Genomic DNA, 65479 nt, shown 5'->3' on the forward strand with positions numbered 1-65479 from the left:
TGCTGCTGACTAGTGGTACCACTCAGACTGATACCTGAGTGGTATATCTGACTCAGAATCTTGAACCATTGCTTTAATAATATCTAATGTCTTACACTGAGGTGGCTAATCTTTCAACTATTAAACAGTAAAGGTCAATCAGGCATTCCTCTGATGGACTGTACCTTGCTGTACTTGTTCTGCACCACCCTATAGTGGATTTGAAAACTCTGCTGACAAAGCATTTTTTGCCTGTTTCTGTTCTCCTCCCATTGCCTATGAGCAATGAGGGTCCATCAATGAGGAGGTGCAGAATATTTTAATTCCTTCAGTATCCTGCACAGACGTAAGCATAAGCATCATACATCTTATTCATTCTGAGGCCACACAGGTGCTAAATCATCAATGGCAATTCAAATTACACTACACAGCACATAGGACACGTGCTGTGCATCACCTGCAAATATTTTATATTCATATAAATTTTTAATTTGCCTTCATGAGCAAATAAACACATGTTTTTTTTTTATTATAAGGAGGTCCAGACTTACATCTCAGAGCTGCAGTGATATCAATATTTTATTTATATACAATAAATGCAGGCAGTGAGAATCCGGGAACAAAGCCTACAGAGAACCTGAACTTAATAAAACTAAGCAGGAAAAAATCAAGCAAACTATTCTCACTTAGGTGAACACCTGCAGAAGTGTTGATGTGCACCAGCAGCCATGGTTAGTGTTGCTCACAAGGGAGAAAAACCCTGACACAGCTTTAAGGATTAAGGAAGTAGAGCAGAATATCTGGAGACATACAATTAGTAGTGCAGTGGCTCTGGCAGCGGGGTTTCTAAAGCCTAATTTATTGTGTGTACTTTCCTCTGTAGAGAATGACAGACAGGCAAGACAGGAGCAGGATTGAGCTTTTTATGGATGAAGAATCCGGGAGGTTGTAGTTTTGGATGAAGGCAACCAAGAGGCTTCAGCAAAACAAGCTAACACAACACTGACATAATATAACCGTTTCAGTTGATATGGTGAACCTGTCAGCATTCATTTGGACTTGAATTTCTTTCCACCTGAAAAATGCATGTGTTTTTAGCTCTAGTTTTGGTCTCCACCAACTCCAGGGAAATATCCGGCTATGTAGGTGCTAAATGCTCCACTCTGTTCATCAGCTTGTTGCTAACTTTGTCTGCCATGTGGTGCTGAGCAGGTAGTGCACAGTGGATTTCTGAGAGATTTTTCACAAAAAAACAGCTGGTTGCTGCATCAGAAAAAGACATTAAGGGGTGAGAGTGAACCAAAATAGTAAGTTATGTATTAAGAATGCAGAATAACAAACACCTTTCAGTGTTATATTGAGATATTAACATGTAAGCAGAATTTAAATGTCGCAGAGAAGGAGGTCGTGAAGCACTGCAGTGGAATTAATGCTTAAAACAGAACAAAATAGCTCATGATTATCATGCATTTTATTGGAAATGAGACAGACAATACGCAGGTATTGCAAGGTCAACATTAACCTAATATCATTACAAAGAACCAAAAAAAAAAAAAAAAAAAAAACTTCATACAAAACATCCAAACAAAAATTCTCCAAATGCTCAAACAGAATTAAAGACAAAATGCAATTATTAATCTTTATTAAAGTTGTTTTGGCTAAAATTTTCCAACAGTTCTGATCAGGTTACATTCATGTGTAAACATCGGTATGAGGCAAGACATTGGAAAACCTACAGTCATTACAGTGTCCATCCTTCCATTGCATCGTTGACGGTAAAATGCAGCTGCAGGACTTGGAGGTAGCCCCTGTCTATGCTGGTTCAAACACAACATTTTGTTTGTGATCAGAAAATAATTTGACAACGCGCTCATCTACAGGCAGCTGGCTTTCACCCTGCTTTGTTTTTGGTCGAGGACATTGACATTATGAGGGAGCCTCATAGGGGCACATCATGTCCTGCTCCCTCATAGACAAATATTAACATCTATCAGCTTTGTAATGTGCAAAAAACAAATTTCTCCTCTACACTGTAGCATCTCCAACTGTAATGATTGTTTGATCCCGGGCACTTGTGACAAAATACATCTGGAAGAGGAAAACCTTTCTGGGAGCTACATTTGATTTTAGAGTCTCTATCAACACACATGGTCTATCTTTGATACACTGGTTTCAAATGACATCGCCACAAGAAAAAAAGGCATGGATGGGAGTTTTTGATTTAACTATAAATAACATTTATACTGGTACATACTGTACATACCCAGTTCTTTCCCCAGCAAATAAGCAACGTGGCCTTTCCTGATGGAAAATCATTACTGAGACAGGTTTGGGGATTGCATTTGCAACAGGCCGATATATTAATTTTCATAAATAATTCTATGGCAGGATAGAAGTTTTTTTTTTTAAGTACACCTCTGCTGAATGCTGTTTTGACACCGTTGCACCTCTCTGCTTTATGTTTCTGCAGCAGCCTTAAGTCAGCTGACCGACACACTCATGATTCAAACACAAACATCTCAAGGCTTGTGATTAAATGGCAAGGCTGAATTCATCTGTAACATTACATCCCCTCATCTTTTACATGGGCTCTTTTTTTTTTTAGGATAATGGACAATAAGAATGAGCTGCAACACAAAAACACAGATGGGTTACTGTATATTATGTCAAAGCTTCTTCACTAGCCCATCGATTAATACTTTTATGTTATCATGTTGAATATTTCACATCCCAAGAACTGCTATTTGGTAATGTTGGACGTTTCAAAGTCCTATCACGAGTCAGTTTGATTGACAGTTAGGGCAGCCGGGCTTTCCCACAGAGTAGGCATCATTCTCCACCTTCTTTCCTCCTTTTGCCTGAAACCAAATACTTAAAGATCTTCTAGCCTCACAGCGCTATCTGCTTCCAGGAGCTTCAGGATATGTCCAACATAAAGGATGCACTCTGAGTTATCCTTGATGGATCAGTTATAGGATCTAGAGTTCTGTTGGGACCCTGGGTCTCGTTCTGCCAAGTGGTCTGAAGGTCCACAGGGTTCAGTGGCCTGTCCTTCAGGCCTGGAGGAAGAGAGTGTGCTGGAGGAAGCTCCAGCTACAGGGTGCAACACCGGCGCCCCCTGCTGAGTCCCAGGGTTGATCTTCTGGTCAGTCAGAGGGCTAGTCAGGCCCAGATTGGAGAGGGCATCCAGGGTGCCGTCTGGGTCCACCATCATGTCGATTACTGTTACATTGGCACATAACAAATATTCAAAATTAGTATTCTTGAATGTAACGCAGTACCAAACAGTACAAAATACAGATACCTGTAATTTTATGTGTAATAGTTCACTTAAATCGTTCGCATCACATCCATACCGAGCAGCTGTCTTTCCACTCTCTTCAGGTCTTGAATAATGCTTGAAATTTCCTGTTAAGAGAACATAAATTAAAAAATCAAAACTGGTTGAGGATGTGATTAAGCAAGTGAAAGTCCCAACACCAGATATATCAACTCAATCCCTCTCTTGGTTGGTGCAGAAATGAGTCTGGAGCCGTGCCACAGACACTCAGTGATGCTTTATGAGCCCTGGCACAGTTTGGTGGATAGACATATCTCTTCACGGGTTCACATGAGGCCAGACTGGGTTAAATGCAGAATTTATGACCACAGTGAAGTTTTGTGGACTTGTGTTTTTTTCGTACCCACAACAACAGCTCGTAATTTCTTTTTCTCCATCAAAACAACCAAATTTGGTGTGCTCTGCTCTCCAAAAAGGGAATTTGCAAGGTGATCTAAATGGGATGTGCAAGTCAGGCGTCTCTTTGATTTGATCCCTCAGACAGCTGTAATTCTGTCAGCACTCACTGTGATTGCTTCAGTGAGTAATCAGATATTGTGTGGTTTGTGTAACTACAGAGAAATGGAAGGAGTGCATCTGATAGTGTATGGCATTAATCCCTTCCTTTGAAAGCTAATGGATTACTGACATAAACCAATTCTTAGGCAAGTTATTTCATTACTGAAGCTGGATCAAACTGCCTTTCAGTCACTGTCTTTTTGTATTCATTTATGCCAAATTAATTCCAAAAAGCACACATTATGCTGATTAGACTTCCCTGAAATCCGTCTCTCTGATAACTATTAAGATGCCTCACAATTCACAAGCACAATACACTTCTTTACTCTTGCAAAAATTCTGGTTGCGCAGATTTTGTTTTAAGAGAGTCAGCGGTCAACATATTGTGACTGAGCTAAATGCTGACTTCAACGTCTTGATATGCTCAGATTGGCAATGCTAGCATACAGTTGTACATGGACCATGTTCATCGCCTTAGTTTCATGTGTTATCATGCTAACATTTGCTAATCAGCACAAAGGACAGCTGAAGCTGACGGGAATGTCATTAGTACCAAAATATTTGACAATGTGAAATTTGGGCCTGCTGGTGCTACAGCAAAGGTTAAGGGATCACCATAATGATTAGTTCATCCTGAGGGAACATAAATGTCCCAAACAAATTGACCGAGATATTTCAGTGTGAGCAAATGGTGCATCGACCAACATACCATCTCTAGATCCATGCAGCTAGCGTCGCTGTAGACGTTACTGTCTTGTCTATTTCATGAGCCTTCAGCAGATAAGACACACAAAGTGGAGAGGTTCATTACCTTATTGGAGCTCTTGAGTAACAAGGAGTCATGCTCTTCTTGCAATTTGTTCTCAATCTCTTCCCATTTTCGTTCTTTATCCTTGAAGAGGATCCTGGAAGGCAAGTTAGTACAAAAATAGATGAAAGCAAAACACATGAAAATATGTTTAATACACCTCTGAGTATTAGTTGACGGTTAAAGTGATTTCATTCATACATTGTCTGCAGACTTTAGGAATGAAAAAAGGCCTTTGTGTTGTCATCCTGCCTGTGATAATGAGTAAGATATGTGGCTGGTTGTCAGTGTAAACCTTTGTGAAGTGCCTCTCAGATGGTGCTGTTTGGCCTAGTTGCAACATAAAACACTGGCAGGATTCTTAACACACTGTATAATATGTTTCCACTTTGCCAATTCCATCCTGCATTTGCTCTTTTCTCAGTATTAAATTTACACCAAATTAGAATAACAGCACATTCCTTCATGTACTTACTTCTTGCTTAGTGATGTCTCACAATGCTCACCTGATTTTGCAGGTTGTTTTGTCGACAGCCTGACGTATCCTGGTGGAGAGTTGAGTGACGGATGCTAGTAGTAAACTGTCTAACACCGCCTGACAGGTGATGAATAGAAACACATCAGTGTCAGTTCTATTTAACAGTGGCATACAATGAATGCAGATGGTGAATTGCAGAGAGAAACTAAAGAAGGTATCACAATGCTTTCAATACTGTTGCTAAATTTAGCCTAATTATATCATTATATTATAACTATACGTATATGCATTTACACACAGACATATCTTTTGTCCGTTGAGGGGTGACTGTCGTTGCCATGTTGAGAGTGCCCTCTAGTGACACACTGTGGTATTAATTCACATTTTTCAACAATTTTCTTAACTACCTTCACCATTAATCAACCACAGAAGTACAAAATTAATTTTACATGACCTACATTTTTAAACTTCTTTCAGAGTGTGTTTACACACAAAGTTGTGTATACAAAGTTCTCAGTGTGTCTGCTTACTCACACTTGAAATAAAGACTTGACTGAGAAAAACATCTAAAAATCAAACTCTGGAGTATCCCTACGATATGCAGAATTCCTGTATATTTTGAGTATGGAACATTGTTTAATATTGACACAGAGACTCACATCATCTCTATTCCATGTCTGTCTGCGGATTGAGCGGGAGCTCTGTCCAGATCCTCGGGGACGAAGCTCCACAGATCGCTCATTGCTTCCCACAATGTTGCTTTGCTCTGTAGGACTGCCCAGGTCCAAGCTGTCATCAAATACACGCTCCTCCAACTAAAACAGAATTAAAAGGCACACAAGAAAATTCAGATCCTATTGATGATCAGTTCATTAACATTATTTGACTATATTAAGAACAGGCTGAATCTGGGTAACAGCAAATAAATGAAAATCCTGATATTTTGCAGTTACTGAATCTGGCAGATATAAGAAAAACAAATTATGTTGTGGTTGTTTTATAACGTGTTGACTACCAGAGCTCCAGGATCAGTGGCTGCAGGGCTGACTGAGTCGATCTCTCCTGCCACATCATGAATTTCTCTGGCAAGCATGGCTAGGTCTTTGGCTAGGTCTTGGCTAATCCTGATGAACAAACACAAATAAGAAATCACCATCTGATATGTGTTACACCAAAAGTTCTTCTTATTTTACTGTAATATTTGCTTCACATGCCTCAGACAAGAACTCATAGCCATCAAAAGCACTGTTTAACCCAAAACAAAAGTAAATAAAGAAAAACATCCATATACGTCTAAGCAGGAGAGGCATGTTTGAATACTGACTCATCACTGCTCCAAACTCTCACCTACGTACCTCTCACCTACGTACCTGGCTATTTCCTCGCTGTGTGCTGTCCAGTCTCTCATATACTCGTCCTGTTCCCTGGAGTGCTGCTTCAGAGTAGCCAGGCCTGCAGGATTCGGAGTTGCTGGGGCTGAACCTCCCAGCTGGGCTACCCGAGTGGAGGGGAATGGCCGTGTGTGGCCCTGCTTGGATACGTGGCGATTTGAGCCATACTCATCCTCTGAGGTGGAAGCGTACTCGACAGGTACACGGCGCCACCGGGAGCCAGCTGGAGAGAGTGGAAGTTAAGTTTAGATGGTGTTTATAATGTGCTCTAAACTCAACATTCAGGTTGATATGGCAAAATTTGTTAGCAATCAGTTGGCTATTTACACATCTAGCAGACACTGAATCATGTGTCAGGTAACCTGACCAATGTAAATCCAGTATTCACTCTCTTTTAGCTCTGATTTGGTCTCCATCAACTCCTGAGAAATAAATGTGTCTTTTTAGCTGCTTAATGTTGTACGATGTTCAGTAGCTAGTGGCTAACTTTGCCTGTCTTCTGCCTGGGGTGCTTGGCAAGTAGCATACAATGTGGATGGATCTGGAAAATACTTACACGCAGGTGTGACATGTCCATAGGAGGATGTCCCTTTATTTTTGTCAGGCAGCTTGGAGGCACTGTTTGCCCTAGCTCTGGATCCAGACACTGCTGTGACATGAGACCCCCTCAGTCCTTGCCTGATTGCATAATCACCTGCAGCACTCCGAGCCCCAAAACCTCTACTCCTTGTCACAGTGGCCTCTGAGTCACTCTGGGCTGATGGAGAACCCACCCTTGGCCTCCTCGGCTGCGCCAGAGCCTCTATCCTGGACATTCCCCTTCTTGCCATCCCTGTTCTGGATGTGGAACTTGTGGTGGAGGCCTCAGAGGCTACTGACATCCGGTCAAGATCGGCAGGTTCAGTGTCTGATGAGTCCCCGAGCCGGGCTCGCCTCAGCAGGGAAGCCCTGGTGGGCCTGGGCTTGGGAACACTGGTGGTTTTATTGGCAGCAGACGAGGCTGGGGCCTGGGTGATTTTAGCCCGACTTGACTTGGTGCTTGCACCCACTGTTGTGCTCGCAGCCTGGGCTCTGGCATGTGAGCTTCTAGATTCCTGTGTGGAGGTGTGCTGGGAGTCAGAGAGGAGTGAGTTGGAGTTGACGTCATCATCAGTTAGGTCCAGGGAAGTCCAGGGGCGGCTGGGCTGCTGAGGACCAGAGGCCCTGGTCTTGACCTTCCTGTCCTGGGTCTCTCGAGCCCCAGCAGGGCCTTTACTGGATGAGCACACTACCGTTCTCTCTTTCTGCTGTGATGCAAGAGTCCGACGTTTCTGGACAACTTTTCTTGCTCCATCAGCCTGGCTTACCGTGCTGGTCGTGTCCACGTCTGACTCTGGTGACATGGAGCCTTCAATGGACTGACTTGGTGGATCACCTTGGTCTGATACAGTCGTCTCTAGAAAGGCTGCCACAGCTTCTGAGTCTTTCTGAATTGTGGCGCTGTCAATGCCAGTCTCCCTACTCTGAGTCCTGCTGCGCGTCACCCCATCAATACGAGGTATAAGCTCAATGGGCACGTTGGAGCTCGGCTTCTCCACAGTAAAACTCTCCTGCCTCACCAACGGTTTCCCACTACTTTCCCTAGCCTTCTCCTCTTCCTTTTTCCTCCTCCGTGCCTCCTCCATCCTTTTCTCCCCACTGGTCAGTGGACGAGGGGGGAGCTTGGCCAACTTTTCTGACTTGCCTGATCTCCCACCACCACTGTCCTGCGATTTGGCTGGTGAAGAGCGGCTGGGGCTACCACCATGACCGCCTACACCTCCAGTGCCATGGGTAGGCCGGTTCTTTCCCCTGGCCATCTTCTCCTCCTGGTTCTCCTTTTCCTGTAGCTCTGTGTCCTGTTTCTCTCCCATATCTGCACGCAGGCCTGAGCCTGGGGTCCTCCTTCCTAGGACGACCTCCTCACCAGGCAGCTGTGGTAGGGTTCTCCTCTTACGCTCTGTGTAGCCAGATGAGGCAAAAGAGGCTGAGTGGCTGGATTCACTTATTTCAGCTACACAGAGAGAAAAAAAATATTAGTTAAGTGGGTCCTCTGATAAATGCGTATTACATATCAATGGTGGGTGGCACGCTAGTAGAATTGACGCATTGTTGGTGGTTTGATTCAGCGATTATCTTTCCACCAGATGAACCATGGAATTTTATTATGTTATGTGCAGATGTTATTCCTACTTTAATGAATTGGCTGTCGTTTTTACAGTGCTGAAAAAGTTGTGTAAAGATCATTTACACTACAAAAAGCCCTACATGATTTTTTTCATTTGTTCATAGCAACGCTTAAAGTCACACTATGTAACTTTTAAGTAGGCCATGTTTCTCACTACTAGTCAATTTCACCAATATCTTCTGATAGAAGGATTCATGATTAATGATTCTTAAAATCTAAGACACCTAAACCAATCTAGGTCAGGAACTTCAGATGAGCTGATTTTGCTGTTCAGATGGGATTTCAAGTACCTCTCTCCTCTGTGACCATGATGTGACTCTCCCCTCCGGATCCCTCAGGGTCTGTCCTGATGTGACTTGCAGCCAGAGTAGCCCACTGTGAGACCCAGCGAGGACCACCCACGACCAGCTCCTCTGGTAGAACCTGGACCAAGACAGCATGACAGATACAGGAGAAAATCTATAGTATTGAAACAGAAGCCAGCAGCAGTGGCTGTTTTAACCTAATTAAAATGAAAATGAAATAAAGAAGATGAGACATTTTTGGACTTCAACTTTTTGGTTTGAATCTAAAACCTCTGTCTCCATGCGTCCAGGCTTTCCTCTGTCTGCGGTACCAGACCTCTGGGAGGTGAGCCTCTCTCTTTGGTCAGCACTGCCCAACCTGGACACACACACAGTCTCTTGCTCATTCACACCAAACACCTACAACATACACACATGCAAAATGAAGAAACATACACATACATGTATGAAAATGATTGTTTTGTGACATAATCATACTATTGACTAAATCTAGTGAAAGGACTTCTCAATGAGTTTCTCCTTCCCCACCTTGTCAATCATTTTCCTTGCCTCTTCCTCTTCATGATCTCCGTTCTCCATCTCGATGGTATAAGTCCCTCTTTCACTATAATCATCCCCGTGGTGATAGCACTCATCACGGCCATTCTGCTGATGCGGTGCCGAGCCGCGTCGCCTCTCCACAAATCCACCTGCCACTTTAGAGGTCGAAGACTTGCGACGACGAGCAGGACTGTCCTCCTCTGCGAAAAGCCCTTCTGGTACGTTAGCACGACCCTCTCGTATATTCATCCCTGTACCGCCCCAAAGCCCCCACGAGCGTTCCTCCATTGCTGCAGCCCGGCGCTGGTCTCCAAGTGCGTTCTCTGAGTCGCTCTGCGTACCGTCCTCATGTTTACTGTCTGCCATGGGAGGGTACAGAAGACAGTAATAGGTCAGAGTGTAGAGAGCAAGAAATACACACATCTTAAAATAAACACAGACGCACACGCTGCACAAACACACCTTTAAGACTCTTCATTTGTACAGGAACATCACTCTTTACACTTTCCCCGTCATCCTCTGCAACTGTGTCTTTCAGAGCCAATGGCAGCTCATTCTGGGCCAGCCAGTCGGCAACTTTCACCTCCGCGGCCACCATGGCTGTCTGAAGTGGACTCAGCTCCTCTCCGACAGCCCTTTTAGGACGTGGCCTGGTCTCTGGTCCCACCTTCGCCACTCGATCTTTGACAGTCACTTTACCTGTCGCCCCAGGGTCAAACTCAATGGTGAAGGAGGCGTGGCCATGGGTGGTCTCCGCACCAGCCTCTTGTTCTCGTGAGGGGCCTTCAGGGCTTGTTTTACCTGCTGAGGGAGCGTCCTTGGTTGGGATCTCAAAGTAACTGGGCTCCTGATTGGAAGCTGTTTGTGGGGCAGACTTTGGGACCTCTGTAATTTTCTTGGTGTCTGTCAGAATAAAAGCAAACATGTATTTAGCAGCTCAAAGTCTACTAAAGGTGAGGGAGGTAGTAATATATTTATCAAGACTGAACATATTTAAAGCTGTTAATAGCCAAGTTGCAAAAATAGAGATATTTTAAATAACACGATCCAAGTTAATTACTGCCTCAACTACATCATAAGATCACATAAGGTAGTACTTTTTGCAGCATTGTAACCACCTGTTTCAGCTTTTTCTCGCTTCCGATCTGAGCTCTTTTCCTCAGGCCTCCCAGGTTGCTGGTCATCAGTGTCTCCGTCTCCCCACCAGGCAGGCTGGCCATAGAGGGGCGTGCCTCTGTGCAACACTGCTATGTCCCCTGGCAAAAACAACCTGCCAGTTAACCACAACTGAAAAATCTGCAGCTTAAGAAGCAACGATCACCATCAGACCAACGGCCGAATAATGCCAGGCACAGCTGGGTGTTCACCAAATACTATGGGCCTGCAACTAATTATGAGTTTTATTACTGATTTAGCCATTTAGGACTACATTGACTAATAATGGTTTATATCACATTGCATTTATTGAATTTTAGCGTTTATGCATTTAAAGCGTTATCAGTGTTTATCAATGTATTTATTACCAACTGTAACTCATACTAAGCTTCTATAACTGGTATAAAAAGCTGAATAAATGCTGCGTCCTCAGACTTTCTCACCTGTCGTCCTGTCCTCCACCCTGCTGGCTTCGGGGGGCTTGGCAGCGGCCCCCTCACACACTGGTGCTGCTGGCAGCGCAGAGGCTTTGACCTCAGATTTAGACGAGTCCACCTCTGGAGGTTTCTTCTGGTTCAGCTGAAGCTGGATGCTGAACTTCTCATGCTGACAGACAAGCACGAAGAGGTTAGAGAGACCACTAAGTCTGAGGAGAGGCAGCCAGATTTTAAGGAAATCTGAGAAAACATTCATGTCACACATTTATTGGGCTTAACTCTGAATTCTAAATATGAGGACTGAACTTTCCTCCTCCTAATTAAGATGAAATCCTCTCCTTTCTACAGCTACCTGGACGGTTTGGTGTGATGAAACAGCAGATTCATCAATCTTGAGAAGTAGTATTTTGCCCAGTTCAGCAGAATTTTCTCTCTCTCTCTCTCCCCGACTAAAATCCACTTCTCATGTTTTTTTTGTTTTTTTTGCACACTGATGAAAAAGTACAAGAGCTTTCTCCCTGTACAGTTTCAGCAGGCATATTTATTCGCCCTATTAACATATGAACATGGGCTGCTCATTCCTCACAACATGCACAATGTGCTGTCTAACCTTGAGGGCCTCCTCTGGAATATGCAGCTCCCCTCGAACCACAGTGAACAGATTGGTATGTGAGGCTGGTTAAGGTAAAAGACAGTGAGCTCTTTGTAGGGGTGGGAAACATGCATTGATAGCCTCATCTATAATTCAGCAGTCAGAGTGCCGTGAGCATTCACATCTCTTCAAGAACAGATAAAGTTACACACCATGTACACTGACCTTGTCCTGTGTGTCACTGAGGATCCACAGGTATACAAGAGCATATTCAAAGGATATCATATCCAAACCTCAATTTGTCATCAATTTTCAGTGTGACATAGATTTGCTCCTGTATCCTGACATCGTTGACAAATGTCTGCAAATATAAGCAGAGTGTGATTAAGAACAACAGGGTCAAGATTAACAACCAGTGCTGAAATCAACCAAGTCCCAAAACCTTGAAGATGCTTGTTCAGAATTCTTGAAACAGATATTTCCTGATCAAATTAAATCATCGTTTTGTTATTTTTGGCATAAATCTTGGCTGTTTGTGTTATGACAGCATTGTCCATGAAGAGGTTTAGCTTGGTTGTCCTTTTTTTTTATAAAATAGAAAGGACTTCTGAAGAAAACTACATTATTACTCATCAACTATAATTGATCCTTTCATTGATCCAAAAGCTTCTATTGGCAGCACAGAAAATGCTGCAGAGTACTTGACAGCCAAAGAAACAAATGATTCAACATTCTGCACAGTGAAAGTTAAACATCCAAGAAAAAGAACAATAACCAAAAGACATTCTTGATTGAAGAGGGACCTAAAAAAAAGATCCTTGGAATCAAGCTCTTGCTCGATGACGTACATATAAAATCTGATTATAACACAGTCTCTCCCTTATATATCAGAGACTGACTTTTCTAAAATAGTTCTACAAATAAAGCAGAGAAGAGCAGAAAAATATAACACTCACCCCATTTAAGCTGCCCAGATCCTTAACTTTATGTTCGTCTGTGTTCGGCTCATAGTTGATGACGGCGTGCTGTTTGTCCACACTGCGGGACTAAATCACACAAAATCCAGTCAATCACTGCAATCCATGCTAATATCAGGTCTTCATATTATAATCCAGCCACATGAAAAATGTCAACAGAGAGCTGCAGCACTGTACCTGCAGCATGAGCTCACAGTCATCCCTGCCCACGAAGATCATCTCCCTGGGGAGACGATGACGCGTCCCCCCGCCGCTCACCAGGAACCAGGAAGTCAGACTCATCTCTGCCTCACGAGCTCACCTTTGACCCTCAACGCGCCCTGCTGAAAACAGGAACGGTGTTAGATTGCGGTTATCCATATTTGTTTCTATCTATATCTATTTATGAGTCACTCTTTGATCAGTGGAAAGATAAGTTCTTAGGCGTGACTAAGGCATGCTGCTTCATGCAATTACTGGGAGAAAATGACTTCAACATCTGTGTATGACGTGTGTGTTGTGTGTCAGATGCACTGTAGCTATTTCAGCTATCACCCGAGGCCACTGACATGCATATCTCTCCCTGTAGAGCAGCAAACAACATGAAAGAACGCCTGCAAGAGTAAAAATCCACTAACAGTTTACAGAATTCCAGGCATCCTCCTTAACTCCCAAATTGAATCGCTCTGCAGAGTCACCCAGTCACCATGCCACTGAAAAAAACAGAGGAGGGGTTACATATCATACTATGAGAGGGAGGAAGTGAGGATGACTTGATGAGACAGACGTCCAGATAATGATACATGCACATTAGGACAGCTAATTTAATTGGAGCAATTTGAGGGAGCAGTAATGTTTTTCCTCAAAAACGCACATCTCTGCTCCCCATGGTGCTCTCATATGATTCCCGTGCCGTTGTCTGATTTTCCCATGCACATGAAACAGCACAACAGCTCTTTTCACTGAGACAAACAGCCGGTCCTCCCTCTGCAGGAGCATCACAGGCCCTGCTGACTCACGCTCTCAACGAGCCATTGGTGAATTAGCGGGATTTAATCATACACACTTGGTCATATCTGGGACTCCTGTTTATGCATCAATTCAATCTCAATGGGACTTGACAGTTTCCCCCCCACCCGCCTCTATCCTCCCCAGTGGCAGAATGGACAGGTTAACTCTTTCAGTGGCCTGGCTTCACACTGGCCCAGATTTCCCTTTCAGACGCTTGACCACACACGGCTCCGTCCACTCACACAGAGAAATCTCCTCTGCACATGACAACACATGAACAGCGCTTGCGAGCGGCCGCGACCGATGGGTTCTAGTCGGCCAATCACAGAGCCTGAAAATTAGCCCAGTTAGGCCGAGTCTCAGCCCGGCGTTTATCATGGCTATTTAATAACGACAGCACGCTGGAGAGGAATATTCACTTGAAATAATCTAATGTCAGACTAAGACCATGCACATTGTGCGATAAATAGATGTCTAGCTTCAGTGTGTGGGCTATAGTGTTTATGTTTATTACCGACTTGTCATCTGAGGCGTATGATCCTGAACGTTCAGGATATCCCTCCTCATTCACGCGCCCTCCTGGAGTCAAATAGAGGCTAATTAAGACAGATTTATGATGACACTTTTCACGTGTTGTTGTAAATCAGGTTTCGGAGGCTGTCTGCTGATGTGCAGCCAAGGCTCTCTCGTTATGGACGACATATAGGTTTGTCGCGATGCTCATTTCACCGTCTCCATCCTCGGCGCGGAGAAAGCGGCGCAAGACAACGAGGGCGGCCTGTTCTACACACACACAGACACACACACACGCACACAGGGACAAGTGCCACTCACCAGGTGCTCTGCGGACGATCAGCATCCGATATGTCGGCTGGAGGATTTGTACGGCGATGCTGCTGCTGCTGCTCCTGCAAGCCCTGCTGCCCAGCCCAGCTCCTCCAACACTACCGCGTCTTGGCCTCACGGTGGCGCTATGTACTCGTATAGGAAGCGCATGAGGTTATGTAACGCCGTGGTGACAGCAAACCCCGAGTGGCCCTGATTAGATTAGCTTTCGGACAAGGATTCTACAGTATACAAGCAATGCAGGCTTGTATATCGTATTAGTATACACGGTAGGCCTGTGTATGCAAGAAAGCATGACAAAGTAGGTTATTCTAGAATAATGTAGTAAAATGGAACATGTGATTTTTTTAACTTTGAAAATTTGCGTCTAACCCTTTCTAAAATGTTTTAAAATAGCTCATTTGAGTAGCAGCATTGTTAGTATTTCATAATTAATTAGAAGTTTGCATGAAGAGAAAATGTTTTTGTGCAACTCCGAATTCTTTAAAACAAACAAACAAAACATTTTGATAGTCAATGCTCAGTATCATCACTGCTTACTACAGATACATGATGTGCATTTGGAGTCAGTCTCTAATCGCAACACTAGATGGCGCCAAAGTATTGCGCTGTGAGACAGGAGGAGAGGTAGCTGCAGTTGTTGAGCCTGATCAATTAAGAGACACCAACATGACATCAATAAAATTATTCAGAATTCACTTGAATAAAATCAAATGAATCAAAGCGAACCAAACTAGCGGTTAGTCTGTTTCTAACAGGGCCAGAACTTAGACAAAGCAGTTAAAGGTACTTTTCACATCAATATGAAACATGGACCGTGTGAATTAAGCCCCTGCAGCTGTTTATGAGTCTGTATTAAGTTAGAGAGGAGGCTTTTATAGCCTACATGTGACTAGTTGGCCTCAGTCTGTTATAAGATAATTTGACATGATCTCCATACGAACTGAACAGCTATTAAAAAGAAAAAATGACCTCTTTGTTTAGATTATTTATGTAAATTATATATTTATAATAACGGGGCCCAAGTGAGTTAGTATAGAGGACTATGCTTTAGGTTGCCTTCCTTTAGTGTCTGACTTTCCTTGTTGTAGCTGGGTAAACCTTTGAGGTTCCATTACACAGCAATTAATTAGCCTGTTGTTTAAAGTGCAGCCACACTTCATTGATGCATTAATCCTCATTAATCCTTCAGCTCATTTTTCTCATGCTTTTAGGTTTATTATAGCTAAACATTATGCTTTGGAGCTTCAACCAGAAACAGAATCAAACAATGCGAGAGAACTGTAGCCATGCATCAACATTGTACAAATGATTTTTTTTTTTTTTCATAATTAATTCACTGTTTCCTTCCAGTTTCAGATGTCTAATTATTTGCCTGGTTGCTTGTGACTGACTGCAAATCCTGGCGTCTTAGCTGTCTTAACTCCTGTGCAGTAAAGGCTATGATATTGCAATAAAACTATAAAAAGCTCAACATAGGCCCTCGGAACATTCTATATTCTATATATGATATCAGCCCTTGCATGGCTTTGAATGGAGCTTGTAGTTTTCAGTTCACACTCAGGTACACTGTTCAAGCAACTGATTGAACACCTTTTGTTTTAATATCAAGTCAAACTATGTGGTAGGCTGTAAATCAAAAGATAATGGATTCTAAATGTCGCCTATTTTTTTTTTTTTTTTGGATTAGTAGTGTGTGTCCACACCAGGCTCACTTTACATGACATTAATATTAATTTGATCGTATCTCATTCTCTTACATTCAGGCCAGATGGGTTAACATTTGTATTGCTGGGCACTCTCCAGAAGAACCAAAGTAAGTAGATCCACTTTGTAGAGACAGGCAACGTGCATAAACAGCTCTTCCTCGTTAGTCCCTCACAGAAAACCTCCCAAATGAGACCAACTGAACAAAACAAGTAGAACATAAACATGGGACATACATTGTCCCTGTCATGGCTGTAAAATAAAACTGAATCGAAGTAAAGATCAAATGTATGTAACAATAACAATACAACCACCAGAACTGTAATTTACATAATCACTGCATATTCACATGAGGCTGGAAATAAACTAATTAATATGAATGGAGCAGTAAAGCTGGGTTTATCCTCCACCACATCCCTGCTGCATGGCTCTCTTTGCTTCATGCGCTGTGCTGCTCCTCCACTTCCTCGGATGACTCGAATACTCTCTCTCTCTCTCTCTCTCTCTCTCTCTCTCTCTCTCTCTCTCTCTCTCTCTCCCTCTTAGCCCAGCCCCCTTGGTGCCCTCTGTCCATTGGTGTCTTCGGGGTCTCTCTCCCCCCCCCCCCGCCTCCTTCCATAGGTAGTCCATAATGAGTGTCCATTGGTTTTTATTATGGCTTGTCCCCCTCCCACTGGCCGGCTTTGCCCTGCCCATGTGTTGTATGTCTCAGTCCGTCCATCTCCTGACGTTCAAGTTCGCAGGAACGTCACGTCCGCACTTGAACTTGCAGCTCAGGGGGGCTTCTCCGTACCCCCATCACTCTCTCTTTGCGAAAAAGTCATGAAGAGGTCCGCACAGCCCGTTGCGCGCTACGCCTCACCCTCTGTGTGATCTGCAGTTCATTCTTTTTTTTGTTTTTTTTTTTGTTTTTTTTTGCTTTCCCCGTTTGGATGTCGGACGCATCAATGAAGATATTTCATCTGGAGTCTGCCTTGTAGGAACGGATTTCCCAATGTGAACTCAGCTGAAAAGCCGCCACTGAACCAACATGTCTCGCCGCAAGCAAGGCAAACCCCAGCACTTGAGCAAACGGGAGTTTTCGCGTAAGTGCCCATGAATCGCATTCTGACTTAATTTATCTGCTTCTGTCTCTCAGCGAGCCACCTCCTGGTTTCAGTCGCGTTGGGTAACTTCCTTGGGGAATTTTAATAGGTATGATACGGCCACGTACGGAGCCGCTTCTGTCCTGAGTGAAACGAACAAAACGCAAAGATATCCGACACTACAGGTTATTTGAAATTGGTCACCGGAGCGCCTGGTGGAAGTTTTGAAACAATGTGACAGCGACACATTAAACTTGTGCTGGTTAACGCGTTGTATAACGCAGCCTTCAAGGTTTCTTTCGCCATTAAAGGGCATGCATGGGCTTTATGGCCAGAGACCTTTGGCTATGTGACGGCAGCCCATGCAGACGTCCGCTGCCATTCGCTGATAAGTTTTCAGGTGGAGCGCGTAAAGCTCTCTCTCGCACTCTTCTTTTTGCTGTTAGAATGTATTTGCAGACCGTAGAGCAGCTTTGGACACGGGGAAGTGCTGTTTACATACACACTTGTCCACAGCGCAGAGACCTCGTGTGCGCTCCACACAGGGAATTTAGTTTCTGTGCCACAAATTCCTCGCTGCTGCCGTGCAAACAGCGTGTATTTAACGCGCCGTGGCTCACCCAGTGTCATGAACAGATACATGTTCCATAGGTGGTCTGTCCAAATCCACAGGAAACTCCGTGCGCATTACTGTTTTACAACTATGGGAGAGGAAACCAGGGAAGTCGTTTTACGCGCGGGTGTGCTAAAATTGCAGGGCATTGATTGAGATTGCACGACAGAGTTTCCGCTCTGTCGAGGTGCGTTTCTGTTTGCTCGAGAATTTCCGTCTGATAAGAGCAGGAACTGCTTTATCAATACAGCCCGCCGTCCGCCAGTGAATGCGCAGACGTCTCCAAATACACAACCTGTTTAATTTAAGTTTGAAGTGGAGATTAGGAGCCTGTGTATTTCTTTTGTCCTTAATTATTTTCGTTGTAAATGTGTCTCTGCATGCTGTTCCCATTTGGGTTGAAACCAATTACGCTCTCGCAACATGTACGCCTTCATTTGTCGGATAATTGTCCAAAGGTTTGTCAGTGGGGGGCGCAATATGATTGTAGTCCTGTAGGCCTCTTATGAACTTGAACTTGATTCACTTTATCTCTGTGCTGCTTGACCAAGCGCACGCAGGGGATCGTTTCTGCACAAATAAGTGATTGTATATTTAATGTTCCTTGTGTGTTGCTTTATTCACCATATCTGGTAAATAAAGCAAAGCTGTCAAAGAGAACGCAGGCATAATCTGTTTTAAAGAGCAGCAGTTAAAGGCCTGTTAGCATGGAACAATTTACAAGATCTATTTTTGAGTGTTTTCTCTTTTTTTTTCACGCTGGTGGAGTATTCATTCAACCTACATGATTTCTGTTTGGCTCTGATCCAGATCCTCTGAATTCAGTTACAGTTAGTTTGACATAATAATTATGTTTATATTCATCTTATTCATTTGAACAAGAAACTACTACACACTCAGCATACTTTTGTTTAGGGGCCAGTGGTGAGCTGTCATGTAGGAAAGGGACGATTGCATATTTAAACAGGCAGAGAGGAGATTTACATACATGCTCGGTCCATTGATTTGTTTTTTCTTTGTATTCCTTTTGAAAAAGAAAAAAAAAAATCCCCGTCACCATTTTTCAGTGAGTGAGTTGAAATGAAATGATTGATTGGCTGTTATAACAGGGAGTTATAATGGTCCAAAACAGTAAAGGAAGAGGCCTAATGATTTTCCTGATAGTGAAGCAGACCTACTCCTGTAGCCCAGTGGGAAACACTGACCTAAACTACTTTAAATTCTGGCACAGTCAGATGTCTGAAAAAAGGATTAGATTTTAGTTTTCAAAGTTATTCACATCACTCTTGCATGGCATCAAAATGAGATTATTTGGTTAGAAGAAAATCTTTCCACCTAACCCAGCCGCACACACCTCGCCTATGTCCATGGCATAAGCTGGTTAAGATAAGCTCCAGCAAAATAGGGGCAAATTCCCTCATCTTTAATGCAGTTGAACGTACAGGTAACAGGGCCTATCTTGCATAGTCCCTCACCACCTTCTCGTCTGACCCGACATGGAATTAAAGGTTGAACCGGCGGCAAGAATTCATCACATCTTATCTCAGCATCCCAGTCGGGGCGCCCAATGTCGTTTACCGTGTGGCTAGATTACTTCTTTTAAAATGCTCTCACTCTCTTCTCTCTCCTCTCTCTCCCTCTCTGACGGTACTTCAGGGACCTACTCCACATCCAACCCCTCAATGTCTAACCTTGGTTCACGAGATCCCAGCACTTTTAACGAAATGGGGTCCAATCATCTTGAACTCAAATTAGAATCTATTTTTTGATTCTCAGAGGTGTTAGGTTCATTAAAAAAGCGAGATTGGCAGCACAATAAAGAGGGTCAAGCAACTTAATCGTTTGGCTGCTGCCTGCAAGCTGAACATGTCAGTCCTTATCGAAGTAGTCTGTGTGCTCGTTCTTCCTTCCTTTCTTCGTTTCTTCCTATTCTAAAAATATTTTTATACACACTTAACAACCTGACCTTATTCCTGTAGATGTCTGCATAGATTGCAGCATTGTGAGGCTCAGTAATGTGTTCTTCCATCGCCTCTTCTACCCGTTAGTTGACCAGCTCCACAGAATCACTCCCTGTCACTGAACTCTGTCTCACAGTCCTCTTCTTGTCTCCCCCTTCCAGCTGAGCCGCTGTCAGGTGTTTTACCAGAAGAAGACTCTCAGGACTCTCCCAGGCTGGGAGTGGCTCAGGGTGAGCCCCTAAAAGGGGACCCGGACCTGCTGACCTGCGGCCAGTGCCATTCCCGCTTCCCCCTGGCTGACATCCTGCTGTTCATTGAGCACAAACGGAGGCAGTGCCACGGGAGCCTCTGTACGGACAAACCTCTGGACAGGCCACCGTCCTCCCCGCTTGCCTCACCCCTCTCCACGTCCTCCTCGCACTCGCGGACCCACCATCAGCACCCGCGGAGGGTGTATCACCCAGTGGAGGTGGCCGTTCAGGTGTCGCCACTTGACGAGGATTGTTTATCTACGCCCTTGCAAGGAATAATCCCCAAGCAGGAGAATATCACAGGTAAACACAGTGGGAGCTTAAAATGGCTGCTACGCAAGAGTAAACAAATGAGCAAGAAAAAAAAATGTGGCAAGTGAGACTTTAAGGTATGCAGTGGGTCACACTCTCTGAGGTTCGTAGGGAGTTTATTTCAAAAGCGAACAAATGCTTTCTCCCATTTCCTTGCTGTTGCTTCAGGTAGTAGGGACGTATCCAATCTGCATAACGTGTGAAATATCTGCCGCTGCGTTTAGGAGCTGCGAATCTCCCTCAGCCGAGCCATGAACCCACATGAAGACCAGCCGTCCTGAAAATGATTGTGAGAAAAGGAAACATTTGCAGATAGGAAGAAAGACACACACAGAGACAGACAAAGAAACTCATTATGAAAGAGAGAGAGAGAGAGAGAGAGAGAGAAGAAAAAAAGGAGATGGATTTCTTTTGGTTTGTTGCTGCATCACAGATGTGCTCAGATCCTGTGGCCTCCACATTCTCTCTCATGTGGTGGTGAGAGATGTATCTCTATCCCTCCCTGGCTTATTACGCTGCCATATCTCTCCTTCCCTCAAATATGCGCCTGCGAAGGCTCACTCTGATGCTAAAATTAAAAAGAGATAGAAGAGAATGTAATTATGCTGAACTGTCAAGGAAGAAGCGTTTATTTGAGGAACCCTACAGCCACTAATTGTCAGTGTTTTCCTTGATTTGAGTAATTAAGGACTTCTTAAGGCGGCTGGTTTGTTGTTTGTCCACCGGGGCTAAATGAGGCTGTAGTGAAATCATGAGTCGCTGTGCAAAGAAGCGTGGGTCCCTTCTGACTGGTTTTCCAGAGTTGGATTTGATTTTGACCAGCCTGTTTGAATGTTTATTCGTTTCCTTTAACAGATCTGATATCGTGTGCCAGATTGGGCTGATTGTCTGGGCAGTTGTGACTTAATTTGAAGCCAATTCAGGCTAAAAGCAGAGAGTAGTACTCAATAGTGTGCACCACTGTACTGTATTAGTCAGCACTGCAGCTTTGCAGATGGCATTGTAAAGGGACCTCTGTTATCTGTTGTGAGCTCGTCGGCCCACTGTCGCACAGAGTGACCACAGTTCATTAGTGTGCAGTTTGCTAAACATCTGCCCTGCATATGAGCGCGCGCACACACACACACACACACACACACACACACACACACACACACGGACATGTGCACACACATCGTCACACACGCGCACATCCAACATGCCTCTTGGCCTTGTCAGCTGTTCGAACATGGTTTGCTTTGCTCATTTAGATCATCATGCAGTGGAGTTCACATGATTTCATAAGGTCACTGGCATTGTGAGCGGAGCTTTATTTATCGGCCTTATGTTTCTCGCCATCATGTATCAGGCAGGTTTTTCGCTATGTTCTAATAAATAGATTGATAGTGTAGAGTGAGATCGTGTCCTGTTGTGGCACCGCATCTGATTGTGTTATAACCCTGTTATAACGTCACCTGAGAGGAGGGAAACATGAGAGATAAAGCACAAAATTTTGTGTAGAACGGAAGATGCAGGCAATGTGCAGGATAGACCATACATCAGTCACATGTACGTAAAAGCCAGCTCCCCCCCCACCTCTGTTTTCTGTTTCCAAGATTGATGGATCCAGACTGGCAGTGCCAGCGCGCCACCCCGTACCCCATATGCTAGCTGCCATGTTCTCTCACCCTGCTCAGTTAGAGGCTGACACTGAGATGAGGCATCTCAATACATACCGTCCCTACACACTGTACCTCTGCCACACTGGCTGCATGTCCAGTTTATTCCAGGACCATGTGTAATATGTTACACCCTTAGTTATTTATCCTGCTGCACCACATACACTCAACTGAATGTGACCCCTCCACTCCCCACCGTCCTCCTGAAATGTCATTTGATGCAGATGGATTTCTGTATGGACAGCAGCTTATACAGACAGGAGCCCGAGCTGGGGAGACGCTGCCGGACTAAAGGAGCCTGACAACCAGGATGGTTGAACTTGGAGGTCGGGGGTGGTGGGGGCAGTTGTCTGTAATACACCCAGAGCTGGAGATGAAGCTGTGCCTCTCGGTCTTTGGGACAGCTGAGGCCGTCTGGGAGTCTCATGGCTGCAGCTGGGGCTGGGGTCTGCAGTCTGGAGCTGTGGGCCGTTAGAAGAGGGCAGAGCAGCCTGCGTGCCATCATTTGCATGATAAACAATTTAAGATATGCATAGGGACACCGTAGCTTGTCTCCAGATTATGGATGGCCCAGAAAAAGAGCAGATGACGGTTTCTCACACAAACTGTGTGACTGCAGCGCAGTGTAAAACTGGATTTATTGCACAGGGCATAATTACTATTAAACAGGCATACTGGTGAAGTGGATTCATAGTTTTTATTTACATTCACATTCGTTGTTCCATGGACTAAATCTGGCTGTTATAAGTGCCGTAAATGATTGTTTGGTCTTCCTACACTGAGTAATTGGAGCAAGATGCTTTTCATTGTTATGATTTAGGACACAGCCGTATTACTGTATATAGGCATTATGTCCTATATACCGTAATTAGTATTTTTACAAATCATTTCTCCTCACTACATTTTATGAGTGTGCTTCCACATTCTTGTGCTGGTCTTGCTACATTACTGTGTCCTGTGTTTATCCATCGCAGCATTAGCACCTCTTGCATTCTCACCAGTGTAGCCATGTGTGTTAATGAGGCCATTGTAGCCGCTCAAATCGACCACCATCTCACACTTCTGCCTCTTTCCAGCGCACTGCCTCTATTGTAACCTGGGCTCTGAATCGATACTGAGTTAATTATGGCAGCCACCTTTCCCCCTTTTTCTTTATGAGGAGGAAAACATTCTAACAACAGAGCCGTATTTCTTGGAACACCTCTCTGTGGCTGCAGCGTGTCTTCCTGCAGCAGCTTGCCTGTCCTGTTTGTCCCTGTGGTTTGTGGAGACAAAGGTATTTAGCAGGCTCCGTCTTGGCACTGTGCCACCTTTCTCCAAACCACCAGCCCCCCACCCCCCCGCCCCCCTCATAAGCACACACGTATACACACTGGGTATCTGAAGGGGGGCAGGGGCGGGCTGCTGGGCAGTGCATCGAGAGTGTGTCTGTGCGTGTGTGTGTGTGTGTGCGTGTGCGTGCGAGAGACTCCTCGATAGTGATATCTTTTTCCTGTGGCCGGTGTGTTTGTGCGTGCATATGGCTTGTGTTGCAAGTGCACATGTGGTGTGAGCCTTTGTTTCGGTGATCACTTTAATTGATACTGAAAAGGCACAGATGCATGCTGTTGTAATTATTGGACACCAGCTAATATTTTCACCATAAGCGCTGCATTGTCTGTAAAAACTGACTCTAATTTGATCCTACAGTTGCTGTGGGCTCCGATAAAATCGGTCCTATTTTTGGATGTGGGCTCCACTAAGTTTTAATGAAGGTGAACAGGAATGGTTTTTTCGGATGAATTTTTCATAGAGGACATTTTTGTATTCCGAAGCCAAGCTCTAAACACCCACAAATGTTGTCGGCAGAGATTCGTCAGCCTTTGTTGTTGGATTGAGTGTTAGTGGCTCTGGCTGCGTTCAAGTGCTGAAGTCTAGTGGATGTTTACTTCTCGAGCATGGATGCGGTGTTAAACTAATGTATGTGCATATGTGTGTGTGTGTGTGTGTGTGTGTGTATGAGTTTGGTTTTGACCCCTTAAACTGTTTATAGCTTTCTGTGTGTGTGTGAGAGAGAGAGAAAGAGTGTGTGTGTGTGTGTGTGTGTGTGTGTGTGAGAGAGAGAGAGAGAGAGAGAAAGAGTGTGTGTGTGTGTGTGTGTGTCGGGCTGTTTGTTAAAGCTTTACTACTCTGGGCGTGCAGGCTGAACATGAAAGGGTCTTTGACTTGGCAAGCCTCGCCTGAGGACACCCCTCTGTGGACCATGCCAGGCCAGACTTGGCACACAGCGCTGGGCCTGAGGGACGGGCTGGGCCCTAAATTCTGTGGGTGTGTATGTGTAAAAGAGGGAGGTAGAGGAGGTGTATGTGTGTGTTAAAGTAATGTTTTGTGGGTTTAGGAAGCAGGACTTATGGTGAGGTTGCTGCTATGTGACAGACAGACTGACAGCGGGAGTGAGTGTCTGTACTTAAGGGTAGGTATTTGTGTGTGTGTGTGTGTGTGCATGTGTGTGTGTGCATGTGTGTGTGTGCTATCCTCAGGGCTCCTGGCTTGGGCTTCCTGTGTCTCTGTTTGTCTTCTAACAACCCCGGTACCACAGCCTCAGGCCATTCAGGTGGAGGCTAGTTCAAGTATGCATCCACACATGTACACACACATACATGCACACACACAAATACATGCACTCACCCACAGACACACACCTGTTTTATGAATACAACAATGCTTCCCTCACCCCTCTTTACAGATGCACACACACACACACACACACACACACACACACACACACACACACATACACATACACACACACACACACACACACACCAACATACAGTGTAAGCCCCCTCCTGTGAACCTGTGTTTTGTCTGTAATAAATGTGTTGGGGAAGAGGCCCCATGATGTGTTGTGAGTTGACGAGATCTGTCAGAAACATATGATACTTATTTCAGCCCCCTCCCCTCTGTTTTCCCTCTCTCTCTGCCTTTTACTCCCTCTCTCTCCTTTCCTTTTCTTGCTGTCTCTCTATCTCTTTTACTTGCTCTCTCACTCGTACTCTCTCTCCACGCATCGCTCCACCAGTTTGTCTCGAGGGACTGGAAACTCTTAAGTTTTGGCTACATTAGCATGTCTGCACCTCTTAAAGGCTTCCAACATCCACTCTAGAGCTCATTCTCACTCTCACAGATTTGGCTGCAGAGCAAGCCAGAAGACACACACGCACATGCAAACACACATGCACACACACATTTGCTGCCTCTTTCTATTCCTTCTACCTACTGTCAAACGAAGCTATACGACAGAAACAACCTTGTTTGTCCACAGCCACGTCATGCGGGATGAAAAAGTATCCTCAGAAATAAGCGTGTCCTGCCGCTGTCCTGTCAATAGCGTGGCAGGCAGTCACATCACAGGGTCAGGGGTCATCTGACAGCGTCAGGGCCTGTCACGCCAGCTGCCGGCTTCACCACCTGCAGGTTAATGACTTTATTTTTAGACAGAACAGGAACAGAGAAGAAAAAGTATCTTTGATACAGCTGTAGCTCAGGAAGTGGCGGATGAGAGCAAAAAGGACAGAAGTGATATTTTAGGAAGAAGGCAGGTTAGTTTGGAGTCAGAGCGAGAACAGGGGTTTTAACGAGGTGATTTTAATTTTTTATGAAAAAATGAACCTTTTTTCTTTAAGTCCTCATTCAGGTCCCTGACTGAAACTGATCCAGATTTTATTATTTTGTGCGTCGGAGTCTTTATCACATTATCACATCCGTTATCACTATTCAGTATGTCAGCTCAACCTCTGCTGTTCCTATTGTGACTGCAGTGTTTAAAGCTGCGGTGCTGAAGGACCATTGCTTTGTCGTTCTCACACCCATGGTGATAATACTGAGGCCATGGGAGAGTCACAACGACGAGGATGTCATGTTAGTCTGAACCCAGTGATCCTGGTCACTATCTGTCTTCCTCCGCTATCTGTCCCACTGCAGGTCCCAGCCCTGGGCTTGATCTGTCAGAATGCGCATGTCAATGGGTGTGTGTGCGTCTATTTGTACCTCTTGTGTACGGGTGGGTGGTCGTCTACAGCGGTGTCTCGCCAGCCTTATCTCAAGCAGAGAGATACAGGACAGAGAGGGCCCCTGTGTCCGACGTTGCACTTGCGAAAACTCACAATCCTCTGATTGTGTGTGCGTGTTTGCAAAAGAGCACTTTAGCATGTACATGTGCATGCAAACCATGTCTGCCGCTGCACTTTTTCATAAATGTATACTAATAGGTTGCTGTATTCCTTCGAGGGCTTTGTGTTCAAAAGCTCATTCCCCCCTAATAGCTCAAGTTAACTGTACATTTGATCTTAGATTCAAATCCCACGTCTTTTTAAAAACGGTGATCAGAAGATAGGGGTCTCATTTATTTTTAAGAGAGTGTTAATTTGGTTATTAGAATCACTTTAGGCTAGATGATGGTTTTGGTGCAGTTTGCTTTGCACAAAAGCATGCAGACACGAGTTGGCACAGCGAGCGAACGACACACACCGTCATCATTTATGCAAGGACGCATGCACGCACACACATACTTACACCTCCACTCCATCCCCCACACCAAACTGACCCCCAACCCTCATCGCACACAGACACACACATATGCACACACTCATAAATGCACACTCCTGTCCCAGGCATCCTTTACTTTTGCAGGCTGAATCTCACTGATAACATGCTGGCGCCCTCATTTAAATTTGAAGCGCTTCTTTAATCTTCAAAGGCCTGATTGCTTTATGAATATGCATGGACTGAGCTGACTCTCAGTTCATTACCTTGTTGTAAATTCTAATGACCATTAGGGCCCCGCGCGGTAATTGCCAATTGTTTTGCATTTTTGATTAGCCCATTACTGGAGCGCATTCTGAACATGTCTGCCCTGCTTGCCTGCCAGGCCACGGCAAGAAGCAGAGGGAGGGAGGGAGAGATGTGGAGGAGAAGGAAAAAAGGGAGAGCATGCAAGGGAAGGTGGTGTGAGGGCTAGTGAAACACGGTTGAGGCAGCGTAAATTTTGATGCTTGGCTCAAAATGTTAGTTTTGCTTAGGGAGGAGAGCGGGGTGAGCTTGAGGGGAATGAGAGACACAAGGCAAGAAATGTTGAACTGGATGTTCCTAAACAAGCTTGTTTCTGCAGAGCTTGAGTGCAAGAGCGTGTACCTGGCTGCATTTATGTCAGCATTTGTATTTGTTGACTGTGTGCGTGGATGTCTGCCTGACTGTGTGTACATGTCCAAGTTTGCGTGCAATTCAGTGAGTTGGATGGGGTGGGTGGTGTGCTGGGAGTGGTGGGGAGGCGCTGGTAGTGCATCCCAATGCACGCCGTGCCTGGGACTTATGAAAGATTGATGGCTCCTAGCAGAATGGCGTCGCCCTGCTACAACTTGATAACATCTAATGGATAATTTAGCGCTCTAAAACCGGCAGGCCGGTCCCTCTCTCCAGCAGGCTGGAGAGGACAGCAGCTGCTGGGCTTTTGGGGCTGCTGTGTGCTGGAGAGAGACATGAGGACAAGCAGAAATAAGAGGAAGAAAGGGAGTGAAAGAGGGAGGAGGAGAGGGAAATGCGTGAGTGTTTGTGTGACCGTGATGTGAGTGCTAGGCCCTTTCTCATGCCAGCAGTGAGCTTCTGGTTGCACAATTGTTAACCAGTAAGCTCTCCGGTTCCTTAACTACATGCACCTTAATTAGTAAATATTTCTGCATTTGTCATTGGTAGTGTTGTGTGGTAAAAGGAGCGCAGTCAAAGAAATAAAGAGTCATTTCTTTATTTCTTTACTCTGATATTGTGCATGATTGTGCATGGCAAAGCATAGCAAGGCAACAAAAATGTCAAATGATTTCATGAAAAGGAATCTAAAATAGATAATGAATGCCAAGGTTTAAAACATGCTTAGCAAACATTAGGCAATGAGCCATTTATTGTCATTTAAATGCAAATACACTCAACATCTAGTTTACTCTCACTGATATAAAGTGGGTAGGTAAACTATTTGTAGTGTAACACAAAATGGATCAACAGCACCACAAACTACAGCATCTAAAATGAACACATTGCAGTCCTCATGAAAGCAGGATTTATAGCAGGGCAGTTTAATTACAATGCATTAGTCTTCTCTCTGTCTGCATAAAAAAGTGGTACCTGCCCTTCTATACCACTTGAAGTTTTTTATCGTTCAGTTGAGCTGTGTGATAGTTTGCCATGCTCTTCTTCTGTCACATTCTTATTTTCCTACTTGGTGCCGTTTCAACATTGCTGCCATCTGTAATGAGCGGAAAATAATGCATGGAATACCACATCACTTGGGAAAACACCTGCCACAGAATACTTCCATATTGCAGACCTGTGCTTGAATGCCGATAAAGGCTACCTACATAATTGAACCCATAAATGTTGCAGGATCCATGTATGAATCCTCTCACTCTCTCTTATGTACCATTCATAATCTCCACAGTGTTAACACGCTGCTCCGAGGCCTACTGTCTCTTATTGCCAGACTATTAGGCTGTTGACAGTTTACATAATCGCCCAGCAAGTTTGACTTCAGGGGAATTGGAGAGAGGTCTGAGGAGTCCATCTCCAAGGTGTGGAGAGAAAGTGGCCTACGCGTGCATGCTGTTCTTCACTCTGTGGCATTCCCTCATGTCACGAATTTGTCTAGTTTTAACAGAGAGAGTCCATGGGCTCTGTCTTTGCACTGGTCTTAGAGGGGCCAGGAGGGGCCACAAACACAGTGGCGGAAATTGTCCAGCTCGGGATCTGCTAGTAGCTAGTCAGGGTCTGTGTCCAGTCTGCGTATTTGACACTTTCACACACAGACCCACATACAGATTGAGAGAGAGACGTAGCAGCAGCAGCAGCAGCAGCAGCAGCAGCAGCAGCAGCAGCAGCAGCAGAGCCCACTATGGCCAAAGGAGTCTCAGGCAGACAGCATGATAGATGGCTTTGTTAAAGGGTCCCAGGGTGTCCCCTGAACTTGAAGCACTCTGTTTATCTTGAATAGGAGAAGCACAGAGTGTTGGGGGCAGTGGGGCGGAGGAGGAGGAGGAGAAGGAGGAGGAGGAGAAAGGGAATGATATAGCTTTCAGAGGAAGGGAGAGAAAGGGAGTGGAGGAGGAGGAGGGAGAGGGAGAGTGAGGGTCTGTATCTGGGCAGGCCTGGCTGGGGGTTGGGGAGGTTAAGGGGGGGTCGTGATCAGGCATGGCTGCTGGAGACACAGGGAGGAGGGAAAGAGGGGGATGGGGCAGCTCTCCTAGTAGCTGTCCATTAACAGATGAACTTGGCAATGGTCCAGGCCTCAAAGGTCTTGGGAGACAGGCACACACATGCACATACAGACACACACATGGATGCACACTTCCCTGGTACCTGCTGACTGTGGATGGAATGCCACCATGGTTCTTTTTTGTCCAGAGGCGAAAGAGGACACGTCTCTGGTTCACCTATGTCAGAACCAGTTCAGACTGGTTAGCCAGCCAGTCCGAAGGAGGCAGACGGACAGGCCTTGTTGCCCGGCCCTCCTCTCTCTCTCTCTCTTTCTCTCTCCGTCTCTCTTCTCTCTCCAGCTCGCCTCCTCGTCCTCCTCTGTTTTCCAGGCTTTAGAGGAGGAAACAGAGAGAACCTCTAACCTGAGGGCACAGGACAATGCAGAGGAGAGAAAAAAGAAGCGAGGGAGCGTGGGAACAAAGTGAGAAACGAAAGGATCCGGTCGTAAACAGGGTGGGAAGAGGAGGGAAAAGTGTTTGCTTGTTGTTGGTGCTCTCCTCTTGATGGGGCAACATGAGCTTAACACCACCGCTGCTATTGTGTACTGAAAACATTACATGAGCGTGGTGAAAAGTGGCCGAGAGAATTTGATATGGAAGATGTACATAATGGACTCTTGTGCTGTGTGGTCGAGAAACCTTCTATTTGTGTGAGCTTTACATGTGTGAATATACCGGGATCCATACATCGCGTATGTATGTACACATGCGGCGGTAATGGAAAACGTGTCTGTGAACGTGTTTGTGTCTGTGTACGCAATAAAATATGGACGCAGCTCATCTCCTAATTACGACTCGGATGTGTCCCTTGAGTTTTGAGAGCAGGCTGTTCACCACTCCACTTCAAATGCTTTCAGCTCACACACAAACCATGCCTCGAGATGGCAGATCAGAAAGCTCTGTCACATCACGAACATCTAAGGAATTTGAGGAGCCGAGATTTTATCACTGCAGGACTGTAGAAATTCTTAATTTGAGTCCGCGTTCAGGCTCCAGCTATCATCTGTCTATCATCTTGATTAAAGCGCTTCTGTGTTTGATTTAAATGTTTACAGTTTTGGACATGCACATGGTTACAGTGTAAAGTAAAAAGAGAAAAATGTGATCGTGACGGAAGGAGAAGTGACCGTGAACTGCTGAGGTGAGAGAGGTGATTTGTTGAAATGGGTGAAGTGATGCTATGATGAGGTTTATGTAAGAAAAGGAGAGGATTAGGTGTCAGCTTTGCAGATAGCCTCGCAGGTGTCTTTCTCTCTCTCTGTTCTGTCTCTCTATCCCTCACTATGTCTGTCGTTTTCTATCCTCGCTCAGTGCCTTCTGGTCTTGGATTATGACAAATGGACACGGGACAAAAGACTTCAAGTTCATGTGCAGCCATAGAGATGTTGATTCATCCTGTATCAAATAACTTCCCATTATTGATTTCTTTTGATTCTTTGAAGTATGTTATACATTTATGCATGTGAACGTGTGACGAATGTGTAGCCGTCCCCTCATTTGTGCATTTGAATCAGGGTTAGGCATCGAAAGGTGTCAAATATCAAAAGGTGGCATTGAATGCTTGGTCAGATTTCTCGGCTTATTTACCCGTTCTTTGATCAGACGTGTCCTGATCTCAATCAGGAAACTTTAAACTTTCAGCCCAACCCACAACCTATAGAAGAACTGGATGTCTAAACCTACCAAAATCAAATGATGTCGGGTGCATCATGGGTATTGTTTCCACAGGGCTCCTACCCACATGTGACGTTGGATGTAAGGACAGCTGTAGTACATCGTGTGTCAATTGATGGAGTGAGTTTTTATGTATAAATTCATCACATGGATGCTGCAGGGCAAACATGGATAATGTATGTTTGCGTGCCTGTGTGCGCATGTGTTTATGTGTGTCCCCATGTAAATGCATGCAATCCCATTTGCATGTATTTCACACATGCTCACATTAATTTGTTATTTATAAAGAAGGTTCTTCTTTTCATCTTCCCTTTTCATGTGCTCTTTTCTTCCAGCCTTCCAGCTCTTGCTCTATTTCTCAGAAACACGTTTTCTTTTCCAAAAACTCTTGCGTTGGCTACTTTGGTGCCGAAGCCAACAAAATATCTCACTTCTGTGTGTGTCTGTGTGTGTGTGTGTGTGTGTGTGTGTGATGATGGCTGTTTTTATAATGCCCCCCTGCAAATTTGCATATGTATATGTGCAGATTGTATGAGAAGAGCTCTCACACTTAGAGCAGTTGGATGGGGAGGGTGATGGGGGCTGTTGCAAGGATTGTGTGTGTGGTTTATGTGTGTGTGTTGAAGGGGGGTCGTGTTGGCGCTTTCACCCCCCCAGACAAAGCCGGCCACTGCTCCCAGATGGTAGTCTGCTCTCTTCGGCCATGTGTCTGGTGTGTATGTGTGTGTGTGTGCGTGTGTGTTTATGGACAGATACAAAGACGGAGAGAGTGAGTGAAAAATTTGCAAGTGTGTGAGGTGCAGACAGAGGATGCTGATGGACGGACAGGGACTGTGTGGGTGTGCGTATGTATCCACATGGACATATAGGTGGAGAGTGTGAGACTTGAAGGACTCCAAGGAGCATCCCTTGGATGGCTTTGCAGCATGTGACTAAAAGCAACCCCAGGTGGTCTTCCATGTTGTCTGTGCAGTGTTCAGAATGTATTGCAATACATAATGCAGGACAGATGGATAAAGAGAGGTGTAGCTAGAGAAAGAGAAAGTGTAGTTATTGAGAGGTGGACTGACAGACAGACAAGAGGGAAGGGAGGTAGAAGAAGAACAGAGGTAAGGATTGGTGATTCTTTGTCTTAGTGGTGATGACCTAGAGTTGCCCATGGACGTCTGGCTAATGGGGTCAGTGCTAAAGACCAGGCGTCAGGATTATATCTACATCAACTGTCTGCTGGACAGTGAGACAATGGCGATGAATGACAAGGTTGTTGTTTACTCTCGAGAACGTGACAGGGAATGGCTTTGATTGATTTTCAGAAAGTCATATTTCAGATGAAATGTGGACAATGGCCTTGTTTTGACATGGTCCAATGTATAGAACACAATATGTTTTTGCCTTTTACAACGGCATGATTTGTGCTCTTCACTTCCAAGTGTCTTTCAGATGTGTTTCAGTCAAAAGTCTTCATGTTGAGAAATAGCTGAAAGAGTCCCGATATTCAATATGAAATCTCGCCTAAGGGTTCTGTCTAAATCCTGGTGTCCCCCTGGGGGGCTGTATGTTAAAACAAGCCTGCAGCCCTGTTAAGAAGGGGCTATCTATCGCTTGGACAGACTCCAGCCTCTCTGACCTTGATGTTTGTTTTCCTTGTATCCCCAGACATAAACATGGCTCTTGCATCCAGACACACAGACAGACAGGAAGTTATCCTCTCTGATGTCTTTCTCTTGCATCTGGCTCCTCGGTGAAAACTGGGCAGATGTATTGGGTTTGAAAGTGTGTATGTGCATGAGTCCGAAGTCATGTGAACCCAAATGGTGTGTGAATTTTTCAGTGTGCATTTCATCACCGCCACTCCTGCCTCCCTGGCCTTTCTCCTCTCTCATACCTGTCAGACTGGTTCTCTCTCTCTTTCATTAAAGCAAAGCCCCTCTCCTTTTTCTTGACCACGTCGTATTTTGTTATCTGACAAGAAACCAGACTCCCTTATGACAACCCTTTGCCCCATGGTTCAAAGTGCCAAGATAACCATTCTCTATTTATACCTTTATTGAGGCAAGCCCTTCTCTGCCAGCGAGCGGTCTGGCAGGGAATGCTGTCCATGCTGGACATGCCCTGTTCTCCCCAGGCTCTGGTACTGCTGTGGTCTGCCAAGTTGCAGGGCCAGATTGCCTGTAATAGGCCTGCCATTTTCCTCTCATCATCTGTCAGCACTCTGGATCCAACTGCAGGGTCCAAAGAGGACTACCACTCTCCAATTAAAAAGGTTAATTTGCCCTCGCCCATCTCTTCCGCACCCCCCGCCCTGCCACAGCTTGCTATGTCTTCATTAGCGCTCATTTCTGCTTCTGTGTTGCTTTTCCTTTGAATTTCTCCTTTTCCTTCTTTTTTAGTTGCCTTTTGTAAACACTGTTTTACATGGAAAAGGTGAGGGTGAGATTCCATTAGCATATTTTTGTCTGAGAAGGCGTTTTTTTTTTTTTGTTCTCGATGGTGGCAAAGTGCTCTTTTTCATCGCCTTCTCTCAATTCAGGCTAAAATCAGCTCAATTTCTGATGAAACTGAGCAGCCTCAGTATAAAGGAAACAGGAGATTAAAGAAATAGTTCAACATTTCGAGAAATACACCTATTTGCTTTTGCCAGCCAAGGATTGAGAAGATTGACTCTATATGTCCATGCCTTAAACACTATTTCTTTAAAGTCAGTAGATGTCATTCAGTTGCTCTTAACCACAGACTTACAATTGCTTCTAGTACAAGAGCTGGAGCACTAACAATATGCAGTAAATTACCACCTCTCAAAAAGTTTTTGCTTTGTTAAGAACTCGGGTTGCACCACAAGTAGCAGACAAATGCGTGACATATTACAATTATTCTAAGAATTCTTTTAATTAGACACTAAGAGGAAAACCTGCTTATCTCGCAAGACAAGGAGAAGGAGGTTGACGATTTATATGGTGGCCATACTTCATTGTCATTATCCTCTCACACTAGTGCCAGTCTCTTAAGCCTAAGCCAAACCTGAGAGGATGAGAAGTATGCAAGTGAGAGCTGCTCCTGTGGGATGAAGAGTCACCAGCTTACTTTCGTTATCTGCGATCTGCCCCGTTCAGACCGAGGGAGCAGAGATCTGGTTCGGACAGACACCTTCCTGTTTCTCCAGCTCTGCTTGGTGCTTTGGCCTTGCTCCTCTCAGTTCCTTCTTCCTTCCCACTCCTGCCATCTTATTATCTGAGAGGTAGAAAGAAAGGGCTTCCTCTCATCTCCTCCTCCTCCTTTTCTGCTTCCTCTTGCCTTAAGCTACAGCAGTGGCATCATAAGGCAAAATAGCCGCTTCCAGCCACCCCTGCCCCCTCTTCCCCTCAGTTTATCTGAATAAAATATATTTGGATGTATGTGGACATGTCACTTTGTGAACCCAAAGTCCAGGAAGGAAGCTGCCCCTAACCGCTGCCTGCACTGCTGCTTTCTGTCAGTTACCACTGTTGTCAAAGCTCCATCCCTGTGTCAGGGTAACACAGCCAGCAAATGTTGTGGGGCTTTTTTTGTGCTTACTTTTGGGTATCAGGGTCTTTAGAACAGGATATTGAGTAGGCAGTTGAGATATAGCATTTGTTTTTAAAGGATAATGCAGGCATTTCCACTTTTTTGGCTCATTCTGTTTGTGGCTTAAGTCAGACTTTAGACCATTTTATAGACTTAGATTTTTGGCAAAAGTCATTTTACAGACCTTTGCCCAGAGTTATTTGGGTAAAAATATTTGAACATGATGCAGTAAGACAAAGTTATTGCCTGCAAGAAAAGGAGCTGAATTTGCATAAATGCATTATGATTTTGTATTTAGGATATATTCTAAAATAAAAAGAAATTGCACAAAGGTTGGATTTTATTTCATCACACACTGTATGCAATGTCTGAGAGTGTGGGCAACTTCTACAACGAGCACAAAATACAGGCCCAGTCATACAATTAGTTTACCATAATAAATCAGTTATAGCAGCTGCGTTGTCATCTGCTGTTAAGTATAGTGGCATACTAAATGACACTGGGGGTCACTCTTGGTAGTTCTAGCCATTAACATAAGCTAATGACTTGGAAGGATGAACAGGAGGTGGAGATAAAGAGGGAGAGAAGGTGGGGAAGAAGGGGGATGTTGTCTGGCTCCCTCACCCACCATTAAGGGCCTGCCCCTGGACTTGGAGAGCGGGCCAGTTTCCCATGCACTGGCGGCACAGGCAAGCCCTCTTTGGTTACACAAAATGTCTGCCTGTATGGCCACGGAGAGAGATATTATTAGCGTTATTTTGCCTCCGATATCTGAGAGCATGGTGCTTTTAGGCTCCCTTGTTTGAGTGGCTGACAGACACTTGAGTTTCTGCAGCAGATTAAATGAAATTTTAGCAGCTTTTTCTTGGGGCCAGGCCATAAAACCACACAAAGGAAGCAGCTGCCACTAATGTAATCTAGAATGGGGTGCTGCAGTGTAAAGCTGTCCACCACTCTTTTGTTTTTCCCTTCTTCTCCTCTCCACAGCTTTTTACACCATTCTCGACACCCTTCAACTACACCCCTTCCTCTTCAGATAATATCCTTGTTCTTTCGCTGCCCTTAATTCCTCTTTTCATCAGCTACCCCTCCATGTACCGCAAAGGTGATGAAACCGGACGAGAGCAATAAAGGCCATGTGTTTTAAGAGCAAACATGTCTTTTTATGTCTTTATATATCTATACGGCCGTGTCAAAGGTACATGAGATAGCTGCTGGGTCGTCTCTGAAGTGTCCTCCTCCCGGGATTGTCTGTAGGCCTACACCATATCAGCTGGACATGTATGGAATGAGCATATAGGATCTTTACAGTTTGACCTTGTGCAAACCTACAAAGTTCATCTCTCGGAATGCAACACAAGCAGTCCCCCGGGGTCGATGCCCCCACGACCTCTGAGTCAGTCAGAGGTTGTCAGCCCCTCTCAAAATGACTGGGTGGATGTGCAGAACCTGAGTTCATGCTGGCAAGGAGTGGAGTTACATTCCTGTCAGGGCTGTCATTGTATAAGTGACATGAGAGAGAGGAAGCAAAAGAGGCAGAGAGACAGAGAGAAACTGCAGGAGTGCGCACAAATTCTAAATAATGAAAGCCATTTGTTAATTACATTTTTTGAACCATTTGGAGTTGACATCTGCATCAGCGCAGCACAGTTTTAGCATGTTGGCGATGCTTTACATTGAGACTCCACTGTTGCCCTCTGTAAATGAAGTTTTATAGTCTGTTAGAGAAGCAATGGCACAAACATCTGGCCCATAAATCTCAGGTGGTGCTGCGAAGTGCAGCCTGAGAAACAAGCTCTACCCATCCCCTGATCAGCCATTAATCCAAATTTCAGCACTTCCACACTGACTTATTTATATGCGGTTGGTTAGCTAGTAAGCTTTCCAGGAGTGAGGGCATTGCATTGGAAAGTACTGCTGTAGGATTTAATGCATAGGACAGTAAACTATAGTACAGTTTAGCACATTGCTTTAGCAGAGTTCTGACCTCTTTGTGTGGCTACATAATATACTGTGTGGATTTGCATTGTGCCTTTATTGGCTGTACGTTTTTGTGTTAGTATGTCTATGACTTTGTGGACACTTTCTGTGCAGAAACGATGGCTTGAAGGTGGATGCCGCCATTCAGCGAGTCAGTCAGTCAGTCAGTCTGTCTTTACATGCGTGTGTCCTGTCCTGCAGCTGTCTGTGAATAAATCCTTCTGTCACCATGGGCACACAAGCTTTCTTCACATATCCTGTTCATCATGGCTTTTCAAGGTCTAAAAGCTCATTTTAGCTTTTCTCTAAGACATACAGTATATTATATGTCAAGAGGGAGGAATTTATTGTTGCTTTTTTGCCCATGATTCCTTGCTGATCCACTGGTGAAGTTTGTACCTCTTACCGCTGTGCTCCCTCTGTCTTTATCTCCTTCACTAGCTCCATCTGTCTTATTATCTCTCCTCTTTTACCTTTGCTTCTTATAAAGAGTGCTCATAAAAACAAGAGAATTTGGTTTGGGGCAGCACATACAGTATGCATGTATGTAACACACATGCATAGTTGCACACATACACACCAACACCGCACATGTTTAGTTAAACCCAGTGACCCAATAGAAATAGCTCTTGCCCCCCTTTTGCCACCCTCCTTTTCTGCTCCTCTGCTCCGCCCTCCCTTCTTCCCTCCCCAGGGTAGGTCGCTATAGCCCCCCTTATAAACATAGTGATCTATAGGAGCCCTAGACCCAGACAGATTTTTGGCATGGCTGTGCAGGTAGCATTCCAGCACGGTTTGAGATCTTAGGGCCCTAGCCTCGTTAAAAGCCTGATTTATGCTCTACAGCTGGGCACAAAGGAACCTACAGGTTGGCTACCTTAATTAATATCACGCTCGCTACTGCTTGGACCTATGCATGTTCCTGACACACCTCTAGGGAGAATAAGCGGAAGGTTCCACATGTTGTATTTTTAACAGGCCAGTGACGGTGTAGGTGCGCACAGGATGTAACTGAAAAGACACAGGTAGCTGACTTCAAATGATTCTTACAAGGATGTACAGGTCCACAAAGTTAAACGTATCACTGATCTAAATGCAAATTTTCCCTTCCCTTGGAATACAGCTCTGTGTGTTGCCTTCTTAGGCCCTATTATCCACCATTTTACCCGCTTCTCTTGCATCGCTACAGCGGCTGATCAGACCACATGTCTTCAATTAGTAGGCAGGAATCTGGTACGGCGAGCCTCGGAGATGAAGAATTGTGTGGAGCGTGGCCTGCCATTGCCAAACATATGGCCCATCCATCTTACAGACTGTTATTGATGGTAAACGTTACATGTAGGTATTAACTGGCTGCCTTCACCCCGTTCTAACCCTCCAGCCTTTTCAGTGGCATGTACGGTACACTCTTGTGTCACTGGAAAACAATATTGTGCCCTGCAATGTGCTCTGCAACCTTGGCTCATTTGATTTCGTGACCATTTGTTTGGGGCATTTCCCCAAAACATCATGTCATAAAGGTGTGCCCTGGTTAGTGTCAAGCCCAGGGTCGTCCCAGCACTATTATTGTCGGGTTCTTGCATCGAGCAGAGGAGCACTAAAGGAAACATTTGTAGGTCACTTTGGATGTCTGACCACGTCCTCGCTCTGCCATGTCTCTTTCCGCTTCTGTCACAATGTCTTGAAGGGGCTGAATTAGGGCTGAACAGGAGGCCATTTTGCAATTTTAATCAGGGTTTGGAAAGCGTCTGGTTGAGAAGTGGCCCAGCACTGTTTTCTCCTCGTGAATTAATAATGGAACAGGGAATGGAGGGTTGGATGAATGGATGTTGGTGGGTTGGGGCACTGAGGTCTCACTGTTAGTGGCCCTGTCCTTATTACAGGATGGAGGGAACTCACCCATCGCGACATTGCAGTGAATTTAAGAGGGTAAAATGAGATTGTGTGATACTGTACCAACATTTAAAAACATATACTGAACTTGTGATAGAATCAGTTTTCATCCAAAGTCTGCGGTTGCCACATGTATTAGCACATGTCTCTCAGCTTCCCCCTTCTCTGTTCCTCAGAAAAATGGATTTGCGGGCTACATCTGACCCTGAGATACCCCTCGATCTAAAGAGTCCGGCTATTGATGCCTCCTTAACCACTCGACCACCGTGTGCACAGTCACACATAGCAGATGGGACGCGTGTTAAACCCTCATCCTCCACAGCTCCGGGCCACGGGACACTCCAACACACTGGCCCTCTTGTTTTAAAGTGCCATGTCCCTCCACAATGCCTTGAGGCTCGTATGCATAACGAGCTGCTATGGTTGGCCCGAGCTCACATGCCCTGGTCCTTTCACCCTGAGGTGGTAGGACAGGGTGAAAAATAACTGCATGTTTAAATCGGCCCTTGTTCGCTGGTATCTAAATGATGGCCCATGCTTGAAAGCTTCTGGGGCTACTGCGAGCGTGTTCAGGAACAAACAACTGAGGTCAACATTAGTGGTAACTTTGTGTTTCGTAACAGTTCCCTGCTTCCGCTTGAGCATGAAAATGTGGTATTTTACTGGCGATCAAAGTGCATCTGGAAGCCCATACCCACCTTCAGTGCTGTCCCACAGAGATTAAGATAATGATGAGTGTCTTTCCCTGTTTTGCCCCTTCTCTTTTCCTTCGCCCGTTCTATGTGTCTCATTTTCTCTGGAAATATTATTTACAGTGACGGAGCACCTCAGGCAAAGGTGGGAGGAGGAAAAAAGACTTGTACACACTGGCCTGATGGATGGTTTTTGAGATCTGCCCGGCTCTAAATGAGTGGGTGGAGAAGATGAGAGGTGTATCGTGGCACAGGTGTTTATCGCCAAAGGTAGTGTCCCTCTGAGCTTAGGAAAAGGAAGATTTAGAGAAACTATTTGTGTGTGTGTGTGTGTGTTAAAGGCCAAGAGAAGAGTATTTCAGAGGCAAAAGAAAAGGTTGAGGGAGAAACCTTCTTCAAATGTGTGCGTGCGTGTGTGTGTTTGTTTGTGTGTGTGTGTGTGTGTGGAGGACAGACCCACTTTAACCTCTCTCAGTGCTGTCATCGGAGCATGTTAAGAAAATAGCGTGATGGAAGGAGGAGTAACAAAGGAGCATGCAGGCTGCATGAGGGACTGAGAGCAAGAGGGAGACGGAATGGCTCTATCCTCTAGACAGGCTGAAGTGGTTACTCAGTCCAGCCATACTCTGTGTGTGTGTGCGTGTGTGTGTGTGTGTGTGTGTGTGTGTGTGTGTGTGTGTGTGTGTGTGTGTGTGTGTGTGTCCGGACTTCCGTCAGCTCAGAGATACCTGACTGCAGGTCTGTGCCTGTAGATCAGGTGAAGTCTCCTCACAGCCCACTTCCTCTTCAATTTATCTTCACTCTCTCTGCCTCACTCACCTGCTATCTATCTATCTATCTATCTATCTATCTATCTATCTATCTATCTATCTATCTATCTATCTATCTATCTATGTTTCACCCTACTTTGCTTCTTTGTCATATTATTTTTTTTAAGGGTCAATGTATTTGTGGCTATTAACCTATTTATGTGCTTTATCTGTGCATGTATGCTTTCGTGCATGTCTGCCTGTAGTACATAATGTGTGATTAATACAGATAATATCGTATTGTAGTTTTTACCCTCTTGATAGTCATTTAGTCCACTTGGGTCTTAAACTGGCAGTAGACAAGTTGCTTTAAGTTGCTTGCTCTGTATGCATTCGAGGGTGTGGAAATCTGTGTCACACTGCAACAATACAACACAATTATGTGTCGTTAAGCAAGATAGTTAATTCCTACTTGATCCAAGGATGCTGTACTTTTGCCCTTTGGCATCTTGCAGTTTTTTATGCTCTTTGCATTCAGTGTGATGGTCATTTTTGAAGTCAGAGCCTCAGACCCATTCCTGTCTGAGCTGTGATTTGGGAATCCTGTTTTCCATCGTCAGCCCAGTTTGCTTTTTGTGACATAAAATCTGACATATTGGTTTCTTATAATTTCTGTTAATCCCCCATGTTGCTCAGAATATTCACGAGGAGAGCTGCTGATTATCAGAGCTTTTCTCTAAGCTTTATAGTACGGTGACTGTAATATGTTCGCTTCACATCTCCACAGTCTTTATCCACACGGTGTTTGAGCTGTTCTGTCCAGCTTCCTGCATGTCGGTGAAGACTGAAGAGGGGGATAGCGGAGAGGTCAGATACAGGGCTCTGTATGCTCCATTGAAGCCGAATCGCGTCCTGGCAAATGGTATGCAGGCTCATAACGCGCTCCACTCGTCCAATAGCCAGAGACGAAACAGTTTTGACAGTGTCGAATGCCCTGCCCCGGGGGCCTTATCATCCTCCGCTGCTTGCCTGCCTCCCTCCCCTGTTTCTCTTCTCCTGATGCTATCTATCTGGAGATTTATGCAGAAATGTGCAGCTAGTCGACCTCCCTGGTCCCCCTCCATCCTTTCTGCAGGGACGCCAGCCTGTCATAAGCTGAGCTATGCAGAGATAGTGAAGCTCAGGCTGCTGGCCTCATGTCTTACGGAGGCTTTCTTGTCTGAGCACTTCAAACAGGGATGATGCTTGTAAGGAAAGACAGCAGATGCTCTCATCTGAATGTTACAGCCTGTATTTTAGGAAGTAAAGAAGGTGAAAATGTACGCTCTGTTGTGTTCTATTGTATTCCACTGTATTCCATTTTATTCTGGTATATTCTTCATCAGCCTATTTTACTCTGTCCTCGTCCCCTTAAGCTGCAGTTTATTGAGACATATCTTTCTTTGACAGAACACTTTTCACATTTCCCCTCTGAAGTGTTCAGAGACTCCTCGCCCATCTGGGATATTGCCCGAGTCCAAAAATACTCCTGCTTGATTAAGTCTTCTTATGTACCTGGATATGTGTGCTTAAACTGACACTTGGCAGTTTGCAGTTTCTTTGATTCCCCTCCTTTATTTAATACCTACTCCAATGAGCGCTGGCTTTTGTTGATGGCAGTTTGATCCTGTGAAGTGGATCCCAACTCAATAAATAATCTCCGCGGATGCTTACATAAGCGATGGTCCATTTAATTAGACTGGTTAAGCTTAGAAGCCCAGAGGTCTTTTCACTGTACCATTACAGCTAGGATGAGAAACAACAGCATGCGGCCTCCCACCGATGCTGGTAAGCAGAGAGCAAATAATGATCTGCATCAGAGACACGGCTGGCCCAGCCTATTATAAGGTTTGCTGGACCGAGCCGCACCCAAGCACGAAGCTGTCCAGCTGGGCTTAGTTGGAATGGGGGAACGGATGGATAGATGGAGGGATAGAGAGATGGATGGACAGACGGATGGATGGGTGGGTGGACGGTCAGTTCAAACACAGTTCAACCGAGAAGAGATCAAAGGGAGGAAGGTTACACAGAGAAACAGACAGCGCAGAGCGACGCTAATTTTGAAATGATTGTAGTGTACTGTATTACATACTAATGTCCACGCACACACACACACACACACACACACACACACACACACAAACACACACACACACAAATACATCAGTATACATGGGCACAGTCATGTGGTCATACTAACAATGAGCATGCATGCCCAAGAGAGAAACACTCAATAGCATGCAAAAGCACATGCATATGAAAAACACGCTGACTTGCCCAGCACACACACACACACACACACACACACACACACACACACACACACACATGCACACACACGCACACATTTGTCTATTGTGTATGGAGCATGCATTCATTGGCCCCTGTGTGGGTGCCATCTGTCCATAATGGTTTCTTAGAGGCTCAGAGAGACGCCTCAGTTCTACTGTTGCTCTTATCAACTTTCAGGAGAAGGAGAAGGGGAAAGGAAAGGTAAGAAGTGTGAAAGTCTGATTGGAGACAAAGCCACAGCCAGCAGATTACTTAATTCTGGGCACAGGCCCTCAAAGACCACCATGCATCTTTATCTTGAGATCTGCCTCCCCCCTTGCTTGTTCATGCCAGCTCAGCCTTTCTCGCCCCACTCTCCCTCTCTGTCCCCATCTTTTGCTCTCTTAGCTCTCCTTTCCTTTTCTTGCTGCACCTTTCTATGTCTCCTTCTTTTTTCACTTGTCTCTCCGTGTGATGTGTGCAGTGGTTAGTGGTCAGTTTCTCCCAATTGTGTAATGTGTGACTCCAGCACCAGCCAGCGTTGCAGGCTCTGGTCCACATCAGACTTGTAAAAGGCTGGGATTCAGGCCTGTTCTATTCCCTGGCTGGCTTTCTGTTTAGCAAACCGTATTTCCTGCATCCGGCTTTGTCTCAAGAACAAGTGTTGGTCAAACAAGCCTTTTGTCTGTGGCCAGTGGCTCAGCGCACCACAACGAGTCTGGCCCGGGACAAAGAAGTGAGTGTATGAGCCCTGGTGTGTGAGTGTGTGTGTGTGTGTGTGTGTGTGTGTGTGTGTGTGTGTGTGTGTGGCTGTGGCAGAGAAGACAGACAAACAGAGAGAGAGAGACAGAGAAGTAAGGAGGAAGGTCAAGGCCGGCCAGCTGCTCTATCAGGTATTTCTGCAAATACACACAGATGCAGAGGCTGATAAAACATCTTCCAGTGATAATGTGTGAAACACCACAACACCCAAGTATGAAATTAGCAATGAATAAATCTGCTCTCACGCTCATGAGCCCCTGACGGATGATTTTAGTTCATTTACCAGCACCTTTTTTTTCTTCCTCTTAGATCTTTAAGTCAGGTGAAAGTCATGAATGACAGAGCGAATTTAGAAAATGCAAAAGCTCTAATGGGTGCCTTGGAGCTTCCAGCGCATCCCCACCTCCTTCCTCAACCTGTCCTCTCCTGCTTCACCCTTTACCCCTGTCCACTCCCTGACTGTGAATACCCGAATGACATAAACAGAGTTGTAATCACATTAATGGCGGTTACGGCTGAGGCACTCTTAAGAAGCACTGTATTGACAAGCCTCCATCTTCCCAAGGCACTCACTCCAACACCTATAAACACTTATGAATATTGGCAAAGACCTGCTATTAGCATAATCACTTTTCAGGTGTGTGTGAGTGCTCTCCAGCTCAGGCGACTGATAACTCCGGGAAATGGCGGTGACATGCTGTGTCCCCCGGTGTCTCTGTGCCTTCCTCTTCCTCCTTCTCCTTTTGGAAGACATGCGAGCTAATCCTGTTAGCTCGTTCCTCCATTAGCTAAATGACCAATATCAGTGAGAGCTGCGTGGTCACACCAGGACAGACTGAGCCCACTTTCAGGCTTGGTCAAGGACAAAACCAAAAAAAAATAAAAAATAAAAAATGGAGGTCAAGCCAAGTCTGCTAACTCTTGGATGTGTAGACAGAAAGTTTCAGGGAGTGTGTAGCCTACAAGGATGATGGATGTGATTGAGAGATGAAGGGAGGAAGAGACAGTTGATGACAGTTTTTTCTTAACGGATCATTAACCTGCCAACACTGGGTCAAGGTCACGGTTGTCTTGGTGTCTGTTGTTTTGTTTGTTTGTGTTTGTGGCTGTGTTTTGGCTGATGGGACGTAGGGGGAAGGGGCTGGTGTGTGCGCTCTGTTTGCATGTGTGCGGTGATTGAGAGAGACGGAGTGCGTGTGAGACTGGCTCTGGGGGTTGGGTCACTAACAATAGAACAATCTGCATGAGCAAAGTGTACATGATGCCTCAGCCTCGTCGACTGCTTGTGTGCATTGCTTTGTCTGGTCGGTGCTGTCGTCTGGGATGGCGGTGTGAGTATGGTGTCAGCAGCTACGAGCGGCCATGTCTGCCGTTAAAGGCGCCATAATTTCCCCCTCTGGCCTTGCGTCAGCCGGCCTTGTGCTTTTTGCATGAGCCCTGGATCATATTCTCTGCCTGATAGCAGTGCACTGTGTCCGTTAGACACCATAATAGCCTCCCTCTGCTTTGTGTTGCAATGTGCTGAAATGGCTTTGAAGGAGTTGTTAACCCCCCTTCCCCTTCCTTTGACTTCTCTACGTGTCTCCTCAGTGCTCTGCCTCTTTAGTTCTTTATATTTCCCTTTTTTGTGATTATCGTTCTTCCACTTTTCTGCTCCTGATCCTCCTGCCCTTCTCCTATATGCTTTCTGTCCTCTCTCCCCCAAAGTCCTCTCTTTCAGCCCCTGCCATGAAATGGCAGCTAAGGGGTTGTCAGTGTGGTTTCTCCTCTCTGCTGATCCTATTTCAAAGGGACCTGGAGATCCAGCATTAGCCCCAGCTCTCCTGCTCTCCAGCCCTAACTCTCCGCAGACTTGAGAGTTAATGGAAGGAGAGAAACAGACGGAGCGAGTGAGAGGGAGCTCTCCTTTATTCCATTAGAGGACATACTCATTTATAAGATCATCCATCCTCCCTGGCACAGTTCTCAGCTTTTCTTACTTGCAAAAAAAAAAAGAAAAAAAAGAAAAAAAAACTTCAAGGCCGTCAAACGCCTTGTCAGAATGTCTTTTCTCCTTTTGAATAACTGTCCTTCCCTTCCTTTGAGGACAGCTATTAAGGACAATAGTGGGCTTATTTAGATATCTTCTCTGCTGATGCTGTTGTGAATCTGGGCCAGCGTTGGTCTGGCTTGTTGATGCCCATCAATGTGTCCACTGCCGGGATGGGAATAACAATTATTGTCACTGCTCGTGGCATGAGCAGAGTTTGTCAAATGTCCAGAGATGGACTTGTGATTGCATAGCACAAGACGTTATTTTCGATACATAAGAAAACGAATTTACTGCCGGCTTTGAAGTGCTGTGTTGTGGCTCTCGTGCCCTTCAGAAATGTGGTGGGTTGTCATTAGGAATGTCCCCTTCACGCCACACTTCTCTCCCTTCTTTTCCCGCTCTCCTTCCTCGACTTCCGTGATTCAGTGAGGGCTTTCTTCCCTCTGACGGACACGTCTGTGTCTCGGAGGAAAAGACGACATTCTCGCCAGCCCCCCCATCTCCCTCTCGTCCCTCACCGTAACAGAAAAATTCATCTATTTTTCCTCCTCATGCATATACACTCTGCTCGCACATTAAGACAGGATTGAGGAACTGTGCATAGGCTGCAAATCAAAGCAAAGTGAACAGGAGAGGCCAGGTTATTGCAACCGTTTTATGGGTGATATGGGGCTTTCTATTTAAGCCATAAAAACACACACATAATCAGGAAACATACATATAGCCAAAGCCAATGTAATGGGCATGTTTTATTTGTGCTTATGAGAGAGGGAGCAAAAACGTGTATGGGCAAATGGCTTTTTTATGATGGAAAAATTCCATAGTGGGTCAAAGCCCCTTGCAGGTGGCAGCAATTAACTGTAATTTTTGCAGATTGTAATGATCCATAATTTACCAGTATACCCCCCTTCCAACTCTTTTCAGTCAAGAGAAAAAGGTTTGTGTGGAGGTTTGATTGGGCGCACATTTTATGCCGTGTTCTGCTCTTTAAGTGAGATTGTTCGGAAGGGGCCAAGGTGGCCGTGGATACATGAGACAGAAAGGAGAACCACAAATCACCAGTCTGCTCTCTCTGTAGCTCATCCACAACATCCCTCTTTTCTCACAGCAGCCATCTTCTCTTTCTGTCCCTTCTTAACCCCTTTGTCTCTCAGCCACAGCAGGCTTAAGAAATGCAAGACTGTCCATCCACCATCTTAGGGATCGCTCATAGTCACAATCACACGCACATGGCCTATCTTCCTCTCTCCCTTGTTCTCCCTCTCCAGCACAGTATAGCCATGGTTGTGGGTTCGGTGTCTGCAAATGACTTCAGAAAAATGCCCTCCAGTGAAAAAGAAAAAAGAGAAGAAAGGATAAGAAAGCCAGAAGATGAAAGAGGGAGCACATTTGCAAGTGGCGGATGCTTCTTATTTTGCATATCTCTCACTTCTGCTTTCCCCTTCTTCTCCTTTTTCTATTCACCTGAGAGGATTTAAATAAATCCATAAAGCATGAAATATCAGAAATAGAAAAGTAATGCATGAAATGCATTTTCATAGGAGCCTCCCCACCCACACACAAACACATACACAATTTTCCCTTTCGCGTCTTTTTGCTGTGAATGTGTGTTTTTGGTGATAAACGATGGTGCAATTTATTAACATGTGACCTCTTATTTGTATTCAGCATTAATATGCAGCATCAGATACGTGTCCCACTTTAGCCTAGCTAATTCTGTAAACATAGTATTGGAGGGGAGATGAGTGTGTTTAACGAGATTAGGCGTGCATTGTCAGGCAAATCTCCGGTCAGTGTGCAAGTGCTATTGAAAGTCAATTATTGTTTGAAATATTCCTATGCCTGCTCAACTGTGTAAATTGTGTATTTGCTGCCTGAGCTATCTCTCATTATTGTTTTATTTATTCTTTTGTTAAGCGCACACCTACTGGAAGTGAATGCTGGTTTGAAAAGTGTAAAATGCATGTTTAATCTTTCACATATGATGAAGTTCAGGATCTTATATTTTGTGGTAACAGTTTTAAAATGCATTGAGCAGTGTGTTAAGATTCAGTCATGCTTAATGAGGACAGAAGTAAAAAGGAAGATTTATATCTCCGTGTTGCACCATTTCAGGATTTTTAAACTCTTTTTCAAGCTTCAGTCTAATCACAGTCATGTTGGCCAGATATAATTAGCGATGTAATGAGGCCATATTTTGAAAGTGTTAAATTAAATGGGTTTGCTGCTACATTCTGCCACATTCCCTCAGTTTTTGATGATCTTACTGAACATTTTTTGACAGATTTTAAAACCTCACTTTCATCGTTGAACTGTCATGAACCATTTTGAATGAGTTTATAGTATTGGTGTAATATCTGTTAGTTGTTCATCATTTTACTAGGCCACTTTTAAATTTGATTTCTCTCTGTGTCCTTTTTTTTTTTTTATCAGATAAAGATGAGCCCAGCAGTTACACTTGCACCACCTGTAAGCAGCCCTTCACCAGTGCCTGGTTCCTGCTCCAACATGCCCAGAACACCCACGGCTTCCGCATCTATCTGGAGAGCGAACCTGGCAGCCCCCTCACCCCCCGCGTGGCTGCAGCTCCTGGGATGGGGGGTGACTGTGCCTCCTCCCAGCCTCCCCTTCATGCTGTGCATTTGGCTGATGGCAGTCCTTACAGCCTCCTGAGGATGCCGGGCTCTGGGTCTGGCAGGGATTCAGCATCCACGCCTCGTGAGGGCCGTTACCCCCGAACCCCACCGCTTTTCAGCCCGCCGCCACGCCACCACCTCAGCCCTGATGACCTGGCCCTGGCAACCCACCATCCCAGCGCCTTTGACAGAGTGATGAGGCTGAACTCAGTGCCATTAGAAGCCCCTCCGACCATGGACTTTTCTAGGCGTCTACGTGAGCTGGCTGGGAATGCCACTGGGGCTTCCCCGCCTCTCTCCCCTAACAGGCCCAACCCTATGCAACGGCTGCTGCAGCCATTCCAGCCAGGTTCTAAGCCTCCATTTTCGGCTACACCTCCCCTCTCCACCTCTCAGTCACCTTCTGGCTCACGCTCCACCCCCAATACCACATCCAATGCGATCCAACCGGGCACACCGCTCAAAGCAAAGTCATGTGAGTTCTGCGGGAAGACCTTCAAGTTCCAGAGCAACCTAATTGTTCATAGGCGCAGCCACACGGGGGAAAAGCCGTTCAAGTGTCACCTCTGCAATCATGCCTGCACCCAGGCCAGCAAACTGAAACGACACATGAAGACGCACTGTCAGAAGAAGTCTTCGGCGCTTAATGCCAAGTCAGACGACGGCCTCTCGACGGCAAGCTCCCCTGAGCCTGGTACCAGTGATCTGGTGGGCAGTGCCACAGATGCTCTCAAGTCAGTGGTGGCCAAGTTCAAGAGTGAGAACAATGGCCTGATATCTGAAAATGGAGAAGAAGAGGAGGAAGAAGAGGAGGAGGAAGAAGAAGAAGAAGAAGAAGAGGAGGAGGAAGAAGAGGAGGAAGAAGAGGAGGAGGGGGAGGAGGAGGACGTTGAGAGTAAGCCTGGAGTTGAAGAAGGAGGGGTAAGGAATGACTATCGTTTCAGCCTGCGGTTGGAAGGGGCCCGTCACCACCAGAACAGCGACGCCTTGCACCCACACCGCCGAAGCTTGTCCCGAGAGCCTGGTGATGAGGACTCGGCCATGGAGTCAGACCGAGCAGATGATGGAACCACTACCATCAATGGCCTGGGACCTCTATCCACTGACAGCCTGTCCAGGAAGCTGTTGGGCGGAGGAGTTAGCCCTGGCTCCCTCAGTCCCCTGTCCAAGCGCATCAAAGTGGAGAAGGACCTTGACCCCCCCACGCCCACCATCCCGAACACGGAGAACGTCTACTCCCAGTGGCTAGCTGGCTACGCTGCCTCACGACAACTCAAGGACCCTTTCATCAACTTTACAGGTGGAGACTCCAGACAATCGCCTTTCGCCTCCTCATCTGAGCACTCGTCAGAAAATGGCAGCTTGCGCTTCTCCACTCCGCCTGGCGAGTTGGACGGGGAACGGGTTGCTTCAGGACGCAGCGGCACCGGCAGTGGAGCCAGCACTCCTCACGGGAACGGCAGGCCGAGCTCCAAGGACGGCCGCCGCAGTGACACCTGTGAGTTTTGTGGCAAGGTGTTCAAGAACTGCAGCAACTTGACAGTGCACCGACGCAGTCACACTGGAGAGCGGCCCTACAAGTGTGAGCTGTGCAGCTATGCGTGCGCCCAGAGCTCAAAGCTCACCCGCCACATGAAGACCCACGGACAGATGGGCAAGGACGTGTACAAATGTGAAATCTGCCACATGCCTTTCAGTGTATACAGCACTCTGGAGAAACACATGAAGAAGTGGCACAGCGACCGCCCTCTGGCTAATGACATTAAGACTGAGTAGGCTAAGAGCAGCATGCTGGCAGCTCTCTCTCTCTCAGCTCCCCCGGCTAAAAAGTGACCCTGGCGAACTAGCCAATAAATGAGGGGAAAGGACAACAGGGTTAGACACTAGTACACGGTACAGCCCTGTTATCATCCCCGACTGGAAAAAGCTGAACGCATGATCCATCATTGGGGCAATACTATTGCATCAAACGCAAAACTTTTTGAGCCTTTCTATTGTGCAATAATTTACACGTTTTGTATTTTTTGTAACTGGACAGCATGCTCGGTGTGTTTTGGCTACTTAGAGAGAAAATCGTCCTTGGCTGGTGGGTTTGGTTGTACATGTGTTGCTGTTGATACTTTTGGTTTCTTCAACGTGAAAAAAAAAAGAAGTTAGTTATGAGAACCCATGCTGCATACAGTACATACTGTTTTACATATCATGTACAGTTTTGTGTTCAAACATAGCAGACAGTGTCATATTATCAAAACATCAAGACAAGCAGGGTCACACTTAAAACGGATCTTTGTGAAAGATTTTCCATGCAAGATTGAGATAAGAGATATATATAGTATATAAGAATTGGGCTGCCTATGAAACGCTAGGCACTAACGCCATTAAATATTTCTTTGACAAACAGCAATGAAATTAACAATATGGTGTGAAATGACAACAAAGAGTGCCTTGGATACTTTACCTGCATTAGCTAATCCTCTTTTTTGCTATAAGCTCGGAGTTTCAGATAGAGAAGATTACAAGACATTTTTGTGCACATATGGAATAAGCAGGTTCTTGCATCAAGCACCTGTATGACCCCTGTCGTTTTGTGACTTAGCGGAGCATAAGGAACCAGCTGAAACAAAAAAAAAAACAACAAAAAAAACAACAAAAAAAAAGATTATGTGTATCTCTGGTAAATCATTTATCTGCCTGACTCTTGTATATTGTTATTCTCCAGATTATGATTCTGTTTACTGGCATGTTACATGCTACAAAGGGGTAGGAGGTTGGTGTAGAGTTTGGTTTAGGAGTTTATGTTTTCTGGTACGTGTGTACCGTGCTGAGAGGGTAGTCTGACGAGTTGTTTTAACCAACTTAAAGCTCTTAATTTTCCAGAGTGTTTATTTTCTTTGAAAATTAAAATTTTGCAGGTTTTTTTGTAAGTAGCACAGAATTATGTTTCTTCAGTGTCAGCAGACAGGCAGTGTATTCAGCAGCCATTTGAAGACCACAAGAGTGGGTTTTAGTTGTTCGAAGCCAGACAGATTTTGGGTGGTGGGGGTTTTGATGGGTGTCGGAGAGTAAGGGCGGGTGAAGGTCAGGGTAGTGGGTGGGGAGTGGGTTGGCCAGGTGTCTCTACAATTCAAATGTTTATGTCTTTATAGCGCTTATTCTCTTTACCGCATTAGATCTTAGAACCCTTAAGTAATCTGAAACCTTTTTTTTTTTTAATATTAACTCACATTGGAAACGATCTTAAATAGAAGTCCAAATCGAAAGTCAATAATCTGAATTCAGCCAAAACATTTTTTTCCAGAACCTCTTCCACGTTCCAAGTTTTGAAGAGTAAAATTTTCACATTTTGTGTTCTTTTCAGTTATCATGCTTGAGACCTCATTGTGGTAGTTTTATTTTCTATCTCCACCCCCCTGTCACTGTTGATGATATAGCACTTGTCACTCTGCCTTGGATTCTGTATCTGTCTCTCTAATCGGAGGTACAGTCGGTTGAGTATAAAACGAGGACCAGATTTCAGATCTGGGACTACCTACGTGCACTGTTCAATTTTCCCAGTTTACAGTCGGACGCTCAAGGGAAAACTTGCTCTTACAGTATGCTGATGGATTAGTGTGGTTTCATTGCTTTGCATTAAAAACAAAAAAGAAAAAAAAAAAAGAAGAAGAAGAGAGTTGAACTAGAAACTGTTGCCAGCCATGTCGCTCCTGAGAACTAAACATCAGTTTGGCTCTCGGGGGTATCAATGCAGGAACCGCCATAGAAATATCCTGCTTCATACCAACTATAGAAATATACAGCTCAGTACAGAAAGAGAAAAGATCTACAAATTTGATTTAAAAAGATAAGTAAATTGTGTTGTTGAGTTTTTTTAAAGTAACACTTCAGTATCTTTAGGGGAGAACCTTATTTAAATTTTGTTTCGATTTTTTTTGTTTATCGTTGTTTCTCTTTTCTGTCTTGGTGACATCCAGGACTTGATCACTATGTAATGAATTGTAATGAACATGTCTCTCATCTTTTTTGCCTTTACTATACACAAGTCTTCAGGTTGAACAAAGATTTGCATTGGGGAGAGATTTATGATATATAAATATATAGAGAGAACTTAAAACATATAGGAAAATGCACACTCATGTAAGTTCCTATGTTCAAAACACATTTATGGTCTACTTTTTTCCTGTATTTAGAATGGTATTTGAAATTAATGTTCACTTAGTGTAGGCACTTATAGTATTTATGTTGGAGCCTGTATTTTTAACTGTTTTGCCTGTACTCTTTAAAGGTTTCAATGTACCCTTTTTTTCTGTAGTGAAAAAAATCCCAACAAGCTGCCACCGTATATTTTCTTAATTTGGCAGGATAATATAGTGTGAATAATTTGTATGCTTGAAAATAAGTATGTTTTTGAAAACGAAAATGTTGTGGTGTTCCCCAAGGGTGAGAGGTCATATGATGGCCTTTTCAGGCAGTCCCGCTGGAGTGACCACAATGAGGTAAAAACAGGTGGTTGTACATATCTTTTTAGTTTGTTTTATATATTTTTCTCTCCTGCCATTTTATATGCAGTAATACAAGCTATTGTTGGGTTTTCTCGGTAGCCAACTTTTTACTGTCCTTGAACATGTACCACCTGATAACATTCCAGCCGTTTTTGAAAAAGACCTTTTGTCATATGCAATCAATCCAACATCAATATGAAAAGCATTTTTTTTTTTTTTTTGCTACAGTTTTTTTATTTTTAATTTTTTTTTTCATTGCCAAAAGAACCATGGTGCTTTATAATTTAAATATGGTACATCTCATATGCAAGGCATATTCTAAATATAACGGAAATCCTAGGAAGACAAAAGTTTGGTACATGTTATCATTGCTGATGGTACAGAGGTACATTTGAGTTTTCAGCCTGATTTTATCCTGTGTTCTGTATTTACTCTCAAGCTATTTGTTCTGAACTGAACTTGAAGTCGACCTATGGCATTGGTTGACGTTATTTATTATGACTATATACACACACACATACACACTCTGTTCAGAACAGAGTCACTGCAAAACAAATCAGTTCATTCTTCTCCCTCCTGATGAATCGTGATGGCTTAATTTCTCTATTTGATGACCAAAGGTCATTGACCGACATTCATGAGTTCTCGCTCGACTTACAGATTTCGTTGTTGTTATTTTTCCGTTACGGAGATGCCACTCTATTTTCAGCTGTTGTCTGCATTATTCTCTTCACTCAGCCATTTTGTCTTGAAAAAAATAAAAAGTATTACATACATATCTGAATTTGGTGCTTTGGTTTTTTTATAGCAGTCGGCATACGCACAGTCTCACTGAAGAAACACCATGTGAAACTATGCGGAGGACCACCAGAACACACACGCACAGAAAATGTAATGTGTACTACAATGCACTTAAATCCTCTGTGAGTGTATTTGTTTGCAAGTCTTGCAGCCAGGTGTGTTTGCATGGCTCAGCCTGAGTCACCCGTCATGGGCGGTGGAAGTTCACCACCATATCTCTGGTCTGTGGCCTTGTCGGGTCAGTGAAGCGTCTGCGTTGTATCTCCAGAACCCTCCCATCTCCTCCTGTCTCTCTGCCTGTTTTACCCCATCTTTCTTTTTTTGTACCACACCACCACTCCCTCAGCCTTTTCTTTGTTTTTGTGTCTCTTTTCCTCCTTTGTGTGTTTGTGTCTTTTTTTTCATCTTGCTGCATCTGCCTTTATATATCCTCCTATGTCCCAATCTCTCTTTCTCTGTCTTTTCTTCCGACCTCTCCCTTCCCCGTTTCCTCCTCTCCCTGCTGAAGCACTGGAGGGCAACGTGACAGACTAATCGCTCTCCTTGTCCGAGCCTGGCGCTGTTTGCCTAGCAGGGCCAGATTAAAGTTCACAGATAGAGAGAGGTTCCTGCTTAGGCCAGGTGTTGACAGTTAAGATAAAGCAGAGTCGCAAGGAAGTGGGGGTGGTTGGGTGGGTGTTGGGAGCGAGGAATTGTTAGCCTGTGTGTGTTCTTGCACATATACACACTTATAATGTTGAGGAGGGTGGTTAGCCCCCCCCCCTTGTCTCAGATCTCCCAAGTTCAATGTCAGGAGAGCAACAATGCTCTGGCCCACAAATCCCGCCACCAAACAACCCATGCATAGCAGACATACTTTTCCCATAGCAGACTCTTGGCCCTTGCCTACCATCCCCGTCCCCCCCCTCCTCTTCCTCCTTGTGTAGACACATGTCCTTAACTCGTAAAGGCAACAGTCACAGCTCTTTGACTTAGAGGAGGGTTTTCAAAAGGTTTGCCGTGCAGGGAATAACGCCTTTAGTCCTGTTTGAATAGTTTTCTTCATCAAGCTTGTTTTTCATTTGTAAAACAAGACATTGGAGAAAATGAAAAGTGTTATTTTTGTTACACTCATTTCTGAGAAGTCTTAGGGGGATAGACTGGTTCTCTTTTGAAGGGCAAGAATTTATTGGTTCATTATGCTAATCAAAACTAGTTCACAGGCTCTCTTGAAAAGATAAAGATTCCCCCCTCCCTCATTCGCTTTTCCTCCCCTACTTCACCTCTCTCTCTCTCTCTCTCTCTCTCTCTCTCTCTCTCTCTCTCTCTCTCTCTCTGTCCTGACTTGCCTATGTGTTTAAAGCAGGGGAGGCCTCCCAGGCATAGCTGGGGAAATCCTGTCCAGGAGAGAGTCAGCGCGTTGAATCGACTCTCTAATCCTCCTAATATGCCACTTCTCCCTGTCCGCTCCTCTCCCTCTGTTCCTCAGCCTTCCTCCGTCTCTGTCGCTTCTGTCTCCTCCTTGCGTCAACTGTCAGTGGATCATCCCTCTTTATCTCCCCTGTCCCTCCTTTTCTTCATTCCCTATAATATCCTGTATGTACTCTGTCATGCTCCGTTTCTTTGTCCAGTCCTCTTCCTCTAGTTCTTGCCTCTGTTTCAGGCTCATTTTTTCTTGGGCCCGAGCCCGTCTCACTTGTGTCAGTGAGTAGAGGAAGGCTGAAGAGCAGAGATGGAGAGGCAGACTGCAGCTGTGCTGTGGTGCAGTGAAGAGGGGGCCTCGTCCGGCTCCTTGGAACAATATAAAAGCACTAATCACCCAGGACAGCTGACACCCAGTGCCTCACACATATACACACTATGTTTCACACTCACACACTCACTCACACACACAAAGATCTGAGGATTGCCATTGTAGGGTGGAAGGAGAGGAGCTCTGCCCAGACAAGACTCACAGGTCTGGCTCGGCTAGAAAACAAAGTCTGTGTTTTGTCTATGGGCAGCGACGCTTGGGGGCTGAAAGTGCTTTCTCACAAACATGCACATACAGTGTGCCTATGCATGCACACACTCATACCTACTGTACAAATGCATGCATGCACACACATGAAAACTTAAAAGGCAGTGAAGTGCACAGGAGTGTACAGGCAAATTTCCCCTCTCGCACTTTTGTACGCAGACACTGAATCAAACACACATGCTGATGCTGGAACACGAACCACATAATGGATTGGGTGCATGCACGCTCACACACACACAGACGCACACACACACGTGCGTACACAAAAGTGTCTTCGGGAATGTGACCTTTTCCCAAAAGCCTCTCTTTCCTGCCCCGGCTCCCCTCCCCCTCTGGCTGTGTGAAGACTGAAGGGGTCAGGGGTCAGGTTTTGGGGGGCTGGAGATTAGGTTTCACATGACTGAGCACCTTTGTTGGGGCAGGCCAGCAGAAAGGAAACGTCCAGGAGGGTAGCTGTGTCTGTCTGAGGAAAGAGAGGGGGGGGGGAAGGGAGAAAAGAGGGACAGAGGGATGGATGGAGGGACGAGGTTTAAGTTGAAGTTTGGTCAGGCTGAAGTTGAAGTGCAAGGGCGAGGAGGAAGTGTTTGAGGAGCACAAGATAGAGGGAGAAGAGAGGGGGATGGAAGGTGAGAAAATGTGAGAACATAAAAGAGAATACCAGAATAACCTCACCCACATTCCTCACCTTCCAGCTCTGCTCGGCTTTCTCCTTACACCTCTCGCTCTCTCAACTCTGTCTCCTTCTCTTTCTGTCTCTGGCCATGTGGCTTCTGTGTCGGGCTGCGGCCAGCCAGTGTCCTCAGTGCCTGCTGGCTGCGTCGATCTCCGCCATGACCACACAGCGAGAAGAAAGCCCCAGCCAAAATAGTAAACTGGATCACAGCAGAATCCCCCTTCCTCCTCCTCCTCCTCCTCCCCCCCCTCCTCCTCCTCCTCTTTCGCCTTCACAACATCTGAGTCGTAGTCTGCCCGCTAGACAATATGTGCTGTAACTGGCAGTGAAAATCTTGGCAGAGACCCGGATTACCTCGCTTGTGAAGTATTGCTTTAAATGTCTGTGTGCGTGATTTTTTTTCCTTTTTCCTACTTCTCAGACCTAGAGAGAAGGATTTTAACGACGTGCAACAATTTCAACTAAATGAGTCACAGAGGTGGGACTGGTACTGCTGATGGCTTCCAGATAAGGTGAAAACTTTGACCCCAGAGCGAAAAAGGACAGGGGGCGAGCGGTGAGGGGGGAGGAATGTCTTGAATACTACGCTGACCATAATTAAGTGGACTCTTTTGGTTTCATGGTGTGCAATCAGATTTGAGCCTTAAGGTATTGCCTTCATTCCTGACCTTTGAGACTTCTGATATTCCAAAAAGTCTTGCACAGGTCAGCACTACCTGCTCTGTACAGTTAGTATGTGGTTGGGCTATCGCTGAAGGGGTTTCCTTTGGCACACTGCAGGGGTGGCTCATTCCAGAGCATGGGTGATTGGGGGAGAGGGGAGGGTCAGGGGGTGAGGGAGGTGGGGCGGGGCAGGGGCAGTAGATTCCAGAGACCGGCTGATCTGACCTTGAACCGTGGGGCGTGGAGCTCAGGGTGGCACGGAGTGCTAACTGTTAAAACCACCGCTGCCAAACACTGTTCGTTTCTGTGTGCTATGCTCTATTACACGTGGATGTGTTGGACAGACAGATGTACAGACGAGGGCGCGTGCACTCACATGCATGCATCTGCAAATGGCTGCGTTAGTTTATGCTCATGGCCATATTTTTGCGTCATGTATGTCTGTGTGTGTGTGTGTGTGTGTGTGTGTGTGTGTGTGTGTTCTCCAGGTGCAACACCGCCGGCAGAATTTATATGACCAGTAAAACAGGGTCATATTATCAGTACCCTCTGACGTGTGTGTAGTTTTAAGTGTGCCTGCATGTGTGTCTATGTGTGAGTGAGCTGTACGCTGTGTGTGCAGTGGGAGACAGTAGGGCGTCTGTTTACAGTCCTGTGAAGTAATAGGCAAAGTTCATCCTCTGGCCTCTTTAAGCCGTTGCATTTCAGTATCAGTTAAAGCTGGGCAGTAATTCAGGAAATACATCATTTATAGCTTGTAAACTAAAAACAATTACACCATTTTTGATGGGCAATCCAAAATGTCTTTGGGGTTGGGGATGGGGGGTCTCACGAAAGATGCTTTTGAGGTGCACAATAGAAAATGTAGTGTTTTAGGGCCTTGATCTATACTTGAGACTAGAAGTGTGAATATCTTGACCGATGCTGCTTCAGTTTTAACAACTAAGTCTATTTCCTGCAAGTCCGTCAACTTAATGGAATTACAATACTAAATTATTTTGACATTCCCCTTTAATGCTCACTTCTTTAACTCGACCATGACCACTGTCTTTCCCCAACCTTTACCAAGTTTTATTTGCAAAAACCTAACAACACCTTGACCATAGTTTACTTGCTGATAGGGTTTGATCTCACCGTTTCTAAAATCTACAGTCCTGCTTGTATCCTGTTCACATGTATAGTTCTTTCATATTTCCATTTACCTTCCTTCTTTCTTATTTGTATTTACCTTAAATGTATTCTCACATGTGTGTCCCTCTGTGTGTGAGCGTGTCTTAAAGGTGTATATGACGGTACTGACCTTCCCTGTGGGGGCCAGCAGAGCTCTCTGAGCCTCTCCAGCTGTTACAGAGGTAACAGGGGCTAAGACCTGTCGAGGATGAGGGGTGAGAGGGCTCTGGAAGTTTCTGGAAGTTTCTGAGAATTGCCGCGCCACTCCTGGTTCACTCCTGGTTCACTCCTGGTTCATTCCTGAGGCCCAGGGGTCAACGAGAGCAGGGTGGGGGGAGGACTGCAGGGCCACGGTCACATGCTTGACTTGCCAGACTGCCCTTATTACACCCTGCACATATTCCTACTGCCTGCAGTATGTACAGTTTTTATGTAATGTCAGGATCTACTTTAAGCGTGTGTTTGTCACACAGAGAGAGTTACACAGTTGGTGTCACGTCCATATTTGGTATTTTACATACTCTTTGGTCTTTCTGTTCCCTTTTCAAGCCTTACTCTCTCTTTCTCTCACACACACATACTTATCAGTCTTCAAAACACATGCTTTAACCCTCATCCACACCTTTTCTTTACTGTTCTGGTTTTCGATTAGTCTGTCCAGTGAACACTTCAATACGCATTTTTCGAGCTTTTGTCCGCATATCACCATCCTGCAGGATGGAGGTTGCAGTTGTCCAAACTACTCCAGAGGGTCACAGGAGTGCAGTCGACTGTCTTGGACCAAGCAGCCTCTAATATTCTGGTCTTTATGGGGCCAACCGGTGGTCTTTAGTGGGGACACATTCATCGTGGGCCTCCTGTCCTACAAAGCGCTTGTCAGTCATTGTGCTGAGCTTGTGTTGTTTCTATGCAGCGCTCGGCAGCACAGCTGTCGTCAAAAGACCCAAGGCTACTCTACCCTCGCCTGAAAGAAACAAACAAACAAAGCCGTAAAACAAGAAAATGAAAGACAAAAAAGGGTCACAAATAATGAGTGTACAAAAACCATCTTGTCGAATTGCACCTTGGGAGTCTGTCTTCAGGAAAAGTGAGGGGTAAGAAGCTTCTGAGCGGACCTGGGGCACAATGGGACTTGGCCCCTCCTGTGTTACTGTTAGCCAGGCCCTTTGGATGAACTTGTCTCCTTTCAGCTGGCGCTCTTATGCCCAGGTGTGTCCTTGTGTGTGTGTGTGTGTGTGTGTGTGTGTGTGTGTGTGTGTGTGTGTGTGTGTGTGTGCGTGAGTGTGCGTGCATGTGTGTGTATGTGTATCCACAGCACTGACATCTCTTTGGCCCCAAGTGCTCCATTGAAAATAAGACGGAGAGCGGAGCGAATGAAAAGAGATAAAGTGCAAAACAAGGATGAGAGGAGGAATAAAAGAAGAGTGGCTTCCTTGCTTTTCAGGGCAAGGACAATGTTCAGGCCTTTCTCCCACGCTCTGTACAACACTCTCTCTGCCCCCATGGTCTACTTAGTGTCCAAGACCATCAGTTTATATTTTAATTCATTGAAAGGCATTCAGTAATTTCATCTTTAGTGAGTAGCCTTATAGTAAATATTTCAAGGAGAGAGATCCGCTTTCAAATGTGTGTGAAGCGACAAATGCCAATCAGAGATTTCTGTGGCTGAAAACTGCCTCATTATTTTTAAACCACTAATTAGCCACTTAAATGAAAGTATGAAAAGATATGACATTCTGAAGGAAGTCCACAATTTTGCTTGCTTAATTGATATTAGTTAGGTTACCTCCACGGTGCCCTCACATATTACAGATGTGACTAAATGAATATCAACATTTTCTTGAATATTCAGAACTAATATTCTGTCCATACTTTCCCAATATTGCAATCATCGTGTAGATCTCTTGGGTTGGGTAGCCAGCCAGCCGGCCAAGCAGCCATCCAGACAGGCCAGTGAATGGCTCGATGCCAAGGCCAATTGAGAGGTGCTGCTGTGGTGGAGAGCCAGAGGGGAGATGGTCATCCATTATTCATCACTAAGCCAAATAATCCCCAACAGAATTGGTCTGGTCTTGTCTGGCCCAACGGTTGGGGAATGGATGGGATGGTCCGGGGGGCAAGAGGGGAGGGTTTCTGGGGCTGGGGGATGGCAGGTTTGAGGGGTTTTTTTGGGGGAGGTTTAGTAGGATTTTTTCGGGGGGCCAAAAGGGGGTAGGGAGCTCTCTGTAAGGGGTGGGAGGGGGTTCTTTGAGGATTAGATGCAAATATGTCTTTGATAGCTTTCACAGTCTGGGAGTCCCATTCTGTTTATGGATATTCATATTAAGTCTAATCTTTGGAAACAATCCCTGGCATGGAGGAGTGAGAGGCTGCTGGGATAGGGATGGAGCACAGAAGCAGCAGGGGGTTCTGGGGGATGGAATGGACCTGAATGGGGTCTCTCCTGACCCAGATCAGGGGCAGGACCAGCACTGTGTGTGTACGTGTGTGTGTGTGTGTGTGACTAGGTGAAGGATGACCCTGTGCCCCACCTGCTGAAAGCACTGATGTGTAAATATGTAAACAACACACTTAAATGCACACACACACACACACACACACACGCAAAGACACAAATTCTTGCATGGACACATGGACACATGGACACACAGACAAACAGATAAAGCGATGGCACTCCATCAGTGTCACAGAAAAACATCTTATTCAGACACAACACAGCCTTCACCTTCTCCTGCTCTCATTGTCTTTCTTTGTGACTTATCTGTGTGTTCGTCCTCGACATGGGTCCATGTCACTTTGTACATTTCTCCCTCCAGGCATCTTCTTTCAGAATACAGATTCAATGAAGAAGAAGATGAAAAAGAAGAAGAAGAAGATGACTCTTTTCAAGCTGAAGTCAACAGCCAGCAGCTTCGGCCCTGTTTACACCTGCCATTAACAAGCGTCTCGGGTAATCCGATCACAGGTGGACAGCCCTAAGAACAGGCGTGAATGCACCCAAGACGCACTGAGGACGCATTGAGATCCAATCGCTCAGGCCGCATTTGGAGATGGTCTGAGCCACATCGAACACAGCCTACTCAACTGACCTCTGTGTGAGCAGAAGCACATACTCATTGGCACCACTGGCGTCATATTAAAGTGTGAAACAAGAAAAAGGACAGCTAAAATGTGTACTCATGGGTGGTGAACTCACGAAACACGCTGTCTGTTTTCCATCGGGCCATTGATTAAAAACAACAGCGCGTTTGACCTTTGAAAAATGGAAATGATGAATGTGTTTATTTCTATATAAAGCAGGGAAGTGACATCTGATCACAAGTGGCCGCTCGACACGTGGAGATGTAATGTCAGGTGTGAAGTGACGTATTTAGAGCTGTGCATTTGTGATCCGATCACACAAGATGAATGTTAATACCAAGTGTAAACAGGACTGCAGTCTCTGTAAGTGCATACAAACCTCTGCAATGGTATAATCTTCAGGTTGAGCTGAGGGTTACATGTTTGGGGGTTAGCAGCACACTGTCAGTACAAGAGATACAGTCAGTATATTGCAGGATATCATGAAGTACAGTGTAATGTTGCCTATCAAGACAGAGCTATGGAGTATGAACCTGGGTACATACCTAGCATAATGATTGTGCATCACCTTGTAACCAAGGTTACCTATTCAACATCCTCTCGACAAGCCTGACTGGCTGGTGGATGTTATGGACAAATACATTTCTGATTTTTGCCTTTTTATTTTCTCAGTCTGATCATCTCTTTTGGTGTACATTTGACAGCATAGTGTAGCATAAATCTCCTGTTTGTTTTTCATCATATGAGTCTAACAGCAAAATTCCATGGTGTTAAGTTAATTTCTGTTCCTTGTCTATCACCATTTTTTAGGGCTTCTAAATTTGACACCTCAATAATTATTTTGAAGTCGACTCCTCCTCCTTCTTTGCACCAAGGGAAAAAAGGTCAGTTAGGAGCTTGCTGCCACAGGAAAGCAAAGGTCTGCACTGAGACACACAGAATTAGTAATACTGAGTGACTGTTTAGCAGAAGTTGTGGTGGGAGAGATGCAGAAAATGAGAGGAGTCAAAGGAAAAGAGTTGTTATTCCCCTGGTGTCCTCTTTATTTATACACTGATTTCAAAACATGTGCCACTATGTATTCAAATTACAGCAAACAGCCAACCCGTGAATGCAGGAAAGAATGCAAAAATCCAATCATACAAATGTATGAAAACTGTCATGTGTCATTCAAAATAGCTCGATGGTCATACAAACTAAACATGTAGCTCATGTTTGTGCAGACTTCCTGTCTGTTAGCAATGTTGAGGTGGGGTTGAAAAACCTGCTCAGTGTACCTTTGTAGTATTTGTTTATTACATCCAAGAATAAGCAGATAGGTCTGAATTTCATCCACAGTAGTTCTAGTAAAACGCAAAGCTCGTAATTTTTCATCTAAACTGTGTTTACAGGATGTGGGATGTTTGCAATAAATGTGGAGACATAAGGGTGAAGTCAACGTCTCTTGCAGCAAATCACAGTGTAGCTGAACTGAGTAAAGTGCTGGACAACTCGTCCACAGCCATGTAGTGGACCAGACATGGCAAGTCCTCCTCCAAGCAGCAGGTCAGAGAGCAGAGGGTGAGGGAGGTTTTTATTCTCCTCCCCCAACCCAGCTGGGCCTGCGGTCTCTCCCTCCTCGCAACCATCCCTCCCCCATCTCCCCCTCTTTCCCTCCCTGTCCTGGTAGGCTGTATAGGGCTTCAGGTCGAGAGGTTCATGGAGGATATAGAGGGTTTCCCTCTCTATTGCAGACTCTGTGTGTGTGTGTGTGTGTGTGTGTGTGTGTGTGTGTGTGTGTGTGTGTATGCTTGCATGGGGTGTCTCAGGGGCATCAGGGGAAAAGGAAGAGAGCCAGACAGCAGATCACACACACACACACACACACACACACACACACACACACACACACACACACACACAGTCTGTGTGTATGTAGTACTTTATCATATCCATGCTGCTACTCTATTGTAGTGTTGAGTAGAGTGGACTGTTGCCCAGAGAGCAGAAACACATTAACTGTACAAGCACATACAGACATTTTTGGTGTAAAGTTGCAAAAAGGTGTAACTAAAACACCACTGGTCACATGGCAGTGGATGTGACATCACTGACAGCGGCTGAGTTTTTTATCTGCAGTTGCTACAACTGCATATTTCTGTTTGCTGGCCAGTGTAGCTATTTACATCCTGAGGAGACAAAACAGTGGCCACAATGGACTATGTTTTCCATTTGAATGTGTTCACTCTCTTCTTTCACTGAGGATGAGGGGGGGTGGGGGCGTGGGGGCTGGGGCAATAGGGGGGTGCACTGTCTGGGGCTGGGGAAGCTGATGCTGATGTTGACCAGTCCACATGCGTTTCTCTCTCAGACCACCTCACACCACAACCAAATGTACTTTACCATGTGTGTATTTTTTCTTACAGTGTGTACAGTATTGCTGTTATGGCAAATTAGCATAAAAATGAATGGACTGGACTGTTTCATGTGTGTCTGTGTGTCCATGCATGTGTGTGTGGAATGGAGGGGTTTGGGGATCCTGGGACCCCTTTTCCCAGACATGCACTGACCTTTCCAACCAGACAGGGATAAAGGGACAAGGAGGGAGGGCTGGGGGCATGAGGGCACTGGAGTGTGTATGTGTGAGTGTGTGTGTGTGTGTGTGTCTGCGTGTTAGTTGATATCGTGGACCTCTGAACCAGCCAGCTCTCCCCACCCTGCTGAGTTTGGCCTGGTGCAACCAACCCCCACCTGCAAACACTCACCACCCGTACAAACCTTCCCCTGTCTCTCCCCCTCTCTCTCTCCCTCTATCCCTCTCTCTCCCTCTCTCATCATCCCTCTCTCCTCTCGTCTTTTGTTGGACCAAGTCATTGTGCTATCCCCGCAGCGCTCTGTATGCAAAAAAGGTGGTGCTCTGAGGGCTCGCCAGCTCTGGACCCTTGCAAATCAATTTGTCTGTGGAAGGGGTGAGGGCAAGGAGGTGGAATGGGGGACTGTGGAGCTAAGAGGACAACTCGGTGAAAAGACTGAGGTATGCAACTCTCCCTCCTGAAAAGAATGTCATAGTCTCTACTCCTTTGCACTATTTGTTACAAATGAGGAGACTTTCAATAAGGCCAATTAGCACAGAGAGATGTGGTTTTGTGTTATTGTAGTTCAAGTCAATATAAGAACTAGCGCCAATTTTGTGCAGAGATCCAGAAGGATTTTGTGCAGAGCTCACTGCATTTTGTCATCACAGTTTCCTCTATTTTCGGTGTCTTTTTTGACTGAAGGCATAAGGAAAAAAAACATGAATATTGACGTTTGATGTTTTTGTCATTTGGATGTTCATTTACTGACATGTCTTATTTTCCCGCTGTCAGTCAGGAACAAAAAGACAGGTAAATCCAGACTGACCCTGCCGCTCCAAGAGGAGGATCAGACATTGATTGTGGTTGTCCCTCTCTCCCTCCCTCCCCTTGGATGCAGGCAGGAATCTCCCTAAAGCACACAGGCTTGAGAGGGTCTTTGCTTGACTGGAACAACGATGATCAATACCTGTCAGTTCTGTCTCGTCTGGCCAAAGCCCTGCCCCCCTGCCCCCCAACACACAGTGGGAGGGATGGATAATGCACACACACACAAACGAAGACACAGAGAAGCACAGATATGCATCCAAATAGTTATATATAAATAGTTTTTCCACAAGCATGCAAGCATGGCTTTAAGGAAGTGCCTGCATGCACAGATGCACAGGAAGACATACGGGCAAATATACAGACCACACATAGATATACACGCAAGGCATCTTGTCATGTGGATGAGCACACACACACACACACACACACACACACACACACACACACACACACACACACACACACTCAGGCTGTGACAGGGAGGTCAGACAGGGCATTCAGACCCAGACACCAGTCTCTTCTCTGGGGTCAGACCACAAGGCCAAGGTCTACTCCCTAACCCCAGTGGCCCTTCAAGTGACACACACACACACATACACACACACACACACACACACACACACACACACACAGTAAAAGAAGGGAATGATGGGGGATGGTTCAAGGAAGAAGAAATGAGCTTGAATACAAGCATTGATGGCAAAACGTGGGTTAATATTTGAATATGTGTCTACAAATATGTATGAAATAAAGTTACAGATATAAGATGTTAATTCAATAAAGAACAACTTTTTTATAATTTCAGTGCAAGTAAAGAAAAAGGTTCCTCAACCTCGAACTATATTATTCAGCAAATACAAGTTTATCCATATAATTCAGCTATTTCTTTATCAGTCTGACAGTGAAAATAAAAAGAAAACACATTGTGCTTGTGGTTATAGAAGAGAAAGGAGGCTAGGAAGTCATAAGTAAAGCCTACTTCCTTTCTGCACCTTGCCCATTCATTTGCTTGAAGTCTCCCTCCACTCGGCTCGATTTTTCTTTTTTTTCAGCTCTCTCTCTCTTCCTCCTCTGTCTGTCCTCCCTGTCTTCTTACTCAAGAGACCCTTGCTCTGCCCAGGCAGAGAGATAAGGAAGTGAAGGGGCCAAGTTTACCACTGCAGATAAGCAGTAATTGCAGGGTAATAAAAAGACTGGGAAAAAAAAGAGACAGAAAATAGAGGAAGAGAAGAAGAAAGAACGGGCACAAAGGGGTGAATTGAGCAGCCAGAGAAATGATTGATGTGAGCGGTGACACTCTGGTTTGCTGACAGTTATCAGCGAGGGCAACCTTTTGCTCATTACAGTCATCTACGTGCAGCAGAGGACCAGTGGCTGCACTCAAACAATAACCACCAGCCTTGACCCCTCTGATAAACAGCAACTGCAAACTAACCCGCTGAACAATCACTCCTCTGTTCTGCGACATCGCTCGGCGCTCCCGTAAACGCTGGTTATTAACATGGACATTGTGTCCGTGCACATAAAACCAAC

The 65479-nt window shown here is 45.2% G+C and overlaps 2 protein-coding genes across 6 annotated transcripts; one reads left to right on the forward strand and one right to left on the reverse strand.

The window, feature by feature from the left end:
- Positions 1 to 1432: 1432 nt before the first annotated feature.
- Positions 1433 to 14673, reverse strand: cep170ab (centrosomal protein 170Ab). 5 transcript variants are annotated; one of them, XM_076728136.1, is made up of 20 exons: positions 14531 to 14652; positions 13324 to 13398; positions 12884 to 13026; positions 12686 to 12775; positions 12012 to 12090; positions 11748 to 11806; positions 11144 to 11306; positions 10664 to 10801; positions 10008 to 10448; positions 9534 to 9904; positions 9276 to 9404; positions 8991 to 9123; positions 7051 to 8472; positions 6474 to 6717; positions 6119 to 6227; positions 5763 to 5918; positions 5132 to 5220; positions 4629 to 4722; positions 3336 to 3387; positions 1433 to 3201 (listed from the first exon to the last, which is right to left on the reverse strand). In XM_076728136.1, exons 3-20 carry the CDS (start codon positions 12986 to 12988, stop codon positions 2945 to 2947), a joined length of 4131 nt encoding a protein of 1376 aa, XP_076584251.1. In that variant the 5' UTR covers positions 12989 to 13026; positions 13324 to 13398; positions 14531 to 14652; the 3' UTR covers positions 1433 to 2944. The 5 variants fall into 5 exon arrangements, with proteins under 5 accessions (XP_076584251.1, XP_076584247.1, XP_076584248.1 ...); XM_076728132.1 differs by having other exon boundaries at positions 7051 to 8526; XM_076728133.1 differs by having other exon boundaries at positions 7051 to 8526; positions 12884 to 13029.
- A 2309-nt stretch (positions 14674 to 16982) lies between these two features.
- Positions 16983 to 51334, forward strand: LOC143320062 (BCL11 transcription factor A-like). Its single transcript, XM_076729441.1, has 3 exons — positions 16983 to 17334; positions 20070 to 20462; positions 47475 to 51334. Exons 1-3 carry the CDS (start codon positions 17280 to 17282, stop codon positions 49451 to 49453), a joined length of 2427 nt encoding a protein of 808 aa, XP_076585556.1. The 5' UTR covers positions 16983 to 17279; the 3' UTR covers positions 49454 to 51334.
- Positions 51335 to 65479: the final 14145 nt, after the last annotated feature.

Source organism: Chaetodon auriga, chromosome 4 (genome assembly GCF_051107435.1).
Source record: "Chaetodon auriga isolate fChaAug3 chromosome 4, fChaAug3.hap1, whole genome shotgun sequence".
In the NCBI taxonomy this organism is placed as follows: Eukaryota; Metazoa; Chordata; class Actinopteri; order Chaetodontiformes; family Chaetodontidae; genus Chaetodon; species Chaetodon auriga.

What these genes read in the sequence shown, in the direction of transcription:
- cep170ab (XM_076728134.1), bottom strand. Translation starts at nt 12,988, where the DNA reads ATGAGTCTGACTTCCTGGTTCCTGGTGAGCGGCGGGGGGACGCGTCAT. An exon ending in ACAAATGAAGAGTCTTAAAG is followed by an intron (nt 9,905 to 10,007) that starts GTGTGTTTGTGC and finishes CTCCCATGGCAG; the next exon opens with ACAGTAAACATGAGGACGGT. An exon ending in AGTGGAAAGACAGCTGCTCG is followed by an intron (nt 3,202 to 3,335) that starts GTATGGATGTGA and finishes CCAATGTAACAG; the next exon opens with TAATCGACATGATGGTGGAC.
- LOC143320062 (XM_076729441.1), top strand. Translation starts at nt 17,280, where the DNA reads ATGTCTCGCCGCAAGCAAGGCAAACCCCAGCACTTGAGCAAACGGGAG. An exon ending in GAGCAAACGGGAGTTTTCGC is followed by an intron (nt 17,335 to 20,069) that starts GTAAGTGCCCAT and finishes TCCCCCTTCCAG; the next exon opens with CTGAGCCGCTGTCAGGTGTT. An exon ending in CAAGCAGGAGAATATCACAG is followed by an intron (nt 20,463 to 47,474) that starts GTAAACACAGTG and finishes TTTTTTTATCAG; the next exon opens with ATAAAGATGAGCCCAGCAGT.